The following is a 72,089-nucleotide window of genomic DNA, read 5'->3' as shown; positions in this document are numbered from 1 at the left end:
CAAATAAAATGCTAAAAAACCTTTTCCCCTCGAATACCTATTGTTTTTATTGATGAACATCCAGCTCTTGAAACTTCTGGAATCACAAAATGAATTGTGATTAATTAATTAAATTTATTTATCAATAGTCTCCGTTTTTGTTAATACAAATGTTTAAAAACAAACAGCTTGATATCTCAGCTTATATGAGGATATCATATCTTCTTATATATGATACATTTAATATATGATCTTATATCTTGCTCTGAGCGACTAGTCAAGAGAGCTGATGTGTTTCTCAAACCTGTCCTGGACGACCCAAGCAAAACCACTTGAAGGCAAACCAAAAATGCACCCAAAAGAGTGTAATGCCTGCTAATGCTTTGGTACGCAGGGAAGGAGACCAGAGGCCGTTTTTGTTATGGATGTCAATGGAGGAGAGGCTTCACTACGCTGAATAAACCTCTTTTCTGAGGAAACAGCTTATCATTAATAAATTGACAGCCCATCGGCTAATCTTCAGCATGTTTGCTCTTAAACATTAGTTTTGGATTGATCTATGTTTAGAGTTTACACAGAAGAAAAACGCTGTTTTATAAGAGACAATGTCATGGACAATCACTATGATTCAGTGTACAACACTTCAATGGAATCCACCAACAGCGATTGACTGTCGCTCAACTCTGAATGAAATTCAGTGACGTCAAGGCTGTGATGTGATTGGTTATCAAGGCACACGTGACCCAAGTTCTCTAATGGTAGAGCCACGGACCCTCGTATCTCCAAAACAAGACCATGGCTGAATCCCAAATCGTCCCAATACACTCAAATAGGGCGTTATTTCATTATTTGAGTGAGCGGCTATTTGTAGTGGTGTCCGAAACCACAGCGGACGTTATCGAGTGCACTCATTCAGTCCCACAATGCACTGCAATAACGAGTGTACAAACGATGTACGCTCAACGGCTGTCCGAATTCGCTCACTCGTTTTCATTCGCTCCTTCAAGTGAACAGTAATAGTGCACTAACGTAGAGAATAGTGAATGGGGACGATTTCGGATTCAGCCCATTTGCTTGCAGTCTCTAGTAATGATGAGTGTTGAATCTGGTGTGCTAGATGAGGGAAACATACGAAATGTGCAGTGGGCGGTCAACAGGAGAGGTTTTTTAAAGGGTAAATTCTGTTATTAAAAAGTCGCTAAATCCATAGTGTAAATAACTTGCTGTGATTAAACACATACTTTAAGCAATACAGAAACCTGATGCTAGATCTCCCGCTTCCTAGAATGGAAAGTGCAGTGTTGCGGCATGAATGGAGAAGGTTAAGTTTAGTCTCCCAGGAGGACTAGGCTAACATACACAGCAAGACGCACAAACACACACACACACACCTATGTGCTGTTCACACTCGCAGGCGGCGGAGCGCTAACTGTACGCGAGTGTGTCCCTTGGGGCATGTTACAGTGACACTGAGCAAGACAGCTGGGAAATGGCGCCAAAAAGGATCCGTGGTGTGTGTGTGTGTTTTCTGTGTCCTTTCGCTCTTTTGTGCATGTGCAAATACAAACACACAAAGACAGACCGCGGCCTCTCACGTGACAGCTGCGTCACAACAATGCAGCGTTAGGTCAACAGATCAATACATCTGAACTTTACATTCAATAAGCGTGGCTGTTAAACTAGCTGACGCGCAGCTTTTTCTCTAATACACCAGCAAAGACAGCAAAGTAAAGCCTCAAAATACGCAAGCGCACCCACACACACACACACGGGAAAAGTTGCTTGAGGTGCTGAATAGCAGGGGGACACCTGTCACAAAAGCTGTGAGCTCTGGGCCGGGGGTCTCATTTCCCTCCTCCTCCTCTCCACTGGAAGGATTAAATATCCAGACCGTTTGTGCGGGACCAACAGATGTCTGCCTCAAATCTGACACAGCCTGGCCTGCAATCTCAGGACACTAAGCCAACAAAAACCCCATGACCTCACACTCCACAGCTTTCTTTTCCAATTACCACACTAAACTCACTCTCAAATACATCTCTGTCTAAACTAAATTCACAATTCTTGGAATTTTTCTGGAATATCTTCTTGGTATATTTATTAAACATAAGTTATCTGTGCACATCATTATTTTTTTAATTCATGTGGCTCGTAATCTTTAATCAAAATAACTTGCAACAACATCTCTTCTCTGATGATGCGTTTACTGGCGTGAGGGCGGAGCAACCTGTCACTCACACGAGATCCACCAATAGCAAACCACAACCATCCAACCAATTCCTGATTGACAAAATCAAGTCCCGCCTTACATTTGTTCTTGTTCGAGTTGTACTTGGATATGAATCACAATAGAGAAGAAAAGACATATCGCAACTTCCATTTCATGCTGACTTTAAAGCTCTTTATATTTCTCTCTCTCTCTTTCTCTTTTTTCTTGAATGTTTACTTCACAAGTGAGTGAACAAACCTTAATAACAAGGCGCAGGTGTTTCTCCACAAAACCGTGCAAAGCACAGCAAAAATAGACACTCAGCGGGGAGAGAACCCGCAGACAAAAATAAATAAATAAATAATACTTCAAACGAAACATATTGGCAAATATTCCTCAAAATTTGTAATATTAGAAAAGAAAAGAAATAAAAGACGTGAAATAAATAATAAATAAATACAAAAGTACCATGGTACTTTGTTTTGGATATACCCTCATGGCCATAGCATTGTATTTTGTATACCACCATATCAATTACAATGATTTTAGGACATGGTACAATTGTAACAATATAGTATTGACCATTGTAGAATTGTAATTGTACATGATAATGGCAATCACTCAGTACCATGGTGTGTATCAAAGGCTCACAGACTGTACCATAGTAAAGATACAGCTGTGTGCTCCACTTTTCTGTGTGTTCCAGCTGGTTATTTACAGCATTCTGACAACACTCTTGTTCTTTATGAATGTTTTATACATAAACGCGTTAAAATCGTAAAACTGACAGGAATATGCAACACTGTGTGCGCGAGCTGAGGTAAAATCTGCTCAGAAGTTTAATGTGACATTTTCGCCTCGAGGACAAAGTTTTATGAGTCAACCCGAGAATAAACTACCTGTCTATTCATATAACTTTAATATGAGAAGATGTCAGACAATAAATGAGTGGGGATATGGGGAATTTCTCACCGAAACGCGTCGACGACCTCGCCAGAACCGAGTCCTCAGAGCAGCGGAAATGTGCAAAAGCTGCAGAACAAACCGACGGTGTGACTTACTGTACGAGCCGCTCCCTGTGACAGCTCGACTCTCACGCACTTCTGGCGTTCACTTCTCATTATCTGCACTTTATACGTGAATATAACAGCCTTAAGAGAATTTAAGTTCAATTCAAGAGGATAAAAATAGGGCTAGCCAGAAATTACCGTGAGACGTCATCGAAGCTGGATGGACGGCACTGTTAATTTGATGAAATTGCACTTGTTCACATAAATAAATAAAGTTAGCTGTAAGGTTTATTAATTGTTAAAGACTCAAACCTACTTCTGAAAGTGAATTATAAACTCGTTTTGGGATCGCCTGTGGCTGAACACATAAACAACCAACGCTGCTGTCAAAATATGAAACATTTATCCACAATCCACATCATGACACTCTCAAAATTCAATGTGTACATCCACATATTCTCAATTTATCCTAAATGCGCCAAGTCACGCCTTACCTTGGATTTCGTGTTGAAATGGTCTGTCAAAAGTGGAAACCAAAACAACTTGTTAATGTATGAGAGTGAAAGCGCAACCAGTAACTGCTCTTGCACTTCCTGAGAGTGATGAACTCCGCACACAAGCTTGGCGGTGGCAGTCAGACGGCGCTTCTGATTGGTCACACCTGTCCGTGACGTCACACGCCCAATGGAAGATGATTGGCTATCCTGAGCGACATGTAAAGCAGGCGTGGCGCTCCACATTAAGGCTGCATGCTATGCGGGGGTAATCAGATGAATAAAGTAATTTAAAAGGCTTTATGGTGATTTTAATTAGTGTATGCAGACAAAAGAGAAACAATGGCAGGTTGTGCGGTACTGCGCTATTTTGGCGTGGTGCGCCATCTGGTAGTTAATCACATGTTGACGATGACGTATATTAATTTGACATTTAAATATTGAATATGTATGCTTCGTTAAAAACAATAGAGACATTGTTTTGTTTTGTTTTAAAAGCCCAGTGAGGCCATTTCCCGGTTTGACTGCAAAACGCAACAACTTTTTTGAACGTTGCTCAATTATTATTGATACAAGCGAAGGGCGATTTCCTGTGGAAAGTTTTGTTCCTAAACCAAAGACATCAAAAGGTCATATATTGCACATTATTGCACTTGTTACATCACAAATGGTCCATAACAAACTAAGTGACTGGAAGGAAGGCGTTGCAGCAACAGCTTGATATCCCTAAAATGTTTTTAAAAGAGTTTAGTTGCTTGACAGTCTTAACCTTAGATCAAATTTACATACATTATTTGCTTTTATATATAAAACTATAACTATAGTTATAGGTCACACACTTCTATAAAATCTAGGAGTTCAAGGGAGACCAGAGCTATTTGACACCTTTTATGATATTTCTCAAGGCAAGTTACAAAGCACTGTAGAGATACAGATTTGTGACTTTACACTATAAATATATATGCAGGGCAATCGCCAAATGTGAGTAAAAATCATTGTTGTCGAGTATATGAAACTGTCACTTGCCAGTTGGCCGGTAACATTTTTATGAATTATAATGCAAAATTGTGAGAACATGAACTTGAACAAACGGGGCAGTGCTGCACTGTCACAAAAGTTTAAGCCTTTCCAATTGAAATATTCAAGCTCAAAGAAACGCAAAAGGGAACTTAATTCCTTCCTCGAGCGCTATGTGGGACATCTGAAGCTTGCGCCCAGAAATCAGCGTCCCAGACAGCATGCGAATACTTTCTTTCGTGTCTTCATGCGCTTGAACAGACATATTGAATGAATGAATGAATGAATGAATGAATGAATGAATGAATGAATGAGGCATTTAAAGCTCTTTCATATGTACTACTGTACACCCAAAGCGCTTTACAATCATATCAGGGATCTCTCCTCAACCACCACCAGTGTGCAACACCCATGTGCAGCATCCACTTGGATGATGCGACAGCAGCCACAGTACAACAGTGCCAGTGTGCTCACCACACACCAGATACAGGTGGAGAGAGAGTGATAGAGCCAATTCAGTGGATTTTATTAGGAGGCCATGATTGGCAGGGGCCAATGGAGGGAATGTGGCCAGGACACCGGGGTTACACCCCTACTCTTTTACGAGAAGTGCCATGGGATTTTTAATGACCACAAAGAGTCAGGGCCTCGGTTTTACGTCTCATCCGATGGACGGTGCTCTTTGACAGTATAGTGTCCCCGTCACTATACTGGGATGGAACCACAGATTGAGCAGCGCCCCCTGCTGGCCTCACTAATGGCGCTTTTCCACTGCTGGTACGGCTCGGTTCGGCTCGGTACGGTTCGACTCGGCGCGGAACGGTTCGGCTCGCTTCGCTTCGCTTTTCCACTGCGTGGTACGACTCGACTCGGTACGGCACGGTTCGGTTCGGTTTGCTTTAGCTCGGTTGCTTTTCCACCGCAGTTAGTACCTTTTCAAAGTGGGTGGGACTGATCGTTATTTTGTCCCTACACTTGTAGGTCCGGTGATAGCCGTGTGCGGCTAAGAGCTGAGCTACTTCTTGGAACACTTTTTCATTCCGTTTTGCCCCATCCAGCTCTCGCTGGATCCGCTCCTCGGCAACCAACGAGAGGAACGTCTGCACCTCGTCCACTGACCACGATTCAGCCATTTGTTTTTAAAGTTTAAAAAACAGATGCTACCGCGTTGGCTGTTGTCTACTGGTTATTTAAATCTAGCGGGTTTAGTGTCCAATGACGCTGGTAGTGACGATTCTGTCTGACCAATCAGTGATCTGCAGTGTTTTTACGTCACATTTTAGTACCGGTACGGTACGCTTGGAACCTCAACAGACCAGGTACCATTTAAAGCGACCCGAAGCGAGCCGTACCGTACCGTCCATGCAGTGGAAAAGCACCACAAGTGAGCCGTACCGAACCGAACCGTACCGTACTATGCAGTGGAAAAGCGCCAAAGCGTGCCGTACCGAACCGAACCGTACCGTACTATGCAGTGGAAAAGCGCCATAACACCTCTTCCAGCAGCAACCTGGTTTTCTCAGGAGTCTCCCATCCAGGTATAACCAGGCTCAGCCCTGCTTAGCTTCAGTGGGACACCAGTCTTGGGCTACAGGGTGATATGGCTGCTGGCCGTAGCCATTTCTGGACATTTCAAACTAAAATGTCAAAATGCCTATCTTTGGCAAGTATCCTTGTAAACATAGTCAGCTATGTCTTAAAGTCTCCCTGTAGTCAATAATTGTATCCCTTAAAACTCATCTTTGATCACCAAATTATCTCCACCTTTAAGCAAAACCTCGAAAATCACATAGTTGACTCTTGTTCCTGCTGACAATCATGAACCATATTTATACACACATATTTAAGCACTCTATTTCTTTTCTTTTTCCCCTTTGTTGTCTATCTTTTTTTAATTTAGTTGCTTGTTCTATGTGTTATGTGTTTGACTATGTATCAGCTGTACAGTATGTTCTTATTTATTCTTGTAGCCTCTTGGCCAGGTCATGTTTGTAAATGAGAAGTGGTTCTCAAACAGTTTACCTGGATAAATAAAGGTTTAAAAAAAAAATTACATTATGCAAAAGTTTTTTCCTGTTAAAAAATATTCCTTCACGCCTTAAAATAGCTTGAATGTAAATCTACACCCTTGCCTCATTTAGTATATGCGGTTCTATGAGTATGCAAATGAGCCCTGCCTCCACTCACTCACTCAGCTCAGAGATCCACTCGTTGACGATCACACGTTGATACAGCGATTTCAAACCGCGTTTTTGAGACTGTCAGCAATGGTGTTGACATATGAATTTGCACATGGTTTGTCTTAAATCAGATTAAAAACACCACATAAGCCCTGTTCGGACACGATTAACTTCACATGGGTAGATGGAGTAATGCAATTTTACCATAGGACGTCTGTAATAATAATGGCCAATTCGCCCAGGATAAGATATCTCAGTAAAACTAGCAGAACTGGGAGGGGAAACTCGATTTCCTGTCGGCATGTGCGTATTGCTTCCTGATATCATGTGCAAACACATATAACCTACATTTATATATAAAAACAGTTATATCCGGTTGAACGATGTTTTAATTAACTTCAGATTGGATTGTGTTGGTAAAAGGCACTTACCTAACGCTAAAAGAAGTTTCGTGCTTCTAACAAGTGCTTTCGATCTTCTTTCTGATCTGAATGGTGTGGAAAACACTTGAGTTTTGCCACAGACTTGTCCCAGCGTCTAGAACTCAACTAAATGCTTTTTCAAGCGTCTTCATACTTGAAAAACTGCGGAAAACTACTTTTAAACAGGAAATGATGAAATATTTACGTACATTTTTACAGTGGGTCTATTCGCACGGGATTACTAGGTCATTTTTCCGGACCTTTTTACTGAAGGTAAAAGTCCCCGTAATCTTTACTGACATTGTCCGTAAGATGCACATTCGGACGGGACTAAAATCACAGAGAAGCTCTGGTAATAATTAACCCCACCTCTCCATGTTAAACTAGTCCCGTCCAAACAGGGCTATAGACATACAAACAACATTAAAAGCTTGATTTTTTTTTTTTTACCACAGGGGGACTTTAAGAAGCCGTAAACAGTTGAGAAAGAAAATGCATGTGTATCAGTATCTGTGAAGCTCTTAAAGTGACAGCAACCTTATGCCTCTGCTGCTTTCTGTGTTTTTAATGTTAATCAAACAACAAAGGACAAAGAATATTCACTCATTGCTCTTGACTGAATAATTTTTCTAACTTTAATAAGTATTAATCTATGTTTCATGGCTGGCACAAAATATTTATGACCGGTAAATTTTCCACAGCCAGCCATTGGCAGGTGTGCCAAAACTTTGTTTTAGGCCATATATATACATATATATATATATATATATATATATATATATATATATATATATATATATATATATATATACACATATATATAATGTTGACAAATCGATTAATCGTGAATAGTTGCATTAACATAAATATTTGTGTTTATATAATATGTGTGTATTATAATTATACTGTATATAGTGCAATGCCCGTGCAAAATCTGTTTTTAGTAATTGTTGGTATGGTATGTTTGAGTTGCTGAATAGCCTAGGCTACTATTACACAGGAGCCTAAACTCTGAGAAAACAATAACGTTGAGCGCACCAGAATAAAATATAATATTCAGAAGTAAACAGTGTAGCTGACTTACAGATTCAGTTAACATCCACAAATATATAAGCGCGACGTTTCAGGGGAGGTTCAGACCTTGCTGGAGCAGCTACACAGTGAACTCCGAGAAAACGCTACGCTTGAGCAGAGACTATTTATATAGAGACATGCCACTTCATCAATCCTTAATACAACTATATAGGGAAAACCCGTAACGCCAAATATGGCGGTTGTATGCACATGCCCCGCCCCTCCCGCTGGAAAGCCAATCATCTGCTTTTAACAGTCAAGCCGGGAAACATTTAAGCCTATCGTCTGGTTCCACTGACGCATGCGCACAGTTGAGGTTTGCGACAGCGCAAAATATGTTACTGTTTGAAAAGGCGGCAGATTTGATATGCAGTGTATGTGTGAGTTGTGAAATATCAGACATCAGAAGTCTCCCGCAGATTGGTAGCGGCTCCCTGATGCCCGCAAATTAGTTCAAATCTCCCGGAATCTAGAGCGAGCGAGCAAGAGCTCGCACACACTGTGCTTCAAACTGTGTAGCGCGCGCACGACCGAGGGAGAGAACCCTTGCGCATGCGTAGTAAAAGTATAACCTGTGGGGAAAAGGCGTTTTAAACCTTATTTTGGGGCAAAGTCATCAAACTTTTTCAGCGATTTTTATCATATTTTACTGCTGTTTCTATACATGCAGTTTTATATCCCGGTGACCAGTGAAACTGCAGTTCTGACTCTCTGCCCATTCATTTAGATAGGAGCCTGGTCTTGTTAGTCCGAAATAGCTGCCCGGAGGCGTTGCCAAGATGGCGGCCGAGTGGCATGACTTGCCTAAAAGGACTTTGGCTTGAGCAAACAGTTTGTGAATAGTCTACTACAAATGATGGCCGTGAATAAAATATAATATTCAGATATTTTTAAGCCACAACCCTCTAATGTCAGAATGTTTATTTTGGGGAGTGGCCACTCAGTGTGCAGTGTGGAGGGGGAGTGGCCACTCAGTGTGCATGTGCAGTGTGAGAGGGGGAGTGGCCACTCAGTGTGCAGTGAGAGAGGGGGAGTGGCCACTCAGTGTGCAGTGTGGAGGGGGAGTGGCCACTCAGTGTGCAGTGTGGAGGGGGAGTGGCCACTCAGTGTGCAGTGAGAGAGGGGGAGTGGGCACTCAGTGTGCAGTGAGAGAGGGGGAGTGGCCACTCAGTGTGCAGTGTGGAGGGGGAGTGGCCACTCAGTGTGCAGTGTGGAGGGGGAGTGGCCACTCAGTGTGCAGTGTGGAGGGGGAGTGGCCACTCAGTGTGCAGTGTGGAGGGGGAGTGGCCACTCAGTGTGCAGTGTGGAGGGGGAGTGACCACTCAGTGTGCAGTGTGGAGGGGGAGTGGCCACTCAGTGTGCAGTGTGGAGGGGGAGTGGCCACTCAGTGTGCAGTGTGAGAGGGGTAGTGGCCACTCAGTGTGCAGTGTGGAGGGGGAGTGGCCACTCAGTGTGCATGTGCAGTGTGAGAGGGGGAGTGGGCACTCAGTGTGCAGTGAGAGAGGGGGAGTGGCCACTCAGTGTGCAGTGTGGAGGGGGAGTGGCCACTCAGTGTGCAGTGTGGAAGGGGAGTGGCCACTCAGTGTGCAGTGTGGAGGGGGAGTGGCCACTCAGTGTGCAGTGTGCAGTGTGAGAGGGGGAGTGGGCACTCAGTGTGCAGTGAGAGAGGGGGAGTGGCCACTCAGTGTGCAGTGTGGAGGGGGAGTGGCCACTCAGTGTGCAGTGTGGAGGGGGAGTGGCCACTCAGTGTGCAGTGTGGAGGGGGAGTGGCCACTCAGTGTGCAGTGTGGAGGGGGAGTGGCCACTCAGTGTGCAGTGTGGAGGGGGAGTGGCCACTCAGTGTGCAGTGTGGAGGGGGAGTGGCCACTCAGTGTGCAGTGTGGAGGGGGAGTGGCCACTCAGTGTGCAGTGTGCAGTGTGAGAGGGGGAGTGGGCACTCAGTGTGCAGTGTGGAGGGGGAGTGGCCACTCAGTGTGCAGTGTGGAGGGGGAGTGGCCACTCAGTGTGCAGTGTGGAGGGGGAGTGGCCACTCAGTGTGCAGTGTGGAGGGGAGTGACCACTCAGTGTGCAGTGTGGAGGGGGAGTGGCCACTCAGTGTGCAGTGTGGAGGGGGAGTGGCCACTCAGTGTGCAGTGTGAGAGGGGTAGTGGCCACTCAGTGTGCAGTGTGGAGGGGGAGTGGCCACTCAGTGTGCAGTGTGGAGGGGGAGTGGCCACTCAGTGTGCAGTGTGGAGGGGGAGTGGCCACTCAGTGTGCAGTGTGGAGGGGGAGTGGCCACTCAGTGTGCAGTGAGAGAGGGGGAGTGGCCACTCAGTGTGCAGTGAGAGAGGGGGAGTGGCCACTCAGTGTGCAGTGTGGAGGGGGAGTGGCCACTCAGTGTGCAGTGTGGAGGGGGAGTGGCCACTCAGTGTGCAGTGTGAGAGGGGGAGTGGCCACTCAGTGTGCAGTGTGGAGGGGGAGTGGCCACTCAGTGTGCAGTGTGGAGGGGGAGTGGCCACTCAGTGTGCAGTGTGGAGGGGGAGTGGCCACTCAGTGTGCAGTGTGAGAGGGGGAGTGGCCACTCAGTGTGCAGTGAGAGAGGGGGAGTGGCCACTCAGTGTGCAGTGTGAGAGGGGGAGTGGCCACTCAGTGTGCAGTGAGAGAGGGGGAGCTGCCACTCAGTGTGCAGTGTGGAGGGGGAGTGGCCACTCAGTGTGCAGTGTGGAGGGGGAGTGGCCACTCAGTGTGCAGTGTGGAGGGGGAGTGGCCACTCAGTGTGCAGTGTGAGAGGGGGAGTGGCCACTCAGTGTGCAGTGTGAGAGGGGGAGTGGCCACTCAGTGTGCAGTGTGAAGGGGGAGTGGCCACTCAGTGTGCAGTGTGGAGGGGGAGTGGCCACTCAGTGTGCAGTGTGGAGGGGGAGTGGCCACTCAGTGTGCAGTGTGAGAGGGGGAGTGGCCACTCAGTGTGCAGTGAGAGAGGGGGAGTGGCCACTCAGTGTGCAGTGTGGAGGGGGAGTGGCCACTCAGTGTGCAGTGTGGAGGGGGAGTGGCCACTCAGTGTGCAGTGTGGAGGGGGAGTGGCCACTCAGTGTGCAGTGTGGAGGGGGAGTGGCCACTCAGTGTGCAGTGTGGAGGGGGAGTGGCCACTCAGTGTGCAGTGTGGAGGGGGAGTGGCCACTCAGTGTGCAGTGTGGAGGGGGAGTGGCCACTCAGTGTGCAGTGTGGAGGGGGAGTGGCCACTCAGTGTGCAGTGTGGAGGGGGAGTGGCCACTCAGTGTGCAGTGTGGAGGGGGAGTGGCCACTCAGTGTGCAGTGTGGAGGGGGAGTGGCCACTCAGTGTGCAGTGTGCAGTGTGAGAGGGGGAGTGGGCACTCAGTGTGCAGTGAGAGAGGGGGAGTGGCCACTCAGTGTGCAGTGTGCAGTGTGAGAGGGGGAGTGGGCACTCAGTGTGCAGTGAGAGAGGGGGAGTGGCCACTCAGTGTGCAGTGTGCAGTGTGAGAGGGGGAGTGGGCACTCAGTGTGCAGTGTGGAGGGGGAATGGCCACTCAGTGTGCAGTGTGGAGGGGGAGTGGCCACTCAGTGTGCAGTGTGGAGGGGGAGTGGCCACTCAGTGTGCAGTGTGGAGGGGGAGTGGCCACTCAGTGTGCAGTGTGGAGGGGGAGTGGCCACTCAGTGTGCAGTGTGGAGGGGGAGTGGCCACTCAGTGTGCAGTGTGAGAGGGGTAGTGGCCACTCAGTGTGCAGTGTGGAGGGGGAGTGGCCACTCAGTGTGCAGTGTGGAGGGGGAGTGGCCACTCAGTGTGCAGTGTGGAGGGGGAGTGGCCACTCAGTGTGCAGTGTGGAGGGGGAGTGGCCACTCAGTGTGCAGTGTGGAGGGGGAGTGGCCACTCAGTGTGCAGTGAGAGAGGGGGAGTGGCCACTCAGTGTGCAGTGAGAGAGGGGGAGTGGCCACTCAGTGTGCAGTGTGGAGGGGGAGTGGCCACTCAGTGTGCAGTGTGGAGGGGGAGTGGCCACTCAGTGTGCAGTGTGGAGGGGGAGTGGCTACTCAGTGTGCAGTGTGGAGGGGGAGTGGCCACTCAGTGTGCAGTGTGGAGGGGGAGTGGCCACTCAGTGTGCAGTGTGAGAGGGGGAGTGGCCACTCAGTGTGCAGTGTGGAGGGGGAGTGGCCACTCAGTGTGGAGGGGGAGTGGCCACTCAGTGTGCAGTGTGGAGGGGGAGTGGCCACTCAGTGTGCAATGTGAGCCAGAGTGGCCAGCGGCTAGAGCAGGAAAAGCCAATGTGTGCTTCTTTTACCAATATACAGTATTTAATGATATCTTTTGCATTTCTAATCCAAACAACATCAAACTTGGCACTACACTTACTCGTGCCCATAGCAAGACACATGTCAAGTTTGAAATCCATCGGACTAACGGTTCGAGAGATATGCGAATAACAGATATGCCCGTTTAAAATCAGTTTTTGTGTGTTTTTTTTAGTAACTGTTGGTTTGGTGTGTTTGAGTGCTTATTGTTACAATTACACAGCAAAAGTTCAGTGACATTTTTATTTGTGCATGGTAGAAAGCAAATACTGATACTGACATAATGACATACAATAAATATGGAAAATTGAACTACATGGTTGCAAAACAATTTATAATGGTGATATTAGGTGACATGTATTTGGGTATCTGTGCAGGAGTTTAGATTAGATTAGATTTACCGGTACATTATTTGTCAACTTTGTTGTCATTATATACCATAAAACATGCATAGAACTATAAAACCATATATCAAGTTTGAAATTGAAGTGGCAGTTGCTAATTTGAATAAGCAAGAACTATAAAACAGAGTGCAGATTGGTATGTGATAAGGAAAGATGCCATGACAAGCCCTCAGCACCTGCTCAAGCTGCACATCTGCACAAGCTGTTACAGCAACCACCACCAGACTGTCAGCAGACTATCAATACAATATCTACTCTACTTCTTGCAATAAACTTGAGGAAAAACACTTGCTAATTCACTTATTTTCACAGTTGATTTTGAGAAATTCATGCAGGGGCCATCGGTGAGGTTTATTTGTGACTAAAAAAAGCAGGATGTGAACAGGGAAAGATAAGGCAAAACCTCACGGGACCAGCTATTACAGCAGCACTTCATCTCTCTAACAGGTCGACCCATAATTCATTGTGGAGAGGATTTCCTGTGAAGACGATCATGACGCCAAACGCTGGTTCTTCACAGGGTGTGGAACATTGACGCAGCAATGCTGAGCTTGCTGACACGTATAGCCGTTCCCTCACACTCTCTTTATGTGACTGGCCAGTTTGTGACTCGGCTACTTCAGGGGATTTCAAATCCTTTAGCTCTGTCAGCGATGCAAACTGTGCACATATTGTAATATCCTGCTTGTTGTCAATGCACTGGATTAGAATACATTGCCTTCACAAGCACAAGCTGCAGGACACTTTCCCAGCGTAACACTGCAATGCATGTAAAGACAGAACTTGTGGTTTAAACATATACACTCGGCATCCGTGGCTTAAGCCTGACCTGAAAAAAAAAATAGCAGCAAAAAAGGTCACACCAGTCACAATGTTAAACATGATAATAGCAGCAAGAGGAAATGATCAGGGTAGAGATACATTTAGATAGTGGGGAAAATTACAGCATTTTCCAAATGTAAAGTAGTAGAATGTGGATACTGTGGTTCCAGCTGTTTTAGTGTTACATTTTCACACAGTTTTGATACTTGTTTTAGTTATAGGGCCCTCGAACACTGGAAACTGGAATGAACTATGGCAGGGTGTGTGTAAATCACTCGTTCACACTGCTATGGCAAGCCGTTTTAGCATTTAATGCCCCTGCTCTATAGTCGTAATTTATTTTTGACTAGTAAAAATTCCAATTCCAGATATCTATTCTGCAATTTTGAGATATCTACAATGTGATTATGACTAGTCATAATATACATTTGAGATATCGACAATGCTACTTTGACTAGTTATTTTCTTCCATTGACTTCCATTGGAAAAAAAAAATTCGGATATCTACAAATGAGTTTTGTTTAGTAGAAATTGTAATTTAAAGATATCCATAATGGATTTTGTACTATAGGCATAATTCTAATTAGAGATATCTCAAATTACAATTTTACTAGTGAAAATTAAATGAGACAAATCTCCAACTGAATTATCACTAGTAAAAATTATAATATGAGATATCTCTAACCATGTTTGACTAGTCATAATTAAAATGTAAGATATCTTTAATTGACCATCTTTGAAGATATCTGAAAGTATTTTATTACTAGTCAAATTAAAATGTTTTGATATTTTTGACAATAGGCAAGAGGTCGACTTAAGAGATATCTTGAATTGGAATTCTTCCAAGTCAAATCTCATTTAAAGATATCTGCAAATTAATAATGGATATCTCAATCTGATTTTTTACTAGGAAGATCTTTCTTTGAAGATGTCTGCATTTAGCTTTGTGACTGAAGAATTTCAATGTCTGGAATTAACATTCTTACTAGTCAAAATAACTGTATAGATATCTACACGCATGCAAACACTCCCTCTTGGAGTTTCTGGAAGGGGTGCTGGAAAGTGCTCTGACTGGGGACTCCGTCGTTCTATTGGGGGACTTCAACGCCATGTGGGAAGCGACAGTGACACCTGGAGAGGCGTGATTGTCAACTGAAGTTGGATCCGATGGAGGGGGAGGAAGCTGGACAGACTCGGCAGACCCAAGCGTACTGTGAGGGTCTGTTGGGAATGTTTGGCCAAGTCCCCTGTCAGAGAGATCTTCAGCTCCCACCTCCGGCGGAGCTTCGACCGGATCCCGAGGGAGTCTGGAGACATTGAGTCCGAGTGGACCATGTTCTCCACCTCCTTTGTCGACAGTGATGTATGCTGATCTGTAAGTGAGAATGACATATCATGATGATGAAGCACCTTAATCCTTAGCCAACTTTGAGATAAATGCAGGATGCGTCGGGTACGGCCGTTCCCGGAATCCAGTGATTATAGTTTATATATATAGTTATAAATATGGATTTTTTTCTAACAAAAACGCATCGATTCGCTTCAGACGTCCTTTATTAACCCCCTGGAGTTGTGTGGATTACTTCTTTGATGGATGGATGCACTTTTTTTGGGCTTCAAAATCTCCCATCCACTGCCATTATAAAGCTTGGAAGAGCCAGGATATTTTTTTAATACAACTCTGATTGTATTCGTCTGAAAGAAGAAAGTCATATACACCTAGGATGGCTTGAGGGTGAGTAAATCATAGATCATTTTTAATTTTGGGTGAACTATCCCTTTAAGATGATACATGCAACTAAACTGAAGACAGAGATGTTCTTTGTGGGATATATCTGTTATTTAGCCCGGTGACTCGGCTGACCTCTGACTAGACTTGACTGGGACTTGACAATCCTGCCCATCCAGTTTGAGCATAAACCTCCATCCACCAACACATCAGCAAAAAAGAGCGAGTTAAAGGAATAGTTCACTTCAAAATGACAGTTTTGTCATCATTTACACACCCTCGTATATCATTCCAATCCAAATCCCCTTGACTTCGTCTGCTGAGAAACACAAAAGAAGACATTTTAAAGATATACAGTTTCAGTGAATGGGCACTGAAGCATCAAGCTTCAAAAAGGACACAAAAACACCACAAATTGATCATATGAAGTGCCCTAAACACAACCTGTGAGATCAACTGTGGATCTGATGGTATTTTTATGTAAGTTCTGAAAAGCAAGAAAGATAAGTAACCTCTGAGTCTGAACCAAACCAACTCTTAAATAACGTTATTGTGCAGGTGCAATAACTTTACAGTTCATGCTACTGTTACCCAGCAGCGATAAAGAGAGGAAGTGAGATGAGCCAAAACACATCTGTACAACAGTGCAGAAACAAGGGTTTACTACATTACCAGTCCTAATCAACAGCAACATACTGACATATATGCACACATAGAGGCATATAAACAAGCCCACCTGTGAATGACTATCCCAAGACTGATGTAAATGCAACTTCAGATGCAGCTTCATCTGCAAAGCCTGTTAAAACGACGATGTGTGGGTCATACCATTTGTTGCAGAACTCCTTGTTCAGGATAACAACTTTTTTTTAAAAATCAAAATTGACCATTCAATTTTTTTTATTTATCCATGCACATCATTATTTTTATGTTTCTCCTTGTAATCATATATCAAAATAGCTTTGCCTCCCTCTTGCATATCATCTCTTCACTATGTTTCCATCCACACGTTTTTATCCGCATTAAGTGATATCGAATGAAAAAATCCTTATGGAAACAGTAAAATTCGATTGAATTTCATGAATATCGACTCAAATGAAATACGTTCGGTCTCATCGGATTTTATCTTGATCGATATACGGCGATAAACGCGGATGGAAACGTTATTATGGCGCGATCCATTTTGCCTAGTAAAACTTTGTTCGCAAATGTTGGCTTGAATGACATCTTACAGTAAAATACTTAATGTTAAGGTCTGAATGGATCCCATTTAGGCTTCCCAGGAGCCTTTAAACCTGCCTTTATTAATTATTATGGCAGAGATGGGGTTTGGGGCTGGGGCCGTGGGACTGTTTCTGGGGGATGAGGGAAGAACAGGAGACAAGTAAGGAGAATGCATAGGTAAAATAAAAAGTGTCTGGATCAAACAATCAAATTAACCCATATAGGAGAAACAAAAGGAAATCTTTCTCCCTTGAATGAATGACTGAATCTCTGCCCCTTATGGTGACATTTGTTTGCCTCTATAGTCTTTTAATGTAAGATGTCAACAATATTCAACAAGACATCTTCACCTGGCTATAGGCCTACCCAATGTTTAGATATGTTGTGTGGTATTTATGCAAATTAGCACATACGTAATTAGATTATGCACCGTTTGCCCATGTTAACAAACGATTTAAAAAAACTTGTAATACATTTTTTTTGTTTGTCTTGATGTAAGTAATCAACTCGGTAATTTTCATGATGATATCTAAAGGTGAATATTTGTATCCTATTCACGTGAGAAAAGAATGAATAGGTGTCGAAACTTTCCCCTAATGGGACTCTTCGGAGCTTTTTTTCCCCCTTACTCAGGACATATTGAGGATACAAAATCAGTTGAGTTTGCTTCTGTTGCAATTTGTTCTAGGTTGACCCCTATTTTGGCTTAAAATGACTGGACTAAAAGCCCTGTCTGTGAAACAGCCGTAATATGGCCTATGTAATCTTACTTTATTAACCAATGGTTTTGCTGCTGACCTTCGTTGATCCAGTTCAACCATACTAAGCAAAAATGACTTTATCACATTTGTTTCATTCATAGACATGATGTTTATGGTTTTTTGCTGAAGTAAGAGTGTTGACCTTACTTCTCCTGCGTCCTGGGGACTGATGGTTTGAGCGGCGCCCTCTACTGTACAGCCGTGGATTTGCGTCTGCACTTTTGGTGTGAAACGGCTTTTACATTTGCCAGAAATAGTGTTTGTATTATTATTATTAGTGTTGAAAATTTTACAGTGTACAATGACAAGTGTGTTAATGATTAGTTAACTTGAAGTGTGCTATTTTGAAACTGCCTAATTTTGTACTTAGCATATTTTAGTTGTAATTAAATTGTAAAGCATAACTTTAAGTGTATCTATTCTAGTGTACGTTTGTGTACTAAATTGGACCAACTTCAAGTATATGCCCACTTATAGGCTACTTAAAGTAGGCTAGGGCCTACTAGCTACTGTGTAGGACAAATTACATGCTTGATTAGTGATATTAAAGTGTACTTTATTTGTGTTACAAGCACATTACAAATTCAGAGTGTCTTCGAAACAATAAGTGTAGGCTATTTATATATATTGTTTATTTTTATTTAAAAATATATATTGTTGGCGTTTTCGCCTTTTAGGATAGGAGAGTAGCTAGAGAGAGAGAGAGAGAGAGAGAGAGAGAGAGAGAGAGAGAGAGAGAGAGAGAGAGAGAGAGAGAGAGAGAGAGAGAGAGAGAGAGAGAGAGAGAGAGAGAGAGAGAGAGAGAGAGAGAGAGAGAGAGAGAGAGAGAGAGAGAGAGAGAGAGAGAGAGAGAGAGAGAGAGAGAGAGAGAGAGAGAGAGAGAGAGAGAGAGAGAGGTGCACTTGCCCACGAGGCTATCGTGGTGTGATATATTTGAATAAAAAAAGTAGGCTATTATAGGCTGATTAATACCTTCGGCTTATTCCAAATACTACAAATTGCATATAGCCTACTTTGTGTTCAATAACAACTGTATAGGCTACATTATTAGACAAATGCAACTTAGCTATACTTTGTACAAAATACTGTATGCCTATACTATAATGTATTTTGAAAGTATACTTTCAATGCATTGCTACGATGATCATTTCCAGCACACAGTTAAAATATACCTAAAATATTTTAATAAAAAGTGCAAATAAATACACTTAAAAAATCACTTCAAGTATATTTTTCTAAAATATATATTTTCAGAAAATATACTAAAGCACAATTATTTTAAAGTTGTATTGTGAAAATAGGCATGACGCTAATATACTTCAAATACACAAAAGTATAGCCTACTCTATAATAACAGAAAGATCATGCTGTTCTCTGCTCTTCAAACTCTGACAACTCATGCCTGTCTTTGTCTTTTTTTTGTTATTGCATCGCAATCTCTTCCTCTGACTCGCTACGTTTAAAATGTGTCCATTCTTGTTTTTAATTCCAAAGGAAGGTGTTGTTTATTACGCATATAATTCCACACATTTAATTAATCGTTCCGGTATCTAAAAAAACAGGAGTGGTATTCTTATAATATATATTTATGAGCACCTAATCATAATTCTCAAAGAGATTCATCCCAAACTGTTAATTTACAATCTCGTGTTATTACAAACCTGTATGTTATTCTCTGAAACACAAAAGGGGGAAGGGAGATTTCAATAGGCTACTGGATATTAAAAGAGAAATGGGATCAAATGGCGAAATTAGTGCTCATTTTTGTTAAGCTAATTTATTTTATAATTATTCATTTCGTCTTCTTGAAACACAGTTCCCTTTTATCCACAAGGGGTCACTGTGTGCCATGAAGCTTATAAAGTCTTTCTCATTCAGAATCTGGACTTGTGACACAATACTGTATTTTAAAATAAAGTTTTAAGAATAAAACGTGTGTAGTCAAAACAGCATTTGTGATGGTTAATAACAAATAACCTCAACTGTGCGCCATAGATCTCAGATGTGGCTTCTCAAAATGCCTTGTTTAATATAAAGAGCGTAGTGTTGCAATTATTATTATTTTTTAAATGCAGCAACTTCTAAATATTAAGATCTTAATTAGTGTAAGAAGCAAAACCCCAGTTACCATTGAAAACGTGTCTATATAAGCAGCCAAAACTGACAAGATGCTTGTGAAATACAATCAACCCGCCTGTTGTAACCCCATACACACACACACACATTTTAAACGACATATCTCGTAGATGTGTAATCCCTGTTGTCAAATATCTCTGTAACAGCTTCTACGTGAAATGTTGATTAGCTTTATAACGCAACTCGTTTGCTTCGTTACGTTTGCACTCTCAGGAGGGGCAGTCATAGGGGGCAGTCTGAAGAAAGCGCTAACAATAACCTGTAACTCAATAACAATCCTCCGCCCTCGCGAGAATACGGTGTCCTCTGCACACATCTGAGGGCTTTACCTGAGATAAGCAGCACGAGCTGGCAGCGTGGACGGGTAAACCGGCACAACTAGTTCCGCTCGCCTCGTGCCTGCTTTCATCAATTAATCACCCTGTACTTAAAAAAATAATAAAAAAAATAATAATAATAAACAAGCAGACAAAACGTGTTGGAAATATATTTTAATACAAAATTCTTCAACGAACAAACACACAAAATCTACTTTGGTGGCTTAGAGCGTTTTTAAAATATATCTTATCAGTTCATATTAAGAAATTAAGCCGTCTGCTTCACACCATTATCATTAAAACACATTTGTAATGAAAATGAAAGTGTTGCCTCTTTATATTTACACATCTAACTCGTGACAACATTACTGATCCAAACCTGGTCCTTCGAATGATTATTCTCTCGTTACTTCACAGTGGTAGGAAATCAAGTTTTAAGTATTTTGTATTAGCTCGTCGTCTTGAGATTTGAATGCAGATGACTATATTTATATCACTTTTCTCTTTGTGACAGTGATTCATGTCTAAAGGAAACCTTAAGGCAACCTTGGCAATAAAACATTTAACAGTTGGCAAGCCTTACATTCAGAAAAATTTAATTTGCAACCAATTGTGCTTCTACTTAAAGGAGTAGATCTCCAAAAATGTACAATTGATGTTATTAATGATGTTCCAACCCTGTATTATTTTCAGTCGATGGTGATTTATACTGCCAAGCTCCACAAAAGAACGAAAACACATCATACTTTTATTACTATAATCCATATGACTGAATAATATGTGATATATTCCAAGTCATCTGAAACCATAGGATTTTCCCATTTTGGGAATCCCATTTGCAGTCATATATCGAAACGTCCAACGTGATTGGCCACAAAACACCAAACAATCCCCCACATTGAAACTTCCCATGGGATTGCACACACACAACATATGCAACAAATCCGTTTGATGAACGATGTCAGATCTGGTGTGAGGCATCGAGCGCCACCCTTTCTGGAATTTAAAGTATGAATACAAATTTGTGACCTCCAAAAGAGAAGTATGGTCCTTCGTGTTGTTTTGTGGAGACTAACAGTGTGTAAAAACAGAAAAAGGTTGGAATGACAGTGACAGAGTGAATAAGTGGCAAAAGGATCATTTTGAAAGCTGAACCCTTACACTCCTTTACGCTGTTGTTTCCACACGGCTTCCTAAGAGTAGCGCAAGTCGATGCTAACTGAATGTGAAGAGCTTGAGGGAATGGAGTGTGTTAGCAGGCCTTCACTCGTCCTGTGACCTGCGAGGCACCGCCAGCAGGAGCGTTGAGGCATGTGCATCTGATATGTCCTCTGTTGACGGCTAATGTAGGAGGGCTAAAGTGCTGCTAATCCAATTCCTGCAAGACATCTACCTCAAACTGGCAGCACTGTGAGGGTCCCGAATGATCAATCCAGCACTGCGCTGTAACACACATTGCTTTTTTAGGCCCATCATGACTCATACCAGACACAACAACGAGAGCTGACACATACTGACTGTTCAAATGGGATGTTTGTCCCATAATCGAAACCATCCATCTGGTTCAGACTGAAACCTTCATTACAAGGGGTATGAGATCCTCAAGAAACCAGAATATGCATCATCTTTAACACCAACATTTTTGCATAAACAAATGAAAAATGAAATGGTATGTGCACAACTTTAGAGCAGGTGCATGACCAAAAATAACATCCAAGGACGACTTTAAAAGGGAACAAAAGTATCCATTTTAACAGTGGACAAATGCTCCACTACCCGACGAGGACCGAATGGGTTACAGGCTCTATTGGTCTACTATTGTGTCAGTGTGCTAGCCTTTCTTTCTTTTTTTAATAACCATTACGATTTTTCTGCATTAAAACCCGACGGTTTCTTTCCTTGTGATTTTGATCGGGTTCAGTTTGAGAGATTCCCCCAGGCAAAGCCAGAATGAGAACCGGTTTGATCAAACGTGACTCTTTTTCTAGGTTCCACTGGTGTCCATCTCGCACAGTCAGCGACTTGCACTATTTGCCGTCGCTCGTGTGGAGACGAACCGACAGATTTAAGATCTCGCAGGACTCATGTTACAAGTCTAAAACTTGTCAGTACATTTGTACAGTGTGGACGTTGATGATGGATCAAACCTGAGACTCAATATGTGGGTTCTTAAAGAAGAGATTATTTAAAAAAGAGGAGTACAAAAGCAGCAGGGCAGTGACATTCGAGGCACTTTCAGAAGCAACGCAGCATGTGTGCATCCACATGATCCTCTCAGTGTTTATTAATAGGGGCGGAGGCAGAAATGGCCATTTATGCAGCACTGATTTGGAGTCATCTGCACATGTGACAGGATCACATGATCAAAAAAATATAGTTTTCTATTCAAAACATCCAGAAGGCACACTTTTAAGAACAAGAAACTGAACCCAGTACAGTTATTGCTTGGAGATTCGCGCGATCTTAATTCGCTATCGTTTAAAGTGCCGCAAGAAGACACATGTTCAAGAATTAAAGGCCACCTGACGGTTGTATTCAGCATCTGTTGTTCGAGGGAAGGACCGTGTAAAGGGAAATGTCACTCAGGATCTGAACACGTGCACTGCCCGCACCACATACTGTCGGCAGATGGGACATTCGCTCATGCGTTTGCCGCACTTTGTGCATGTGACCATGTGCCCGCACTCCAGCAGGACGCAGTCGATGGGCGAGTCCATACAGATCTTACACAGGGTCTCCTCCACCGCCGTCCCAGATCCAGAGTCTGTGTGTAAAAAAAAAAAAGGAAACAATTTTTTTTTTTTTTTTTGGAATTTGGCACGTGCATTTTAAACTCGATTAATACGATTTTTCCTTTTCTTAAACTTATAATAAAATTCACTGATTTAAACCGTCATATGCATATTTGTGTAATCCACCTGCAAGCTTATGTGAACTGTTGACTGAATTCATAGTTTCACAATAAAACGGGCATAATACTCTTGAAAAGTTAAATGAACATTTAAAATACTAACACAAACTATTCCTAACTTTTGAAGTCATAAGAAATACACCCACCTGTGCCTTCTATGGCGGTAGACACTGTAAAAATAAAATACAGCCCACGTTAATGTAACCAACAGAAAAGATGCATTCAACTTTACGTTTACTTTAGAAAATGAGGTCAGGATGCAAACTAAAACACCACTTATCATTACCCAACTACATGTTAGATTGAAAAATAGCACAACATTTTTTTTAATAATTCGGAGCCCTCATCCTATGGTTCGTCCAATCACATCAGCCTCTTTACCCATGTTCTGCAGGTCCTTCTGGTCGTGGTAGAGACGCGTGACTCTCTCCATCAGTTCCCATTTCTCACAGCACCCCTTGTAGTCGACAAAGTTCCTGGCCAGAATCTCCTTCAACTGCCGGACACTCAACGCCTCAATATCATCCGCTGATCCGAGGTCTGAGAGGGACGCCCGTCGCCCAGGAGCCAACACTTCTTCAGAGTCTGAAGACTGACAGAACGAGAGACAGAGTGAGCGAGAGTACGCAAACAACGGGTTTTCTTCGGCTGAACATCATTCCACAGAGTCAAAGACAACTTTAGAGAAAGAGAACCAAGGGCAAATTCTAGAAAATTAAAGTGTGTCAGAAAACATTTTACTTTCTCTTTACCGATTTAGAAACATGTTAAGCGTTTCGCCACCTAAAGCCACAACAACAACACAATCTAGAGCTGTGGTCTAGATTACGTTCGCCAGAAAAAGCTTGGCCAACATAAACACGACACAAACAGAACATGCGCCATGCTAAGATAGATGCAAGGGGAGATTACAAACACACACACAAGGATTACTGCAAGTTTGATTAACTCCACATCCTGCTATTATGCAAACACTATATGCTAATGCTAGGGTAGAGATAACATGCTGAGTGGTTCATTAACATCTACAGTTTAAAGGTCCTGTGTAGATAACTTCTAAACTTCAGCCTTTTTATTAAGCTAAGGAGTGGTACTGTGTGTTAATGTTGGCCTTCCACCACATGGTAAACACTGCACTTACTCAATATAGCACTTGAAGGGCAGATGGCCATCCATGTTTGACCAACAGAGAGACTATATGTATAAAGAGACTATGGGCCAGATTTACTAACAGCTTGTGTAACAGTGCAAACACTCTTTTGGAGTCAAAAAAACTACTGTCAGGATATACTAAAGACACAGTGCAAAAATAACACTGAAAAGGCGTATGTCTTAAAGCAGACGTTAACGCTGCTCCTGGTGGAGTGTGTAGCTCATTATGGAAGTAGACGCTGAACTTTCCCATCGGCGCTCAGTTTGCGCTCTCACACTAATTTGCCCTGTTTAGTAAATCTAGCCCTATATGTAAAAAGAAAAAGGGGCACAACAATTACAACGGATGGTGAAAACGCCCACCCCCAAGTGGACCCCCCTTTAAATGTACATTTACCGGATTTTATCACCCATCATCCAAAAAAAATTAAGTTGGCATCAAATGAAAATTCACTTTATCTAATTTTGTAAATCAATGTTTTTGAGTGAAACACCCACATCTCAAAATCCAATCAACAACTGATGGACCCTGTCCAACCAAGTCCCTGTCCAACTTTTTGATACAGTTACACTCAAACATGCATCTCAATTATGCTTGAGTGAGTTCACGTAGTGTAACGTCACACGTAGGCTCACTATTGGCCGACGCTGGTCATGTGTGTGTGATGCGTGTGACGTACAACACAGAAGCGCTGCGCTGTTACACTAGTGAACTATCTCGAGGCCCAGAGAGAAGGAAATGAATAGTTGAATTAAGTCGTTATTTTTGTTTATTTTTTGCGCACAAAAAGTATCCTCGTCGCTTGATAAACTTAAGATTGAGCCACTGTAGTCACTCGGACTATTTTAACGATGTCTTTCATAACTTTTGGGCCGGCCAGTTTCGATCCCTTTAGAAGCCTATGGAGGAGTGATCCAGCTCTCAGATTTCATCAAAAATATCTTAATTTGTGTTCCGAAGATGAACGAAGGTCTTACGGGGTTGGAACAACATGAGGGCGAGTAATTACTGACAGAATTTACATTTTTGGGGTGAACTAACCCTTTAAATGTCAATACGAATCTAAAGTATCTGCTTATTTTTAATGATTATTCGTTGTCTCAGCAGGAGGTGGCGGTTGGTCGGTATTTGGCCCACACCTCCTTCACTGTGATTGGACAGCTGGGTAAAAAGTGACAACGAAGAATGCTGAACTTTAGGTAAAACGCAGCACTCAAGTCACGCTGCTCCCGGGTTAATAACGTAGCGCTCCCATTGAAAACAATTGGACAAATACACTAGCCTCCGGGGGAAAACGCTTTGGTGGACACATAGCCTAATAGTTTGCTCCGTAAACCACTGTATAATAAAAGCTAAAAAATAACCAATTTTATGTTTTGTTCTGCGACTTGAACTAACGTTCGTATCAAACCATCTTTTTTGTTACACCCCTAGTAAGAGATTCATATTTGTCTGGATGATGTGAACGAACCAAGTGAGAAAGCACCCCAAGTAACAAACTTCAGCATGGGTGCCCAATAATGTACAAATTAAACTTGAAATTAAATCTTTTGACCATAAACAGATCTTTATATCACACACATTAACATTGACGGCACATGCTGCATTCAACTGATTTTATTTAACATTATTTAATGTTGTTTTTTTATTAGTAGGTCTTTTAGTAGGCTTTTAGTTTAACATTAATATTAGTTTCATTTAGGTCTTATTTTTCATGTCCATTTTCCACGTTCTCTCTGGGCTTTAGAGTGTCCATGTTTGGCTACTGCACATTTAAGAAACACCCCTTTCACATGTGAAAGGAGCGACAGTGCTCACGGGTGTGCTGCCGTGTGTGGTTTCTTAATATCAGATTGATTGTTCTTTTGAGTAAGATCTTTCAACTGAATCGATCGATCTGGTCGACAGTAAATGACAGTATCTTCATTCATTCATGAACTATCCCTTTAAGATGGATTGGCGTGACAAAGAGTAGGACTTGAAAACAGACTTTTAAAGAAGCAGTGATTTATCCCAGCCTGAAGCCAAGTCTTTTCCCACGCACACATGGAAGACATTCTTTAAACGGACTCTACAGAGGACGGCATAAATCATCACAAGGCCAAATCTCCTCATTGCAAAAGACTGACAGAAAGACTCCCAGGCATTGTAAAGGGCGACGGGCCACTGCTCTTTGCTCTGCCGCATCTAACGCCCCGGACGGCGCAGCAGAAAGAAGAAGAGGAGAGGTGAGGAGTTTCAGGATGTACCTGCATCTCCTGCTCCACCTGCAGCTCATCGTCCATTTCACTTTCAGCTGTCGCCTCAGCCAAGCTCTAAGGGTCAAAGGTCGCAGCCAACAGTTTAACACAGCTGTGCTCTCTAACTTATGTTTCACACACTCCCTAGTGTGCTTAAGAGACTGAGTCACTTCATTCTAAAGCTGTGGTTTACAGTGCCGTGTGAAACAAACCGAGAAGAGAAGCACATGCAAGGGACTGTGCGATGCATTCATTTTATCGAAGCACATGAAAGGTTTTTTTTCTTTCAGTTTTAAAATAATTTCTCCTAACCTAGTTTAATGTGTAGAGACAAATACAAGCAAACCTTTTGCACCTTGACGGTAACACTTTACTTGAAGGGGTGTGCATAAGACTAACATGACACCTTCATAACCATGGCATGACACATGTTATGAATATGAAAGAAGTTGTATGCATGTTTATGACAATTGTCATTAAGTGTCATTTGCTCAGTTATGACATTTTTAATGCAAATATGACATTGTTTGAGATGTCTTTGTTATGACACCTTGACAAACAAATACATCATAACCTGTCAGTGTCTTTGTCATGACAACTTGACATTACTAAGACAACACAACCTGTCATAAACATGACCTAGCAGATTAACTATCAAACTTAAGAAACCACTTGGCTTTATTAGTTAACATTACATTAAACTGTCAGGTGGTTGGTTTTGACATTGGCTGTCATGAAGCCATTATAACTGTTTAATGACAAATTCAATTTGTACCACTGTAGTTGAGGTCACGAAAAATATTCATGACACAGTTATAATGGCCTCATAACAGCCAATGTCAATACCAACCACATGACAGTTTAACTTAATGTCAAGTTGTCATGACAAAGACACTGACAGGTTATGATGTTATGGTTTATGTCAAGATGTCATAACAAAGACATCTTAAACAATGTCATATTTGCATTCAAAATGTCATTATTGAGCGAAAGACACTTAATGACAGTTGTCATAAACATGAATAAACCCTACTTCATATTCATGACATATGTCATGTCATGGTTATGAAGGTGTCATGTCAGTCTTATGCACACCCCTTCAAGTAAAGTGTTACCAAACCGGGATATTGTAAAATATTATTACAATTTAATATGACTTTCATTTGAATTATTTAAAAAAAAAGATTTATTCCTGTGATGTCAAAGCTGAATTCGAGTCTTCAGTGTCACGTGATCCTTCAGAAATCATTCTGGTCAAGAAACTTTTATTATTATTAATGTTGAACACCGTTTAGCTGCTTAATACTTATGTAGAAACTGTGATACACTACCATTAAAAAACATTAAAGAAAATAACACTTCTATTCAGCAAAGAGACATCAAATTGATCAGTAGTGACAGTAAAGACATTTATAATGCTTCAAAAGTTTTCGATTTCAAATAAATGCTGTTCTTTTGAACTTTCTATTCATCGAAGAATCCTGAAAACTGCATCACAGTTTCCACAAAAATATTAAGCAGCAAAAACTTGAATATTGATAATAATAATAAGAAGAACCATTATTAATAATTGAGCACCAAATCAGATTTCTGAAGGATCATGTGACACTGAAGTAATGATGCTGAAAATTCAGCTTTGACAACACAGGAATACATTTCATTTTAAAAGATATTCAAATAGAAAAGTTATTTCACAATTTGACTTTTTACAGATTTTGATCAAATAAATGCAGCCCTGGTGAGCATAAAAGACTTCTTTCAAAACTTTTTGCAGGACCGTTTTTCCTTTTCATACCTGTGCATCTTCTGTAGTTTGAGCCTGAGGTCCCAGTTCTGTTGTGCTGTTGTCCTGCGACAGGCTTGCGGTGTTGAATGGAGTGTAAGGGTCTTCCTGCGGGTCCAGGCGTGTGGTTATTGGGGGAGGAATGTGTGTGTCAGACGGAGGTGTCTGTTGGCCGAGGACCAGCTCGACCAGCTCCTCCTTCTCTCGGCACATCTGTGTGGGGACCCCGTGCAGGTGAAGATATTCCCTCAGGTCCTTCACCTTCAGCCTCATCAGCTCAGCTCGCTCGTACAAGATCCCGCGGAAACGCTGGCAGGTGTGGCACAGCCACGGCTGGACGTCCAGCTGAGCGGAGCACTGGCTGCAGAAGCTTTTCTTGCAGTCCATGCACATGTGCTGCAATGAACAATGGGAGTGTGCATTTTAAAGCCAGGTTAAGACTGGAACACAATCTCACATCTTATTTAAGGAGTGTGTCACACCATTAAGAATTGCGCAGTTGGCACAGGCATTAAAGGGTGTAAGAACTGGGTCAAAAGCTACACTCGATTGACTGATTCTAAGCAGATGTACTGTTTGCGTTATTACATCTGATAAACACAGAGCTGTACCGGATAATGCCAAAGCAGTCTGGCAAGTTTCTTCAGGGAATATAAACACATGACTAACATAACTTCTGGAAGTCACAATGCCATTCAGTCAGAGCTGTGGCTCAATGTACACACTCAGGACGTGCAAGAGCTGTTGGCTCATGTCCCGATCTTATTTCCCTCCTCCTACTTTCCTGCCTACGATACACATTACTGTAAAATAAACGCAAAAGGAGACAGTGACGACAGTGAAGGATGAGAGAGGACCAGGCCTGGGACATTTACATGAGGGACTGCCACTTTACTTTCGTTTTGTTGTTTATTTTGGTCATTCAAATTATGTTGAATGTTCGCTGCCGTCCCTGAACATTGTTATACTCAAATTTCAGCCTTTATTTCACTTCAGGAAAGGGGATGAGTCGAGATTATTATATTTAGATTGATTTCAATTTCATTAAGTCGTCACCTTTTGTAGTTTAATAAATCACACTAAGCATATCGCGATTCCTGTTGTTCTGTCCCCAAATTTAATTAAGACTTTTTTTTTCTTCTACCAATAAGACTTTTTAATTGCCTTAAATATGATTAAACTGGATTGAATACTTTTTAAGGACCGGCAGGGTCCTGTACAAAACAATGGTATTCGTCATCATACTATTTTAATTCATTATCATAAACAAACTGGTTTGGATCGCAAATTGTTTTACCATTTACTGCACTGTGTTTTTCTACTAGTTATTTACTCATGGCCAATAATGAATTGAATGTCCCACTGTAACGTGGGTGTGCAGGTAGAGGAATTGTTCCCTGTGTGGGATTTATTCATTTTAGTAAGTAGGAGGAGTGAGAAGGGATTTCCCTGATCCTTGACAGTGGAGTGACGTCATCAGGGATTTCTACTATTTAAACTGCGAGGAGGCTGATGGCGGCTCTCTTCTACTTGCTGGAGCGATACAGGTTTTGACTATATGTTGATTTCAACTTCTGTTTTGTTTAGTCTTTTTCAGTAACAGGTAGGCCTAGTGGATAGGTTTTTCGTAGTTCACGTTTTGTTATTTAGTTAGATCAGCGAGGTAAGCAGCTCACCTGTTTTTATTCTCCACGGGAGCTATAGGCAAGATCTCAGGTGATTAGGTGTAGTCAGGGCTTTGTTTTCTTTAGCTGCCCTGCTTACTATTATTTTTGTTAATCATTTGTTTTTTTTATCTTATGTGTGTGAATTTGTATTAATTTTTGCTTGTTGGATTTTCTTTGTATTAAAACTTTACAGTGTAATTAATTAGACGTCAAAACTAATCTATCGTCTGTGATTTCTTATATGATCGGTCCTTGTCTTTTTGAATGGTTTAAATGAGCTAAAGTTGGTTTTGGACCATAAAGGTGATGATACACAGGACAACTTTTTGAGCAATGTTGCCGTCAACGGGCAACCAGATGAGACACGGGGCCCACGACAGATCTAAATGATCCAGATAGAAATGTATTGCCCATTTTCAATGGGAAAGTATAAATTTTCAAATATTTAGGAGTTACCATTACACCTAGACTCTCGCAGTTGTATCAGGCAAATTATAATAAGCTAATTAATACCATTAAAAAGGATCTATTAAGATGGGAAGTGTTGCCACTTTCGTTGTTTGGTAGGATTGAGACAATAAGAATGAATATCTTGCCTAGATTGCTTTTTTTATTTCAATCCCTCCCAGTATGGATTCCTGCAACTACATTTAACATGCTAGAAAAACTCATATCAAAGTTCATATGGCAGAATAAACGACCCAGAATAAAATTAAAAACATTGACTTTAGGAAAAGACAGAGGAGGGCTGCGTCTCCCTAATTTAAGATATTATTACTGGGCTGCTCAGCTAGCATCGATAGTGGCATGGATTAATAATGATGTTGAAACAGGATGGGTTAACATAGAACAGAGCTCTGTACCAAATACCCCTTTATCAATACTAGCTTTTATGACACCTCAATCTCAGAAGAAGATGAAAATAACAAATATATGGGTTAAGCAAACGTTGAAAGTGTGGACAATAGTTCAGAAAAAAATGAAAGGAGTGGCAACCTTATCGAGGGCTATGTCCATAGCAGATAACCCCGAGTTTCTACCCTCCCGGTGGGATGCTATTTTTAAAAGATGGACTGAGAAGGGTCTTACCATGATTGATCAGCTTTTTGACGGAAATACATTGCGCTCTTTCTCTGATCTTAAAGAAAAGTTTACGTTATCATCAAATGATTTTTTCAGATACCTACAAATAAGAAACTATATTACAAATCATAAGGAAAGGGAAATAATTAAGAAAGCCCCAACTAATGTGGAACATTACTATAAAGAAACTATAAAGAACTATAAGAACTATAAGAACTATAAAGAACTATAAAGTTTCTTTATTTCATTGCTATAAAGAAACAACACCCACTACATAAACATATGTAGCACATATACAGCAGATTACTGCTTGATTCAACAGATAATACGTTCCATATAAAGACAAAGTGGGAGTTTGAAATGAATGATCATATAGAGGATGAGACTTGGGTAAACATTTGCACAGGATGTCATAAGGGCATCAACAGTTATAACTGGAAAGAGTTTGACTGGAAAACAAAAATCAGGTTTTTTAGAACACCACAGGTGATATCAAAATTTGTGGATAATCCAGAAGCAGAGAAATGTTGGAGGGAGTGCGGGAAAGTAGGAAGCCACACACACATATTTTGGGAATGTCCAAAAGTAGTTACATTTTGGCAAGAGGTTAAGGATGAGATTATGAAAATTATGCATGTAGATCTGCCTTTTACTCCCTTGTATTTTTTGCTTGAAGGAATACCCCAAGACTTTTGTAGTCAAAATCAGAAATATATTCTACATGTCCTCCTACTATGTGCACGAAAAACCATTACAATTAATTGGATGAAGCCACACCCACCAAAAATAAGTCAATGGAGAGAAAAACTTGTATCTATTTATAGAATGGAACATATGACTGCCCTACTCCAACTGAAACTGGACACTTTCATACAAAGATGGACACCTATTAATATATACATTGAGGCATTGAGTGTGAACTGATTGGGGAGAAACTAAATTAATACCATTCTTTTTCATTCCATTCATTTTTTTTTTTTTTTTTTTTTACCATATAGTGTTTTATGTACTTTGTATTTTTTGAATTTTCTTTTCATTTTATTAGGGCCACTGTGGTTGTCAGGGAATGTTTAGTTCATTGTTGTAATGTGTTAAAATGTGTAAAAAAAAAAAAAAGAAAAAAAGTATAAGCCAGCAGCCACATGCAACAGAAACAAAACACAACATAAAATCAGGCCTGTTCCTCTCTCGATCTGCCCTGTCGTCGCTCCTCCTTTTATGCGTCCTCTCCTCGGTGAGAGATGCGAGAGACCGGTGGGTCTCACAGGTGTCGTTCATTATCTCTCACGCCACCGGCCTCGCGCCGTCCTCTCACGTCACTCGCCCTCGTCCTGCTCGCCACAGCCAACTAACTAGAAATTTTGTGTGAAATTAATCTCTAACTCTGGTGGCAGCTAACGTTAGCCTTGTAGACGAAAGAGTGATTTCTCTGATGTTTGCGCTGCTGTTCTGGATTAGTGGGAGTGGCTTGCGGAGCTGTGCAATGTGGTGCATTGTGGGAGTTGTTGTCTTACATGCAAATACACCCTAAAGTTATTTTCTATCTTTTCTCGGTCAAGAGGGCACCAAAATAAAAATGTCTTTTACATTTCGACTACATATATGACCCACTTTCAATAAAGATTAATGTTGAAATGGGTGAAGTGCTCCTTTAACACCCACGCATTGAAAAAAAATAAAAATAGCATTGCTAAACATGGTGGATACTGAAGGCGGCCTCAACTTCCGGTTCACACAGACTTTAAGGCCGTGACACAAGGTGACCTAGTTTTTCCAGTTTGCTCCCACCCCTAGCACTAGTTGGACCCCCGTCTGCAGCTTGAACAGGTGACGCGATGAAAGCCACTGGTTCTTTGATGTCGGTTTAGTGTGTCATGGCTAAACGTTTGCAGGATGTCTGACGCTGGTACATGCTTCTGCAGAAGCAACACATCAATGGAATTTCAGCTTAATTTATAAGAAACTGTTTTTAAGCACCAAATTACTGGTGAAGCATACCACTACCCACAAACGTAAAATGAAGTCCTATAAATAGAGAATTCTCCATTACTGTGTAAACAGTAACCAATGTAATTTCCAACTTTTGCCAACTAGGGATGTCACAGTACCAAAATTTCAGTAGTCGGTACCGATACCATTCAAATTTTACGGTTCTCGGTACCAATTTCGATGTACACAGCAAAATCAGTTTTAACTATTTTTCCAATTTATTTAACAATTTGAAAAAAAAATTTAAATTCAATTCAATGACTTTATTATTTATTTATGGTAAATTTATGAAAGCATTGAAGGCTACATGCTGTTAAAGTGTGTATGTCAGGTTACAATTTTTTTGTTGATATATTAAATAAGGGTTAGATTAGATGTCTGAGTGAAAATGTAATTATTACTGTAATTGCCCTACAGTAAGCTTTATAGCCATTTCTGTCAAGATCATATTTTTAAAACACAGCTGAGCTGTGACGTCAGAAGAGGGAGACGTGCCAAAAAAGTTCTATTCAAGTATGGAGAGTTTTGAGTCTGAGCAGATCCAAAATCCCCCTCAAACCTACGATGGCCCACAGCCATACACTTTTGAGCCTCCCATGCGTGAGACAGATGAGGAGCCAAACAGAAATTTAAATAATTCCTATCGAAGAAACATAAATATCTGGTGTGAAGAGAACCAGTGGAGAGTTGGTCAGGTGTCTTGGTAAGTAGGCTATAGGCATAACTAAGAGGTGGAACGGTACATGTATTCGAATTGAACCGAAGCGCTATGGGCGTTACGGTTCGGTGCATGACTATACACGGAGAATACACGGTATAAAAATAAATAAAACTTGCGCGCAAATTAATTAATGCGGAACTTCTGTTAGATACGCGGGTTATTTAGGGACACCTAATCTGTAGCTCCGCCTTAGCTCTGAAGCTCCGTGGCTATAGATGTTATTCGATCTACAATGTCTATAATGAACAGGCTGCAATGTCAAGATTGCAATGCTGTAATATGTGTGTGTGTGTGTGTGTGTGTGTGTGTGTGTGTGTGTGTGTGTGTGTGTGTGTGTGTGTGTGTGTGTGTGTGTGTGTGTGTGTGAGAGAGTGTGTGTGTGAGAGAGAGAGGGGCGCGGGCGCGATCGTACAGTGGAAACATAAAAACTGGAAGAAATGTGCGCTGCAAATGACCGAAGTCTTGGATCCCGAGGCGGCACTGAAGTCAGCGCGTTTGGTCCGAACAAAGTTGACCCAGGCACAGAACACAGACCTGCTTTTTGGGAAAAAGTGGACTCTGTGACCGGTTTTAACTGTGTTTTTGCACCCAGCACAAACGCAGTAATTCACCATCGTGAAGATACACCTGCATATACCTAACTAACTACCTAACTTAAATAGCTAACTAAATAAATCAATGTCCTAATCACTAATTCTCTCGCTCTATCACTCGTACAATTATCAACACAGCTCACAAACTCACTTTCTCAGGGACCTGGGGAGACGTCTCCCTCTTATGACGTCAAGCGATCCGTTTGGGCGGAGGAGCAGTTTTAAGTGAGTACTGAAAACAACAAACTTTTTCATCTTATATTCTGCCTTTAGGTATCGAAAAACATACAAAACAATACAACAACTTGTCAAACGTGTATTTCCCCTATTTTGTGTTAATCATAATTACAAATTTAACCTGACATACACACTTTAAACAAAAATATTGATGATATTGAGAAATCAAGTGAAAAATAAGTAACCTATGCACACATTATTATTAGCCTATTAGTAGTAGTACTTTTAATTAATGGAGACGTAGTTAAATCTATTGTACAGTAGCCTAATATAATTATTTCTGTCAATTTCTTTAAGTTAAACCGAACTTTAATTTTGACGGGTTGCCGTGAAGACCTTTGAGTTTCTGTGCGTGTATGATATAATGATAATTTTTCTCAAATGAAACGGTAAAATGCTCATGAAGTGACTCTCAGAGTGGCTCTGGAGATGAATTGAATCATGAATCATGTCATCATATCGTGAGGAAGCAGAGACTGAAAACAGCGCGAGCGTCACTCGTGCTTCAGTGTGTGTGTGTGTGTGTGTGTGAGGTAACGTTAAATGAAACACAGAGACAAGCAGAACATGCAGGGTTAATATTTAAATAGTCTTTTTGCAGTTTAATATACACAGACATCACATCAGCAGCGCCGCCGGTCGCCATGTCTCAGCGCTTTCATGAAGAGGACGCAACTTCACGCCCCTCGTGCATTCATGCGCATCCAGAACCGGGTTTGACCGGGTACTTGTTACCACCGGTACTTGGTACCGTGACGTTTAAAATGTATCATAATTGTGTCTTCAGTACTTCATTCATTTACTGATTTTCAAATACTTTATTTGTCTTAAAATATATATTTTTAAAATTTATGAATCATGGTGCTATAGTTGGTTTGATTCAAGGCTTAGAAACATCTTTTGAAATATGTATCAAAGATTAAGCTTCTAGTGAAAATACTAGTGTTGGGCGATATTCTCCAGAGTCATATTGTGCTATCGTCAGCCGCGCCGGGCGGGGGTGTACAATAGTTTACTCATTTGATCATTTACTCATTTATTTAATTAAATTTGTTTTATAATCGTGGAGGATGATTATCTTTTCTATCATTTTGCGAGCAAAAATGGAGTTGGTGATGAAGAGAAATGTCACGTCGCATAACTATTTGACCCAAAAGGCCAGCCCGTGAATATTACACATAGGGCTGGGCGATGAAACGATAACGATAATTATCGCGATATAATTTTTCTCGATAAAACGATATCAAGAGTTCGATAAATGTTCGATAATGTGTATGTGCCAAAAGCGGAACGAAACTCATTTGAACCGCGCGCGCCTCACGGACCGTTTATCCGCTCGGCTCAAAGTCCAGCTGGCACAACGGCAGCGCGAGCTCACTAGAGCAGATCCTATGGAGCAGACGCGTTTACTCTGATCGGCCTCGGTCACGACATCCAGTGAGAAGCGCTGGAAGAACACAAATGTATCAGTGATTTAAACCAGTTTAAAGGCAGATGAAACAGCGCTGACGAACAGGAGAAACACTGTGATACAGTCAGAATATGAGTTGATACGGAATCCATTTAGCATGGATTTACTGTAAGGTTATAATATTAACTGCACCATTAAATGTGGGATATACATGAATTGTATTATATTATTAATGTAGACAATGTTTTAAAAGACTAATGGAATATAATTACAGTATTTAATAATGTATTTAGGCTACTTTTTTCATACAAATACCATAGAAACCATAAAGTTACATTTTGCCATGATAGTGAGGTGCTATAGGCTATGCCTGGCTTTATCTGTGGTTATCATGATCTAAATGCATGATACTGGATGACCATAGGTTCATTTGAATAAAACTCAGAATATTACATTTTACCAAATAAAAATGTGGTAGTTACATTTTTTTTAACAGATGTTACTGTTTTTGTTAATGAACATACATTTAACATAGTAGTATTAGCTTGAGTTAGGATGCAGATTTACTGTCAACTCACTGTCAAATATGCGTATCGAGACAAAACATGTAATATCAATATTGCAGCCTGCACTGCAAACTGTGCTGAAGATACGTGCCATCAAAGTCAGGCAACACAAACCTGTTTCATATCCTCCATTAGCACATGCAGAAACTAAGAAATATATTTTTCTATTCAGATATTTATTTTGTTAAGGAAAAATGACAAATGATGTTTTACCTCAGATTTGTGAAAGGTCCACCTGTTTGGCAAGTGTTAATCATGATATGTTCTGACAATAAAGAGTAGTTTAAAACCACAATTAACGCTCTGGTTTCTACAACTTTCACTTAAGAGCAAAAATCTGCCTTTAAACTTGAAAGAAATAAAGAAAGATTTGACATTTATCGTGATAATTATCGATATCGACTGATATAAAAAAATTATCGTGATAATTTTTTTTGGCCATATCGCCCAGCCCTAATTACACATGCAATCTGCAAACTTTCCACGAGAGTTATGCCGGTGAAGGAGTCTCAAACCACAGACAATTACTCCCTAAAAGTGAAAGCAAAAACTTAGCACATTCTCTCAGAGACGACGAGAGATTAATCTACCTCAACATAAAATCTTAATTTACTGGCTTAATATTTCTCCAGTGGAGCAGACATTAATGATAGTATGCTTATGTGTGAAGTGTGGTTATTTGGTGATGTCACATAGACTATCATCGTTACATGATACCATCATCTATTGACACAACCCTAGTGGTCACTATTGAGCTCTATTCAGAGAACAATACTGGATGTACTTTGTAGATGTCTTACCCACTAGTAAGTCTATGAACTGCTTGCTTTCAAACATCAAAAACTTTCAATCCAATTAAAAAAAAAAAAAAAACACTGGAAACCTGATCCCAATGTTACTCCCTGTAATTACTCTTTTGTAAGGTACATCTGCAGGAATCCCATGAACGTGAAGTGACAATAGCAGCACTGCTGTAAGGAACTGGTACAATGGCCATGACATCGATATGCGCCATTGTACTGTCATTGGAGCCACAGTTTACAAAGGACAACTCCCCTCGTGAGGCGAGCAGAGTAGTCACGCTGGAGGAGGACGCTCCACACAATGACTCCAGTCACTAACTCAACTTGTATGGTGGCTATAAACTGTAGCTTGAGCCTTTCCCTTATCTGTCAGTGACATGAGGATGACGTTAAATGCAAAGCATCAACAGGATTCCAAAAGGCACCAATAAACGCACTTACAAATAATGAACATTACCTGTACAAGAACTACAGTACAACAGTGCTTCACCAAATAATTGTATAACACTGCTAAAGCTAAACATTACAAGGTGGATTTGTAAGTCAGTTGTGTGAAAACTAGTCATGTCATATGATTACCTTCCTGGCGAGGCTGTCAAAGCGACCTCCACAGGCCTTGCACGTGTTTTCTGGAGATGGGTAACTGCTGAAGCCTGAGTTTGTGAAGGTCTGATGTTGTGTGCTACTTCCGGTGTTCTCCACAGTGGATTCATCCAGACCAAGCCAGCCGCAGCAGCTGGCCCACATACTCCACACCTACTGCAAGAGAAAGAGAGATGCTTAAGTTACACCTAATCGCACCATAAATTAAATCTGCTCAGTCTTCAAATAGAATCAAACCACCTTAGTCCTAGAAGACAACGGATGCACTTTTTCAAAAAAGTAGATTGGTCTTCTTGAATCAATACCCTTGGCAGTGAATTAGCGGCATGGAAAAGTTCTTCCAGCGTCAGTCAGGGTGGCTGATAAGCGCTCGGCTGGAGTCATTTAGCTGAAGAAGTAGGACTTCCATCATTTATTCAAAGCCTGTGTGCAGTCTAAACCACAGGAGCTGTGCAATACTCCTACTAGGTTGACACTGTATCTCTCTCTCACTCCCTATCTCACTCAAAGCCAAATAAAGGCTGTCTGATCCAGTATCACTACCATGGTTATGTCTCTCACCACTTGGGCCCATTGAATCAACTGATTAGCTTAATCACTCAAAATACTTTACAAAAGAAAGAAAAGGAATTGAGTAACTCCTTCGCATAACCATTGTCCAAGGCGTACCGTATTACCATGATAACCTCAGTATTTTTACTTCAGTAAGATATGCTGGTATGAGATAGTCTTGACTAAAATCCACATGCAAAAAGTATTAAAATTAAAAACCTGTATGACCAGAATTGATACTACAAAGTAGTTATTGTCAACATTACAACAAAATTGACACGGTTTCTTTTCCTGGTTCAAGGATTAAATGATTTTCTTCAAAAAAAAAAAAAATGTAAAAAAAAGTTTGGCTTTGTAATCTTTCATCAAAACTATACATTTCTTGATTATTGAAATTAGTTGACATTTTGCAACTTTTTTTGAACTGGTATTCTTTACACATGCCTCAGATGGATGTATAAAGGTCATATTTTTACCAAAATAAAGAGTTCATAAAAAAATTGGTCTCAAAAACAAGATCTCAAGACTCAAATTTGGGGTGTCACGATATACCGATAATGGCGATAACTAGGGCTGGGTATTAATTTCGATTCACAAGCTTGCAATTCGATTTCGATTCAATATTGATTATTACAAACATGCATTTAATACTGAAAAACATTAAAAATTATAATGAATACGAATATGCTGCATATATTTAGCAAAATGCTCCTCTCTAGAGTAATTTTTCTATCTGACTAACGAGTTAATGGTCACTGGATGTGAATGTGGCGTTACATGACATCGTTTACAAGCTTTTACTGACGTTTCTCCACGGTTGAAACACGATGATACGGATTTCGATAAGTTGTACTCTATAACACACTTTCAGATGCTCATTCATGTTGATTTCGCGCTGTAACTGGTATTATTAAGGTCATGTGCTTCTCTTGAGCGGCGCCAGAGCGATCTCACGCCACAGCGCCAAAACGCTATTTATGTTTTTGAATTTCGTAAGAAAATGGACGCAATTCGAAATCTGAGACTTTGTTTCATATCAATAGTAACAAAGCACAAAGATTATTGCGATTTATTGGATGGGATGCGCGCTATAATGGTCCATTCATTCATCAACTGAAAACAGGATGACTAGCCTAATCGATTCTTGGGATATAAGAATCGATATCGGTTCGTAAAAAATGCGAATCGATTCAAATCGAGAAATCGATATTTTTTACCCAGCCCTAGCGATAACTGATATTTGAGAGTGACAATATACCGGTATTGGCTACAGTGTTGTCAAAAGTACAGACTTCGGCACAAAGTCAGTACTTAAATTTTAAAAAAATATCACGAAACCTGCATTTCCCTCCAGCATTTTGAGCGCTGTTGAACGGATTCTTAAACACCTGGTTGGCCATTGTGCTGATCGGCTACAATGATCAACACTTCAAAAACATGTCTTCACCGAGCACTTACACAATTCAATTCAATTCAGTTTATTTGCCAGACTCATGTCCAAAAAAGCCACGCAAGACAGGACAGATAAAAACAAACAAACAATAAAAATAAATAAATAAATTTAAAAAAGCAGATACACACGGAAGCGTTTGAAAGCAGGCATCTATCAGCGGACCCCTAATATATCCACGGATAGACGGATCCGCTGCAAACAACGTCACACTGCGAAAGTCACAAATGTCAAGAATCATGAAGTGACATCAAAAGAAAGCAAACTGAGATGTCAAATAACGAGGAAGTCAAGTCACCCAGCAGGACCGTCCGGACTCCCCTGTTGTGCTTTATTCACGGCCTACAGTGGTGAAACCTGTGCGATTATACACAGACACCGCCATAGGATCGTGCAAACATTTGCAATATCGATACAATGACTTCGATACCGGTTCGGTTCCTAAACGATACTTTTTTCGATACCAATTTTATGAACAGATAATGTTATAGCAGAGGCTGTAACATTAATGTGAGAGGGAAACAAACAAGAAAGCTAAACTGTTTAATGCAGCTAACCTTAAGGATAAGCACACTTTACAAGATGCCTAGTTTAATGTGAGTTCATTCCGTCTTAAAATTGAAGTTAAATTAAATTGTATTAATCAAAAAACATGTGTAATTAATTTAAATCATGAAACTTGTTCAATTTAACAGAAATGTATTAACAGTTTAACAAAAAATACCAAATCCAAATTCCATTTTATTTTTGCTTTCCGTTTAATTTAGTCTATATTCCATATTAATGGTTTCATCAAAAACAGACTAAAAGATTGATTCTTGATTTAAGAATTTATACCATTTCAATGAAGCTTGATTAAAAAAATGAGTATATTTTCAACCCAGCCCTGATATACTAGATAAAAAAAATAAACAAATGTTTTTAAAGTTTGGCATTGGCCCTTACCAATTTACGCCATACATTACACGCATACAATAAAAACTTAATTCTAAAACACATACTATGAGTTTAGAAACCTTATGGATTCCTTCCACTTTTAAACAGGAAACCAAAACTTGCATCCATGTTGAAAAAGACAAAAATCCCCAAAACCAAACAAGCAATTCACATTACTGGTGTCAGCAAACATGGCAGCATGTGCAAAGTTCAAAACAACAAATGCTCTCACAGTCCCCACTGACCAGCTGACTGGGCATTGTTACTGCTGGGCTGTCATAAAACACCCCAGCCCCCCTTTAACCCCTCAGGCCTGTAGTGTCAGTACACCCAAACGCTCCCTAGTAACAGACCAACAATAGCTGCACTGTGGCTAGACAACACACACACACACACACACACCCCTCAACAGCAGGAGGATGCTTGTAATGCCTGGAGTTACCGGTGACGGGTCACATGGTTAAGGGCAGAGTGGAATTATAAATGACCCATTAGGTTTGACCACCACAGAGAAAGAATTTGAAGTATGGGAAGGATAGGAATATTTTGAACAGTTTTAAAGCTAAAAGTATTGGTGCAGGTCTATACACAAACCGGTGTAGATGTTGCACACTTCCAGAGCTGGAGTGTCCGTTGGGAATTGTGTTAATGCATCATTTCTTGTTTGCCTTTAAATAGAATGCTTGAATATAACGTGTTTGAATGTTGAATCTGGGTTTAGCTCTTTATTTGACCAAGGGTTTATTAGTCACTGCAAGTTCAGCATCTGAGACCCGCCCCATAAGTAAAGCAACCAACCTGTGTACATAACCCAGGACTTACTAGCAGTGCTGCGTAAAAACAAAAGCACAGACTGAGAAAGTCTCTATTCCGGACTTGTGCACAAACTGCCTTGCAATCAATTCCCAAAATGTTATTTGTGTGGAAATATTACAAAGTCTGTAAACAGGACGTTAAGAAAGGCCAGAGACGGGACACGCTGAAGACGGGCGAAAAGAGGAGAACAAAGACGTGCCAGCAGATACTTCAGCTCGTTGTTCGCAACACTAGAAATACTGGAAGAAAAATATACGTTTTGAATTTAGGGTGGGGGTTTATAATAATCTATATCTGAAGGGGACTGACTGTCTTCAGAAAAGTTGATGGCATTTTCTTTTGCTCTCACCTCTGTGTAATGCCTTATAAAGTAGTTTATGAACGCCATGCTTTCTGTGCAGCGGCAACCAAGGAAATGCTATATTGCTGCTGTCCCATAAGCGCCACCTACTGTCGGAGGGTGAATTTGCATTGTCATTCAGTCCGTCTGTTGTTTTTGTTTTGTGCAGGTGTGTCTTATGCAGCATAATTTCACTAAAGCAAAAACAGAATGGTCTGACTTTACCTTAAAGTGTCATGAGATCCCCCTTTTTTGGCCTGGTTGTTAACACCTCTGAGCGATAGTCTGGTGTTCAGCCGCAACACCCCTTTCTTTTTTGATTATTAGTGCAATTTACATGTTTGCATACAATTTGTTATTTGATTAGCCTACAAATTAATGTTATAGTAATGTGCAAGTAAGGGCTCCCTATAGTTTACAGCATTAGCAGAGATCATTTTTTTATCCTTTAACGTAATTATAATTGGATTCATTTAAGGAGTGACACAATTTGTTCAGTAAACCAGTTAAAAATTTTTTTGAAAAAGCAAATTTATGTTTAGACCATATAATTTATCCCTAAAAAAATTGGGTCGCGGCTTAATTGGCCATGGGGAGATGTGGGTCCCATGGTCAACCCCGTTGAGAACCGCTGCCCTAGAGAACAGGCTGACCGAATCGTGCCAGCGTAACGAGGTTTTCGGTTTCAGTGGGCGGAGCTTACATGAATATTCATGAGTTTCCTGGACATGCGTGTGGAACTGAGAATTTTAGTTCACGCTCCTTGTTTCTCAGCAGGTTTAATAGATTTTTTTTCATAAAAGGTCAATAAAAAGTTTCTCTGTGAACTTAAACTACAATCGTTTATCGTTTCGTAAAGTTCATAATGTTTTTGCTAGTTCGCAGTGGTTTTGTGCAGTCGTCCCTGAATGCAGACATTCACTTCATGTTAGGATAAAGCACAGCAAACTTCAACTACATAGATTTCATTTTGTTGTCCTTTTCCTTTGTACCTTGCAATGCTTTAAAACGGTGTCTTTTGTTATCATTTGTTGAATACGTCACTGCCCCGTAACAACTGAAATGTATTTGTGGACATGATATTTTTGTAACATACAATATGCAAGATTCTCCTTGTTCTCTGGTTGTGAACGGTCTGCAGTTGTTGTAAAAAAAAGCTGAATTTTTTTTTTTGCTGAAATTCCAATGATTTTTCATAGGCCTATTTCCAATAAAAATATTTAAATATTTTACAAACAAATATAAAATTTACAAATTCAAATTAACACAAGGTTCCACTTTTACTTTGAGACCAAACATGCCAGAACACCTGAATGATTACATCTACACTGATTTCCAATAGAAGAGCAGATATAGAATATTCTTAAATACATGAACCAACTATCATTTAATTTATCCATTGCTATGTTATGTTACCTTGCCTTATGACACTTTAAAACGGTGTTGTCCCTGGCAATGACTGAAATAAAGTCCACAACCATATCAGTGCGTGGCCTAATAAACATTTTGCAACCTGATGTTTCTCTCTGTCATGTGTGCTTTCTTTGACCGTGTGGCGGATGATACGCAATGATGATCATTGATGCAAATGCATGATCCATTTTGCTGCACAAACACTCATTCAACTTTTTTTACAAGTCAAAGTTTCATAAACATTTATGTTATAAACTGGGCTTCAATTAGAGGCACTTTTGACTTGAAGTCTTGAAAAATTAAACATTTAAACTTTGTTGGATCTATTTTAAAATGGCATTTTCATCACTTAAGATTTGCATGACAAACGTTTGGAATCACTATGATTTAAGAAATGTATACTTTTATACGAAAGGAAGGACGCATTAAATTGATCAAAAAATGACAGTAAAGACATTTATAATGTTAAAAATGATTTCCATTTCAAATAAATGCTGTTCTTTTGAATTTGCTATTAAATAAAGATTAAAAAAAAAGTTAAAAAGTGATTTCCACACTTCATTTGGTGACACATCATTGACCATTGTCAACTGTGATAATAATCAGAAATGTTTCTTGAGCAGCAAATAAGTAATTTTTTAATCAGATAAATGCAGTCTTGGTGACCATAAAGAACCTTACTAGTACCAAGCTTTTGAACCGTATTGAAACATTTAAAAAATATATATTTGTAACATTATTTTGCCAGTATGCATATTTGAAAATATATATTTTTTTGTGAACATCAAATTGGTTGCTTATTCTATGAAATAAAAAAAGAACGAGAAGCATTTTTCTCTTTTACAGTAGCCTAGTTGTATCAAATTACATTTTTACACTATTGTCCATACAATTTTATATAATCAAAATTGTACTTGTAATGTATTAAAGCAACACATTCATGCTCGTGTGCGGTCTTAAGTTATTTGGCTTGTCCAAAATTAACAAGAATTTAAAGGGATGGTATAATACCCCTTTTTACAAGATGTAAAATAAGCCTCTGTTGTCCCCAGAGTCTGTATGTTGAGTTTTAGCTCAAAATACCACACAGATAATTTTTTACAACATGTTAAAAAGGGTAAAAAACGCATTGTTTCGTGTGTGTCCCTTTAAATGCAAATGAGCTGCCGCTCCCAGCACAGAGGGCGGAGCTTCAAGAGCTTGTGTGTGTTAGCAGCTCCAATAGGCTTTATGCACAGCTTCACTACTTCCTGAACTTCAGCCAGCCCTTTGTTTCCTGTCTGTCATTATTGGACAAACTGATTAATCCAGCTGTGCTTGATTATTGTTACTGAGGCCAGGCACACCTGGATTAATCAGTTTGTCCAATAATGACAGACAGGAAACAAAGGGCTGGCTGAAGTTCAGGAAGTAGTGCAGCTGTGCATAAAGCCAATTCCCTCATGCAGACAAACACTAACATGTCAGAAACTGTTCTGCCTTTTATATTTAAACCGGAGTCGGACAATGATTGAGAGACTCAAGAAGACGACGACAACATGTAGAAGCAACAGGACGTTCCTGAATGGTTAGTTGATGAATTTATGTTGCTGATGTGGAGTTAACTATCCTAAATTAGCATATTCTGTCATGATAATCTATAAATCGCTCGTGTGGGAACTGTTGTAAGATGCCTAGAGTGACATGCTATTGCATTTGTGTTACATATGTATTGTATGTGAAAAGACCGCTTGAGCAGACTCACAAATACATGTGTTCTTCTAATACAACAACGCTTCAGCCCCGTTCACACTGCCAGTGACCGTTGGCGACAGAATGTGGGCGTGTCAAGCGACGTGAGAAAAGGTCCGAAACTTCATTTTTATGCAAATGAGAAGCGATTTTCACGAGCGACAACCAATAGGAAAGAAGACTTTCAGTGGAGCTGACATCACCGTCTCGAGTGCAGGCAAGACAGAAGAGTTCGAGGGCGATTTCACAGTTTTAAATGATTTGACTGTAACAACATACATGGATATAATAAAATGCTGCATGGAAAAGAAACTGTCGACAGTCTCAGTGAGTTTAATTCATACATTTATAGTTTTAGTGTTGTAATTGTATGATGCAAGTTTAGCACTGCTGACATTTTACAGTTTCCCCGCCATTATGTTGACTATTAGGTACACGGAAATTGATTATTTGTCAAATGCGAATGACGTTTTAGAGATTTATGACAGTATGAGTGAGTTTAATTTGTTGATTGATCTATCGTTAATCTAGTAAATTATTTAATCCACTGAACACTGTGGTAATATAAAAACACTCTCCCAACAGCATACTCTTACCTTTAATTCTTTAGAGCCTAATTCCTAGTCAAATTAAAATGATATAGCCTAGTTGTATACATCACTTGTGATGGTATTTTGTATATGGCCAGACGTGCAGTCTACCAGTAACATTAGAGCGACAGCACTGGGAACACCCACAAGCGACTCACGGTACAGAGACTAGCGACATATAGCGACAAAGTTGCTGGCGATGTGAACGGGGCTTTCCTCTTCTCAACATGGACTGTGTTCCTGGGGGCGGGATTTATGTACATTTTAGGGTTAGTGATGCGCCTAACCCAGGAGTAGGGATGCGCGGTATACCGGTACTGCAAAAATACCGTTATATATTATATTTCAAACGGTACAATATCATAATTTTGTTCAATTCGGTATTTTATGCGCTGCTGTTTCGAAGTTCACCGCTAGGCGGCAGGGCGCTACTTAAACTGACGCGGGTCACGCGAAACCGACAAACGGTGACAACAGAGGAACACGATGGATCAAACGAAGCTCATTCGAATTTCTACACGCCCGAAATTAATAAATAGAGAGAGCAGTATGAGTGAAATAAGGCATTACTTTGCCAACAAAAGTAATGAGAAAAGTAAAGAAACAGATCTCAATGCACCACTCTGCAAACGGGGAGGCAACACATCAAATCTGCCTATAGCACTTGACTTGTCAGTTGCTCATCTTGACTTGTTCAAAGAGTTCAGAGATCGACAGGTTAGTCCATCATTCAAATGATTTAATTTAGACTTTTATTGAACATTGAACAGCGCACATACATAAGAGCTTATCAATTATATATGATACGGTAAACACGAAGGCTCAAATCTGCTTGCATGACACGCTAGAACCAATTAAGTTTAGTCTCATCATTTTTGCACTTTCAAACAAACATAGGCCTATATTAATTGAATTTGAATGAATAAAGAATAAAAATGTGAATAATATTAATTTTAGTATTAGTGATAGTAAAATGAATGGCATATTAGTGCAGCTGTGGTGACCCCTAGAGCAATAAGCCGAGAGAGGGAGATAGTAATAATATTACAATTAAGCTACATTTGTCAACATTCATTAGGTAACCTGACCTAACAGTAATATAGCATTTATTAATCTATATCAATCAGTAATTAAAACGACCTAGAAAATTAAATGTAGGCCTACTAATACATGTTTTTAGCATGTTAACATTACTTTATGCAATGCATTAAACTAATATGAACCCAAACAGTAACCAAACCAAGATGAATAAATGCAATAAATGTTGATAAATCTCTGTTGATGCATGACAGCTAATGGTTTACATGTCATTTCATTATTCTATTATTATTATTATTATATGTGAATCTATTATTATAGATATTAACCAATTTTAATTGTATAATTTCAGTGTTTTTTTTTTTTTTTTTCAAAATCAAAATTTAACCTACTGGATGTTCCCTGACTGAATTTTTTTTTTTTTTTTTTTTTTACAATTTGATACATTTTCTTTGCACATTTGGTAGTGGAGAATTTCAAGCAGTGTTTTTTTAAGTGTCACTTAAATTTTGAGACTGTTTTTTTTTTAACCTGTGGTATCGATTTAGTATCGATACCGAGGTATTAGGTTCTGGTATCGTACCGAAGCCAAAATTGTGGTATCGAGCCATCCCTACCCAGGAGGAATGTCGTCTAGTCCCTACCAGGGGTTTGTTGTAGTCCTTAAAAAATGATTTCTTTAAAAGCAAATATCTTCCTTTTCTTTGAACTTTGTAGATGTTGTAAATGCTCAAACAGCAACATTACACACTAACTAAAGTTAGAAAAGTGAGATCATAATCAACCACCCCTGACCCTTTAAGAACAATCACACCAGGTTAGGCCTATTATACTAAAAAAACTTGTTAGTCCACAGATACATTTATGCAGGTTTATTTCAGTTATTGCATTCAACAAATGATAACAATTAGTACGGTGTATCCCCTACCATTGTTTTTTTATTTCTTAAAAGCAACAAAATCCAGAGAAACAACTCAAGCAAAGCCAGCCTCTGTGGATGCCAACTGAATTGACTGTATAACGCGGGATTTCGTGGAATTTGTAAATTGTTTGATGAATAATTAAAAACAGTTCAGTACACTTGAAATCAAATCGCGATATAAACTAGTGTGTGTGAATATTAAACCTTAAAAAGACCAGGTTATTTAAATAAGAATCCTGCATGTTCTGTGAATGAATGGTGCAGCCGACGCGCAGTTTCACACACACAGATACACACACACACACACTGAAGCACGTGTGACGTTCGCGCTGTTTTTTGCCTATATGTGGCACAAATGCATGAACTTCATCTCCAGACTCTAGATCTGCTCTGAGAGTCACTTCGTGAGCATTTAAGCGCTTAATTTGAGAAAAACTATCGCCATGTCAAACACACAGAAACTCAAAGGTCTTCACGTCAACCCATCAAAATAAAAGTTCGGTTTAACTTGACAGCAATATATTGCTGTTGTTCAGTAGAATTTAGATACGTCTCAATGTAGTAATAATACTAACACTGTTACAAATAAATTATCATCAAAACTTTATTTTTTAAGGAATAATAAAAAATATTCCATGTTTTAATTTTAACAGTAAAGCACATTGTACAGCACGTTGTTTGGCAAAGTTTGTTTAATTTCATATGATTAAAAGAAATTAAATTAATGTTTTAGGTCTTCATTTGATTACCAGAATAAACAACACCGAATTTGTGTGTGAAAAAAAAAAAAAAAATCATCTTTTTTTTTTTTTTTTAAATGCCGTATAACTTTAATAATTGTACAAGGTTCATGATTTCAATCAATTAGACAAGCTTTTTTATTGTTATGGTGTAAAACGGGTCTGGCAGAGAGCTTTATTCCTCAGCTTCTGAAGGCTATGACAACACCACGTATCCGTAACACGCCCGCTCCGCGACACTAGTAGTTGCGGGGGTCTACCACCCCCCGGAAAACAAATCCTAAGGGAAACACTGTAGTAAAACACACTAATTTTAAAGCGGTATAAAAAGGTATAAAGGTATGTACAATCTATACAAATTGAAGTTTGCTGTGATTTATCTTATAAACAAAGTGAATGCCTGCAATCATTCAGTCAGAGGCGAATGCACAAAACATGCAAATTAATAAAAAAACATTATAAACGGTTATGAAACGATAAACAATGAAAGTTTATACGACACTGAAACGATTTACTTAAAAAAATAAATAAAAAAAACTCATAATCCATTAAACTTGCTGAGATACAAGGAGGAACCTGAACTAAAATTCTCAGTTCCACACACACACACACACAGACGTCTGGTAAACTCATGAATATTACACACACCTCTGGTAAACTCATGAATATTAAGTTAAGCTCCGCCCACTGAAACCAAAATCTCAAAAAACTCAAATCTCATAACACCGGCAGTCAATCACTCGCATTCCGTGACATTGCTTCAACTTTGCTTTTCAAACCAGAATAACGAAATTGCTCTGAAAAAAAAAGCAAAAATAACCAATTTCTACCTGTTGATCAAATTATGCGTAGTGTTGTCAGTGATGTGCAGGCTGTAGCCTACATACTGCATCTGTTCACACCTCAAAAGTGTGTTTTAGGGTTTCATGTCCCTTTAAATCATACAATCTAATTCTAAAAAGAAAGATAATAAACTGCTCATGCTACATGTGTGTAGCATCTTTGTTTGGATCATGATTAAATTCAGTGTTCGCCTCTAATTTCAAATGGTTAAATATATTTAGGTCAGTTTGGCCTGTAGCGCACATAAACTTTTGCCTAAAGGAAAAAATGGCAACTGGTATTCGGCCAATTTGCTTGTAAAATTAAGAAGACGACAAAAGGAATCGCCTATGAAAAAACATGTTCGGTGCGTCACTATCTCTTACACCTTGAGCTCATGTAAGTGTACACAAAACATCTTAGCACAACTGTTTTCAAAAAGTATATATATTTTTAAATATCATAAATTATTAATTCATAAACACAATTATGTTTTTGAGGAGTCAAACCCTTTTAAGGTATATTTTAATTATACTTGAACTAAACTTGACTTATCATATAGAGGTCAAATTATCTGATATTTAAAAAAATGTACGTTATTGAGTCATGAGGGGCTGCAGGGATCTTCTCCATGATAGCATTTCCCATTTTTATGTATAATGATAATAAAATATGATGCATAATAGCACTTTAAACGTACTTTCAGGATAAAACAGCATCAGTAAACGTTGAATTACGGTTCATACCTTGAAAAGGAGTAAGTGACGTGTATGCTGTGACGTTCAGTGATATATAATCCAATCCATTGACATCTATAAAGAGAAGAAGAACACAGTAACACGTTTATGAGTAACATTTACTGGATTTGCTGGTACACATTCTCCCTTTACGCAAGAAGCAATGGAGGATCTGGATCACACCTTCCTCTCTGTTTGCAAATCTACGTCGCAACTCAAAGCTCACACAATGACTTGGCAACCTCAAACATCCGTGTGTCAGATCACTCTGAAGCTTCCCCTTTAAAACAGGAAAACTTGTTCACCAAGACCAAATGGTGCCGCAGAAAAGTATAAAAAACATAAACATTTTCACAGTAACGTTACGTAGAGTATTAGAATGATATAGTATTTATACACTTACTCAAAGTGTGTATACCAAGTAATATAAACAGGATTAACTTACAGTTCAAACTATAGGTAGTCACTAAAACAAACTTTCACCACGTCACAGTATTAGCATATTAGAGTATCATAACTTTAGACTAGCTTTTTAAAATATATTTTGAAGCATCATGCGACACATTCACAAGCGGTCACGAGCGCAGAAAACAAGACTAAAGAGTTTAATGGCGAAAAGTACAGGGAAGGCGTTTATATTACATCGTTCAAAACAGTCCAGAGATATATTAGTGTGAGTAAGTTAAACGTAAACGTGAAAGAGAGCAGAGTTTGTTTCATATCTAACATTAACTTGCTCTTCTGTCGAGAGGACGTTATTAAACTTACCTCAAATGAAACGAAGGCGCTCGAAAACCGCAGCCGCAGATGTTGAAAACTCTGTATTGATCAATAATCCTTACAGAACAAATAAAGACTTTCAGCTCTTCATTTTATGGTCGGTTTTTTTGGATGTACACACACTTTTGGTGTTTAGAATTACGCGAAGTTCGTTAATAGTGACGCTCCGGTTAGTGGTGGGTACTGAAGCGCGAGCACGTCGTCTTCTTTCAAAACACGAGAACGCGCACGTCGATCATCAACTAGTTTGACGCACCCATTTTAAAGTTACGAGCCACTGACCATTAAATATAAAATAAATAAGGTCGGTTTAATAGGATTGTTGTTGTTGTTGTGAATTCTCTGTAAAAAAAAAAAAAAAAAAAATTTAAAAATCTGTGAGACTTTCTCTAGGGAGCACCTGCCGTTTCAAAAAACGAATTAAATTTTTTTCTTTATTTGAGATATTCTAACACTAAAACTAATCTATTAAATAATATATTATTCAACAAATTGGTACCTGACCAACAATTGGAAACAACCTACCTCTCAAGTACCGGTTAACCGCAAATGACTGTGTTTAGTTCATTCAGGCCAGCGCTGAGAAAAATAACATGTATCACTTGAGCCCGTCTCTGGATCAGGACAATCATTTATACCTGGAAAACTTTAATATCAGTTTAATTTTAAACATTGTACCCAACCAATTGGCTCTATCTTAAATGTCTTAAAAATAGATGTACATTTAAAAGAATGGACATCATACAAGTTTTAATTTCTCACTTTATTATTTTAATTGGTAATCTTTTATAGATTTTCTTATATCTTAAATAATTCTTTCCATCTTGATTAGTCCCACATGAATAGTCATCTATTCTATGATATTCCTAACAGTTAGCAGGAAGTGATTTAAAAGCACAAAATAAGTAGGCTATTAGCAAATAATCAACTTTTTAAATAATCAACTTATAATTAAACGTTGAAGTGTTTGAGAATGGCCAGAGTATATTTCTGAAAGTCTATCCTTAATGACAGCTTAAATACAACACCGAACTCACTGTAGATTGTTCATTTCCTACGACCTGAGCTAAATTAGGTAGAAGGCAGCGACCTCTCCTGAAATTAAAGAGAAAGTGCAACGGATTGTGAATGAAAGTAAAAACTGCATGGACGATTGACCGGAGAACCCTCGTTTACTCCTGAACTTCAAATATTACTATTTATATAACCTAAAGCCTATATGCGACTCCATGAATCACCACACATTAAAAAAAATAACTATTATTAATTTTTTTTTCCGATACACATTTTATAATCTGGACTAATAATTTATAATAAAACCATTTTCTCAAGGGTTGTTTGGTCCAGATATTTTGACCTAAGGCATGGTGTTCATGTGTCGACATTGATCTATTAGAAGTATTATCTTCTTAAGTATTATCCACTCACTGTACAGGTAAAGAAAAGCATACCCAACAATGAATCTTTTTTTTTTAAGTAGAAATTGTATTTTAAAGAACTCAATTTGCATTGACATTATTTTCATGACTATCATTGTATAAATAAATAAAAACAATCTTATTAAAAACAGTCATTATTTCAAACACAAATATTTTCACATCTAGGCAGCATTTGTTCTATAGAATCTTAAGTTATGTAAAATTGTATTAAATACATTTTCTCAATCCAGTAATAGCTTATAAGAGCAGCACCATGACACGTATGCAAGTGAGGCTGTGCAGATAGACTTGTATTTTCTGTAGTAGGCCTATCGATGCTGTAAAAAGCAGGCTTAAATCACCTAGTCCTAGATCACATCATCTATCCCTTTTCCACAGCTCATATTGTCTGGGGTATTGTCCACTGAAATTTCCCGGAAATTATATTTTTAGTGTTTCGTCAGCAAAACAATACAGATTAAATAACAGTACAACCCACTGAAGAGATGCCTGTCTCTCACACAGCCTCGATTTCATTCAAAGATGGCGCCGCTGTGATTTGGTCTAGTCAGGGCAGACGCCATATTGGATTGTACTCGGCTGTGACGCTACGAACGGTAGATCACGTCGTTTTCAAACCTCACAACTTTCAGACTGTTTTATGTTGTTTGTCTATTGAGAGTAGTTTTGGAAATATGTTTTGTCAGCTGAACAATTCGCATGTAGAGTAGGATACATTGAACTATATTTACCCGTTGTTTTCACTCCTGTCAAAAATTAAATATGGCACTATCATACAAGTATAGTTCCTAATTTAAAAAAAATATCACCATGGTCCTACAACTAACCTTAACTTTTTTAGGATTTTTTTCTTTACGGTGAAATAGAAGACATTTCTAAAGTCAGAATCACCCAACAAAGAGCATTGTTTCCCCATATTTCCTTGTATTTAGATCACTTGACACCCCAAACCCATAGTCTCCTCTTCAAATCTTTTATTCTTTACATATGCAAAACAATCACTCATCACGTGTCTCCTATGTTGAAAATAAAGAATTCCTGTGTTTGACCCAGTGTATAGACCATTCCTGACCCAACGAAGATAAGACTCTGTGTCTTGTATGGACAAGTTACCTTGTTCTTGAAGCATACGACACAATTCCCAAAACTTGAAGCTGCTGTGATAAACCAACTATACCAGGTGCAATTTTGGTAAAATAACTTTTTTTTTTTTTTTCAAACACCATATAGCTTCACAGGACACAGAATGAATACATCCCATTATCCTATGTCAAAACATTCATTTCAAACACTGTAAGATGATACAATTTATTGCCATAAACAGTGTAGGAAAATGAAAAGAAAAACAAGAGAATAAAAACAGCCGACCTCTATAGTACAGTAAGAAGACAATTTTGAACTTCCTCATAATCCAGTAAAATGCGAGGAGAAGGGTTTCCCATGAGGACTCTACACTCGATCCACTAGGAGATGAAAGTACAGCGGCCGGCGTCACCGGCGTGTCTGGAAATGTGCGAGCAGTTCAATACGCTTCATATGGAAAGGCAGTACTGATCGTGTTATGGATCATAGTTTCTACTTGTTTTTTTTTGTCCTGGAAAGAAATACATTGCAGTCAAGCTGTGGATGTCGCTGTAGACCCATGTGTCACCAACCAAACCTATCATGCATGCATGTTGCTCTTCTAAGTGAATGAAATACATGTGGCACATTGTTCCTGAAAGCTCTGGATGAGCCAGATTTGGTCAGGTTCGGAAAATCTTTCGTAAAGACAACGCAAGAATTCAAACAGATTCAAAAACAGCTCTTCACTGTGAAATGGTTTAATTAAGAATCAAGCTCAACGTTTTAATTTTCAAATACAGTAAAGAAATTTAAAGAGCAAAATATAAAAAGCACACGGCTGCAATTACGTCCGCGTGTCTACAAATTCGGAACACAAAGATACTTTGGAGAGGGAGAGAGATATTTTGAAGTCCTTAAACACAATGGAAATCAACCAGGAGATGTTGTCCTCCAAGTTTGGGTTCTTTGAGGCGTGTGGGAGGAGTCAGCGAGGACAGGCAGAGGCGGAGTTAAGACTATGCCCCGCCCCTTTCTAGAGCCCCCACCTCCACATGCTTTTTAAGCCAATCGGATGAGGGCTCGTTTGGATTCGAGAGGAGACCAGCACCTCGTGCCCCTGCCTGCGTGTCACTGGGAGAAGTCTTTGAAAGATTTTATGGTGATCAAAGCCAGTAGAATCCAGTATAGCCTTCCGGAATAATGCAGCCACACTGACACAGATATTAATTCTTAAGAGAACGGAAACATAAAACAAAACAAGAACAGAGTGGTTACACAGGGTCCATTGTAGGAGATGGTGAAAAGTTGACATTTGCAACATGAACATTTTGATAAAGCAATTATTAGAATCAGTTCAACACTAACAGGAAGATTGCGGCGGGGTGTCGAACGTGTGTAGATCTACCGATTAACGTCGTAAGAAACCGAACACTGACTGTACAACTGGACTACGTTGTGCTTTGACACGCCAATTTACAGACACGATAAGGGCTAGGGAAGAGGACAAGCACCACATGTACATTCCAGTGCGCGGTCGAAGGTTTGCGTGCGCGTTTCGGAAAAAATCGTCTGAAATGGCGATTTTTTATTAAATCACATCAAAAACAAACAAACAAAAACAACTTCAAAAGGTGCAGTCCAGTAAAAATCCAAAGAACAAAAATGCAAAACAATGGTGGTTCAATCCAACAAACTTAATACTGCTTTTCGCGAACGCTAATATAAATTGAACGTCAACCGTGGAAACGTTAGCTAGCTGCCCCGCAATAAAAGTGCACACTAGTGTTGTCAAAAATATCGATATTTCGATAAATATCGATACTGAAATATCTGAACGGTACCAATACTAATTTCCCGAAGTATCGATACTAGCCGAGCAGTCACTTTCACTTCTCTCAAAAGGCGCGTTGACAAACACCACACGTGACGTGACGCACTCGTCTCATTCGCTCTGGTTAAATAGCAAAAGTGAAGTGAATGGAAAGATGGCGAGGGCCGCGCCCCCGCGACCGGCTTTGGTTGATTGATAAAGAACACCACGAGCGGGCATGTCGGAGAATAGCGCGGACACGAGCTACACACCGCGAGCGGGCATGTCGGAGAATAGCGCGGACACGAGCTACACACCGCGAGCGGGCATGTCGGAGAATAGCGCGGACACGAGCTACACACCGCGAGCGGGCATGTCGGAGAATAGCGCGGACACGAGCTACACACCGCGAGCGGGCATGTCGGAGAATAGCGCGGACACGAGCTACACACCGCGAGCGGGCATGTCGGAGAATAGCGCAGACACGAGCTACACACCGCGAGCGGGCATGTCGGAGAATAGCGCGGACACGAGCTACACACCGCGAGCGGGCATGTCGGAGAATAGCGCGGACACGAGCTACACACCGCGAGCGGGCATGTCGGAGAATAGCGCGGACACGAGCTACACACCGCGAGCGGGCATGTCGGAGAATAGCGCGGACACGAGCTACACACCGCGAGCGGGCATGTCGGAGAATAGCGCGGACACGAGCTACACACCGCGAGCGGGCATGTCGGAGAATAGCGCGGACACGAGCTACACACCGCGAGCGGGCATGGGAATAGCGCGGACACGAGCTACACACCGCGAGCGGGCATGTCGGAGAATAGCGCGGACACGAGCTACACACCGCGAGCGGGCATGTCGGAGAATAGCGCAGACACGAGCTACACACCGCGAGCGGGCATGTCGGAGAATAGCGCAGACACGAGCTACACACCGCGAGCGGGCATGTCGGAGAATAGCGCGGACACGAGCTACACACCGCGAGCGGGCATGTCGGAGAATAGCGCGGACACGAGCTACACACCGCGAGCGGGCATGTCGGAGAATAGCGCGGACACGAGCTACACACCGCGAGCGGGCATGTCGGAGAATAGCGCGGACACGAGCTACACACCGCGAGCGGGCATGTCGGAGAATAGCGCGGACACGAGCTACACACCGCGAGCGGGCATGGGAATAGCGCGGACACGAGCTACACACCGCGAGCGGGCATGTCGGAGAATAGCGCGGACACGAGCTACACACCGCGAGCGGGCATGTCGGAGAATAGCGCGGACACGAGCTACACACCGCGAGCGGGCATGTCGGAGAATAGCGCGGACACGAGCTACACACCGCGAGCGGGCATGTCGGAGAATAGCGCGGACACGAGCTACACACCGCGAGCGGGCATGTCGGAGAATAGCGCGGACACGAGCTACACACCGCGAGCGGGCATGTCCGGAGAATAGCGCAGACACGCGAGCGGGCTGCGGGCACCCAACAGATTGTTTGACTATCAATAATCCCTCACATCACTCATTTTTTAAAATTATTGTATAGGTGAAAACAGACTTAAGGAACAGGCTCCAGGGGTAGGCTACTATCTAGCAGCATATGCTCAGCATCAGGGGTGTTTGTTGTTTGGACAGACCTGCCCCCACTGCTAAAAAAAAATCCTCAAGGAAACACTATAACGCTTCCCATTTGAACTTTTCTGAAACATTAACCAAGATGGCCTAGTATTGTTGTTGATAAGAGTCTGTGTTGTCTCGTTTTAATTCTTAAAGTTAACATAATCTGACTGAGGAATCTTAGACAAGTAAATATTGTAACTGTGGTCAAATGTAAATTAACTGGTGCCTATTTAACTTTATTCAAAAATTATTATTTAATTCTGCAATTTTCCTTCATTAGCTATTATCATCAATTTGATTACACAGATATTAATTAAACTAAACAGCTAGACAATAGCATCTCTAAATTAAATAATGACATGCCTTTAACTGAAAATTGAATGTTTAATCTTATTATACACTGACTCTATCCTCCAATTTGATACTGTTAAGTGCTTTTTTGTTACAGTATATTTTAATCTTTGATAACAGTAGGTAATAAAAATACATCATGTTAGCTCTGGTCCAATTAAAAAATATAAACAAATAGAACTCAGGACATTTTTGTTCATGTAAAATATACCTCATGTTCTAGACTTGTTATATTTAGCTTTAAATTAAAAAAATACCCCCTTAATATTGCGGCAGTTTTTTCTCCGTGGTATCGAAAATGGTATCGAATATCGATATTTTTCAAGATATCGTATCGAAGTTAGAAATTCTAGTATCGTGACAACACTAGTGCACACACCAAAACGGCGTCGTTATTCGCGCGATAAAAGGGCTCGGCGTGTGTGGTTCAGTCTACGTCTATAAAACAAGCCAAAAAAGAAACGTTTAAAACCAGTTTCCATTCCATTTAAGAGAACAGCTAAAAAAAAACCCTTTCGAATCTCACCGAGGATGTGAAAGAACTTCCCCCCGATGAAAACTACAGTACAGAGCAGGCACTAATCACAGGGAAGCAAAGGTGGACATAAAACCATTGTTTGGCCATGCATTCACGAGCTGCTCGTTGGTGTGCGCAGGTGTCATGGCGATCGATCGATGTAGGCGTGGTTTCGTGTATTTGTTTCCGTTGAATAAATATATAGTCAATCGATCTGAACTCCGGACTCCGTTCATCTCTAACAGGTAGGACTGATAGAGGCCTTATCGCATTCCCGTTGGCATGATACGTTTTTTTTTTTTCTGTCGTCGTTGTCCCTGTACCTCGCCCTTCCCTCCCCTTCTTTCTCTATCCCTCCCCTTCTTTCCTTCCTTCCTTTTGGAGCGGTGAGGGAGGCTGCAGTCTCTTAGTGTTTGTCTTTGGGAATTACCTCCTCCCGGGGTTTGGCACCCCCAAAGATGGCCGAGTTGGGGTTGGCCACTTGGTTAAGGGGACCTGCCACTGTACGCGGCTTCAGCTGTAGCTTCGGCCTCTGCGCTCTTTCCTCTGTGGAAAAAACAACATAATTGAGACATTAGATGTTGTTGTTGTTGTTGAGTAATTTAGGTAGTGTCAATAACTTCACTTGAGTTCAACATGAAATGCTATCTGCAACCCATTTGACTTCTGCTGAAGGATTTGAGTAAACAGCATTTAAAAAAGGGAAAAGTTGGGCGAAACCTGATTTGATTCAGTGGGAATTGACTGGATCATTAACAAGGCCGTATTTATTTGAGCCTCAACTTGCTGGGAACTATAACCTTTCAACTGTATATAAGTTATTTGGCATCAAATTAAAAATTAATTGAATAATGAAAGATTTTAGAAAAGCTGCAATATACCCTAAAACAATAGTATTTTAGGATATAATGCAGCTTTTCTAAAACCCATTATTCTCCATTACAATTGGTTAACATTGTGGATGCAGAAATATTACAATTCGGATTCCTGATATTTTCAATAACTGATAAATGGCTAATATCATTTAATTGGTAACACTTTACAGTAAGGTTTCATTAGTTAACCACATTAGTTAACATTAACAAAGAATCAACAATACTTCTACGGCATTGATTAATATTAGTCAATGTAATTTAATACATTATTAAAATCAAATGTTGTATTTGTTAACATTAATGTACTGTGAACTAACAATGAACAAATGTATTTTTATTAAGTAACATTAACGAAGATTAATAAATACTGATAATAAATACAACAAATGTATTAAAAATAATAAGCTAAACAAAATCTAGCAAATATCAAGGTTTTATGTCTAAATTTGTAGATTTAAAGGATTAACTTTAAGTAAAGATTAGGCGTCAAAGTGAATAAATATTAAAACAAAAAATACTCTAGATATGGTACAGGTATATTGTGCATCAAGGTAACATTAGCCATTTATATTAATGAATTGGTATAGATTGGTGTACAGCTGAAAATCAGAGCAAGCTACTACATTTTGCTAAAAGACTTAACATGTTCCTGCTGTTGATGGAGTAAATGGGGTCCATATTGATTTCATGTTGACTTTAAAGCACACATATAAGGCTATATCTGCTCTCATGAGAATGAATGAATCTGCGAGACCGTCAGAAGGTTCTCTGAAGTCTGTCGAGCCTCCGCGAGGGGGAGGTCCGCCCCCCTCTCTGAAGCGTCCCATGCCTCCACCCCCCCTTCGGTCCGCCGGGCGCCCGCCTCCTCGACTCCTCCCACCCATGAAGTCATCATCTCGAAATCCTGTGGGAGAAGGAAAGGCATGAGTAACTGGTGCATCACTCTCCCAATCCGCTGCGAAGTTGTGCCAAAATACTGATCCAGGAAAGGCTCTGGGCAAGAAGTTAAGACTTGTGAGAAGCCTGATCCAAGATCAGTATTTATAGACAACTTCAATTAGGGAGGACATTTGACTGCGCTGACAACATGACTGATGGCAATGAGATGGAGTCCCTGAGATCAATGTACAAAAATCAACTTGAAATTAACTATGAAAAAGCCATTCACAAAACACAAACAAACAATACCAAGTACCCTGCTGATACTGCAAGTCCTGTGGCTCAGTTACATTTATTTCTGGGAAATATTCGGGGTTATTTTCAATGAGGTTTATGTTCATTTTGACTCCCTCAATTTGTAAAAGAGAGTGAACCATGTTTTCTGTAATAGGGCGAAAGTCACAAAAATAATCAATGTCAATTATTTTTCACCCCAAAAACAAATAAAAAATTGCTTATTGTCGTAGTGTGGAAAAAAGTACACGTTGTACTGAATGTATGCTGATTTTATTCTGTATTTTAACGTTGTTAAATAACAATAAAGTGCCCAGACATATTCATTACTGCACTCAATTGTAATGAAAATGTCACAATAATAATAATTATTGTTATACATTTTTTTTTTACTAAAAACACTGCTTATCCAAAACCTTGTCCAAAAAAGTCATTCATAAAACTAAAATGTAATGTTCCTCACGCTCCCTTGCTTACTAGGCGTTCGTTGAGTACATTTATTTGTCAACATGTTTTAAGTTCATTTTCAAGTTCAAAAGAGGAACACTTCTGAACTATCTGTGGTAAAAGCATTACAACAGATGTGTCCTCAGATTCCTGCTAAAAAAAAAATAATTGTATGTAGAGCCAAAGCCCAAAAGGATCGAATTCTTGCCCATTTCACTCTCCGCACCTCCTCCAGACTGGTCGTAGTCGTCTCTGGGGTCACGTCCCCCTCCTCGGCCCCCACGTGAGCCACCACGGCCTGAAAGGGACAGGGGGGGGGGGCTGTTTAATAGGGGCAACAATTCAAAGGCGAGATCGGGGTGAAAGAGAGGCCCACCCAGATAACGCGTCTACTGAACCAATCAGATCATCAGCCAAGACTGCGTACAGGAAGACCCCAGCTGGCCTATCAGAAAGCCCTCCGTTTGTTAGAGGCGAAGGAAAAGGAGCAAGAAAGAGTTTTTCTACTGAGGGGTGAAAAACAGAAGAGAACAAAAAGATCTAAAGATGAAATGAACAATGAATGTGAGAAGCCCAGCTAAAGAAAAGCTCTGTGTGTGTAGTATGAGCAGTGAGAGGTTCGGCAGCAATATGAAATAAAACAAAAGCTGTAGTTCAGAATAAGAGACAGAAGACACAAGGTATTATTGAGCATTGCTTAGGGACCGGGGGGGTCGGGCCAAAACCTTGTCACAATATCACATTCCTTTAGGGATTTCAACTTAGTTCATACTTACTACTAATTTAGAAACTAAATTGCTCAAATGAAGGTCTAAAAACGGGTAGAAAAAACCCTCAAAACAGGACATTTTCAAATGAGCCATGCACATATGCGCATGCCATCAAATCAATTCTACGTCTGTTTTTTTTAATGAGAACAAGAACTTAATCGCAGTAAGACGTTTAAATGACGTTCTGCTTATTAGCTAAGAAGTGTGTGTTTTTACCGCCATTCTTCACAAACCCAATGCTCAGCACAACTGATAAACTCACATACGGTAGGTGTGTTACTGGCCACCGTTTTAATCTACTTGCGTCAAATGCAAAAAATTTCTGCGTCCGTATTGGATATTATTCGGCGCCGTGCCGCTGTAACCGGGTTCGCCTGCGCTTCCTCAGGATGAAGATGAGCAAAGACTGCGCAGAGTGAGTTGTGGGGACAGTTCAGCGATTCAGAGTGGAGGAAACACTTCACACAACTTTGAGAATGAACTCTGAAGTGATTTTGAACACGTCATTCGTGTACGTCCGACCACACGCGCACTTTGGTCAGAGCAGCGATAACGTGATTAAGGCGTTACACGCCCGTTTATTGCATTTATGGTTGATCCGATTATGAGCTTAACTGCATTCGTTTGATCAAAGTATTGTATACGTGAGGTAAAGTTGAATCAAGATATTGCCGAAATCCCATTATAATAGCATTATGAGGGTGCTTGTAAACAGTCATTACAACAGAAGTAGAGTGAAAGAGAGTTTGCAGTTGATTTTGGAGGATTTAACCGAACTAGATGATTGGAGAAGTCCGCTACATGTCAGTAGTAGTAATATAGCTTTTTAATGCCATGTGAGGCTTTCTTCATGGCAAAAACAAGAGTTGCATTTGTCAGCAGAAAAAAATCTGTCATTTTCATTAAAAGATCGAGTTATGACATTATATATTAATAAAAGTGTGCAAGATTTACGATGTTAGTGACTGAGGAAACGCATCATCACAGTGTGTGAAAAGGGTCCATAGGGTGAAAAGCCGTTTCATGCCGACTATCACTAATACATGTGATGAGTTGAAGACTGGGTAATGCAATTTATCATTAGCCTGGGTAACGTCAGACCACGTCTCATTGACATTGAGACTTGGGTCTGGGAGCCACATGTTCATTTTCTCGTATTTGAGGCATGGTTTACGAATGCCCAGAGCCGTTTATTGGGTGCTAAGAATGTCTATCAAATGCGCCTGTACGTAGCTCATAGCCAATCGTTTCAATTATAGCAGATGACGTATGTAGTAGGGTTGGGGCGATGTCTACCAATTTGGCATCAGACGATGTCTACAGTGAAACATCGCGATGGACGATGACATTTTATTTTCGTAATGTTCTCATTTTCCACTAGATATTTTCCTCTATATCTCATCAGCAATTTCGATTTCGGCAGCTCTGCAGCAGCTGAGCACTAAGGAGCGAATGTACAGTGACGTGACATCACTGCCAGATTCAAACTGCGTGCTTTCACATTTAAATTCATATAATTTATAGCAAAACAATACATTTATAGATTGTAAAATACACAATGGTGTCTATGGAAGCAGCAATAACAACCCATTCAAATATATTTGACGACGGGTTTTTTTCATATCAGAGAGACACAGTGTAAATAACTATAAAGTCAACTCTATTTTTCTCCCAGTTCACCGGCCACTTACTTTCATGTTTTTCAGGAGAAACTGATGAATTGACGCGCTGTAATAAATCCAACAGACAGAAATCTCTGAACTGCGGCCCAAACACGGCGCCCATCTCACGTTACAGATCAAGATCATTTATAACGTTTTTTTAAAACAAAACAAAAACTCACTTACACATATTTGAGAATCGGAATAGAAGATAGTTCATGACATGGTAAGCAAGTTCGTTAATATTTAGAAATAAAAGCGCTAAATCTGTCATACAGCGCTATTTTGGCTGTGGTGAATCACGTGCCAAGCATGACGCATCACCATGGAAACCGGGGACACACAATGTTTAGCCGATGCCGTCTAAACATCGTGATGTCTGCCAGCGATGATATCGTCCATCGGCCCAAACCTAGTATGTAGAGCGACAGAAATTAGACGAGGAAGAAGACGATGGGTCAGAGATTTATTTGCGTTCTAATCTACTTAGAACAATATCTAAGGCTGCATCGAAAGGTAACTTCGCGTCTGCTGCCATGTTGGATCCATCGCTATAAACAAACTGCTCCGGTGTGTCGTATAGACGTCGCCATCGTCTTGCTGCTCCCTCCCCGTTCTGTGATTGGTCCCCTCGCTGAGGCGAACATTTGGTCCATGGTATCCAGACTACCTAGCAGCGTGAATAAAATCGCGCTGCGCAAAGGCAGTACGGGGAAACCCAGGCTAATTTATAATTATATTTGAATGAAAAACACTATTTATTAGGGGTGTAACGGTTCACAAAATTCAAGGTTCGGTTCGATACGATACACTTGTGTCACGGTACGTTTCCGATACAGCGAAAAAAAAGAAATGCCAGAAAAATTTCCTTGATTTAATTTTTTTAATTATATTTTTATTAAAACTAACATCATAAAGTATGATATGTTTTAACTTTGAGCAATGATGGAGCTATACTTGACTTTTCTTAGGAGCTTATAAAACAAAACAGCTCCTTGGACAAAATGAAATGTTATATTGTAGTAGTTCTAAACAAAGGTTTATTTTAGTTCAGATTAACATTTGAGGGCAGCAATTGTATTCATAATGTCAAAATAAAACCGACGTGATGTTACTTGAAAGCATTATAGCCGACTATTCCTGCCAAACTCCCATGGTTACAGTTAGTAGTGTTACTACAGTAAACTCATGGTGAATGTTGCTGATCTGTGGACACTGGATAGTTCATTCATGGCACAATGTTTCTTCCTGGTTTCCACGTCAGCGCTGTTTGATCCGTTAATAACGGAGAAATGCGAATGTTTCTCACTAGATCTCGCAGTGATGTTATTACTTCAGTGGCGAATTCAAATGTTTTCTTTACTGGATTTGGCTGTGTAGTAACAGTGCTGATGATTAAGATCGGCTCGCGCTGCATTGGTCCAAACTGATAAACGGTCCGTCAACCACACAAGGAGTGGTTTCGTTCCGCTTACATTTGCCATTTGATGTTGGGCAATGTTGTGGTCACGCCAGCGTCTCTTACATTATGAGCGCGCTTGCCACGCGTGACGCGCCTACATTTCAAATAACGAAATTTTGGTCGACAGGAAAAATGGTCCAACGAACCGTTCGGTTCAAAAATGCGTACCGAAAACCGAACCGAAAGCCTCGTACCGAACGGTTCAATACGAATACGTGTATCGTTACACCCCTACTATTTCTACTATCTATACAGAGTGTGACAGGAACACTTCCGATTGACAATTCCGACTGTAAATAAAACCAGACCACCCAGCCCTAGCATTGCTCATTTTACTGAGACTCAAAACACTTCAATATTTAAAACGAAAAACAACTTGCAACATGCAACAAATATCCACAGAAAAGCATGCTACAATGTGAGTAAACAGCACTAACAGAAGAAGATAAAAGACTTGTGCTAATGAATGACAGCAGTATTACACACACACACTACCTCCTCCTCTGTCGTCTTTCCGGAAGCCGAAGCCGCCGGCGCCGCGTTCTTGCTTTCGGCCCTCAGCGATATCCACCCTCAAAGATCGGTCGCCTAGTAGCTGTAAAAGAGCAGTCAGGAACACACGATATATCACACAGCACAGTACCGTTCAAAAGCTTGGGGTCGGTTTCAAGTTTTTCGGGGGAAAGTTTCTTATGCTCACCAAAGCTGTATTCACATTTCTACAATGTTTCTACAACAGTGGTGCTTCACTGATCACTGACCTCAAACTAGTGAACGGTGCATTCATTACTTCTGCATTAGATGATAAACAACTGAATAAATAGTGTAATTAAGAGACTTACAGCGCCATCATACGTCAAAGCCTCTTTTAGAGATTCCAAGTCATCAAACTCTACATAACAGAAACCTGGAGCAAGAAAACAATTTACCATTTAGCAAATGCTTTGATTCAAATTGATGTTCGATTCATTAAAATGTGTTGTTAACAGCGTGTGGTTTCCCTTAGGGTCAGACCCTTGGCCTGGCCATTGCTTGAGCCACATCCTTCCCATTGTGCAACAGGAATGTACATTTTGAGGTATAACTCATGTCTGTAGCACAAAGTTGAATGCTTTCCTAAAACCAAGTACGAGTAGTAAGCAAACACAATGTCCCACATTAAACATGCATAGATCAGCCCACCTTTGAACTTGTCTGTCTCTTTGTCTCGGACTAGTCGGACGCTCCTGACGCAGAGGTCTTTGAAAATGGCATCTATGTCTCCTTGCACTGTGTTGAAGGGCAGGTTGCCGACGTATGCTGTGTAGGGAGGCTCTGAGGGAAGTTCCTTCTGCTTTCGGGGTCCGCCTTGGCCACCGCCACCACCTCGGGGTCTGCAGCCCAAACACAAACAACCTGGTCAACGCTACATCTTCTAGAAATAACAGGAATACGGTTCAATTATTGATCTATAAATGTGAATCATCGGTTGATCCTTCATCCACTGATTTTGCATCATACGTGGCAAAGAACCTCACATACACATGCACACGAATGAGTCACGCTGAACTGCAGTGGTGGATAGGTGTTTTCCCTGAAGTTTTTGAATCACACATGGGTGGGTGCTATATTAAGTGAGCTCACATTAATCTGTGGTACCAAAACCTTGCTTCCGATACACATTTCTTTAACATTTAATAGTTGACAAGTAGAAATCGGCATATACTTTCACTGATATTATATATCTCTACATCACTGACAGAAACTAACGTATAACGGGAATATTGCCCCTTAAAACTGATTTCCATAGGCATTTTTACATGCATAAGTGTAGATTACTCTAACCTTTATATTAGATGTATGCATCATCTTTTATTTAAATTACAATACTAAAACACTACATGCCATTACCAATCAAATTAAATCAACATCAGCAAAAAAAAAATCTCTTTAAAAGTGGCAATGCCTGTTTACAAATTCTTGATTTTGGTTGATTTTTGTCAGTTTAGTTCCAGTCTTTATAAAGCCCCTCCTTCCGAAAAGCACAATGTGCCCTGATTGGTCGGCTGGGACAGTGTGTTGTGATTGCTCATCCGCTACGAATGTGTTGTTTTGGAAACATCGCACCCTTTATTATAACCACAAGTTTCAACACACTACTAATGCAACTCAACCAGTCCTCAACCCTTTATTTTGGGCATGCCTTGGGCGAAAATCATTTAAATGAGGACTATTGTGACGTTCGTTCCTGGAGGACTACAATCTCAAGGAATCCTCAAGACTAATGGAGGCGTTTTCAGGGAGTTCAGAAACAGTTCACACTGATATAGAGAAGAACTCCCTCAGGACTGACTTTGTGCTTTGTAACTTTGCAGACCCTTTACATGATCAAACAGCACGAAATTTGAAAATATAAAAAAAGCATTATTCCACTTTAATGATAGAAGATGAAAATGGCTTAAATCAAACTAACACTTATGACAAGTATTCAAGTAATCACAGTGCTAAAAAAAGAGGAAAGGGGTATTATTGGAACATAAAAATTAGCATTATCTGTTGACAAGGCTTCTGTATATTTTGAAACTGGCATGTTGGTGTACTAACACTTCAGCCAGTCTACATAGTGGACACTAGATGCCAGCTGATGCCAATACTCTCAAAATGGCCAAATGGCATATTGGCTTGGCCCACATACCGGTCTATCACTGGTGAAAAAAGTGACAAATGCAAAAGCTATTGGACAGATGGAAAGTGCTTTGAACAAAATGCATCTTCTCACAGTATGTTACTTTCTGTAACAGTAGATTGCAAATCTGTGTGAGCTTCCGCTGGGATCCAGTATGCCAGAGACATTCCTCTGGTGTCAGACCGAGGCCCGAAACAAGCATATAGTGTGACTTCTCCGCTCCACCTTAGCCCAGCGCGTCTGATGTTTTCAGATCTGTGCCGTCCACAGCAAATGACAGATTACTGCTACTGGGTACTCACAGAAATCATCATCAACCTCAAGAACACATTTGACATCAAAACCTTTAAGTGCTGTGGTGGTCCAACGGCTCAGTGGCCAGATGGAAATACCATGGTACCCTGACCCATATACTTATGTCAGACAATAAATCAAGCTAGTAGAGATCATATGATAGCAGTGTAAAATTGGCTGATTAACAGAAGGAGGGCAAAACATCCACAGAACTGATGTCCTAAAACACTAAAGTGTCTTAATGCATTGAGGCCCAGTTTGCACCTGGTATTAAAGGCAGGGTAGGCAATTTTCGGAGCGGCTAGCATTAGCAAATTAGCTTTGAAAGCATGAGTCCTTCAGAGTCTTCAAAGCCATGCCTCCTTCAAAACACAAGCGTGTACAGCAGTTTTCAAAGCGTCACAAGACGAGAGAAGGTCTTAAACTACCTCATGTCTCAAAGCACATAACATTAGAATAATAATGAACAAACAACTTAAAGAGCACTGAGCTGTAGGTTCATTTCGACGTTGATAGTGTAGCCATTGAAATTCGAGTCACGAACCGCCCCAAATATAACGCCACAGCTTCTAAATGACTGTAGTGATGGTGTGAACGCAGCACAAGCTCGTTTTGGTTCAGAAACTGTAAAAGGTGACTGCTGTCTAACGCTGCATAGCATGAATCGTGCTGATGATGCAGGTGCGCGGAGGTACGGAAATACACACGTTGACAGGCGGGTAGGACATTGTATCATTGCATTCGTACCGAATGTGAAGAGACTTTCAACCAGCATACCAAAAAATGTTTCTGGAACAAATCACTCACGCCTTTAAAGGAGTAATTCACTTTTAAGAAATTAAGGTTTTTGATGAAAACATTCCAGGATTTTTCTCCATATAATGGACTTTGCTGGGCACCAAACGGTTCAAGGTCCAAAAGACAGTTTCAATGCTAACTGCAAACTGTTCAAAGGGCTTTAAACGACACCAGACGATGAATAATGGTCTTATCAAGCGAAACGATCGGTCATTTCAAAAATAAATAACAAAGTTTAAGTTTAATAATGTCAAATGCTGGCCTTTGAACAGTTTGCAGTTTGCACTGAAACTGTCTTTTGGACCTTGAACCGTTTGGTGCCCAGCAAAGTCCATTATATGGAGAAAAATCCTGGAATGTTTTCATCAAAAACCTTAATTTCTTTTCGACTGAAGAAAGAAAGACATGGACATCTTGGATGACATGGGGGTTAGTAAATTATCAGCAAAAGTTTTTTTTAAAGTGAACTAATCCTTTAAGATGCGTTTTGGTCGATCGGATAACAAATAGATGACGCAAAATACAGCTGTAAACGGGGTCTAAAATGTTTTGACCACTTCGAGAGGTAGTCGGAAACGCATTCGGAGTGTAGACGATGCTCATGTGGTTGAAAGTGGACAAAAGTGACGGATTAAAACTCCAGGTGTAAACGGCAGTGTTTCCGCTACATTCATTCTGCCGTGGCTGGCCACCACACCTAAAATCATCCCGCCACGGCTGCAGCTTCTCAGTGAGGTCCGATATTGTGCATACTATTGTGTTATTGTTAAGCTAAAGGCATGAAACATTGTAAAGCACCATCAATTTTTCGCACTATATTCCAAGACTTCTAAAGTCATTCAATAGCATAATGTGAGGTAAAAATTTACATTCAAGTTGTTAAGTTAAAGATAATGGAAACTCATTTCTCCTCAGTCATTCTCCATTCAGCATTCAAACAAGCGCGTCGCGTTCGGTTACGACAGTAACACGACGACACTCTCTTCAAGATCAATGTTCCCATTATTATACTTTATTTGTAGATAAAGGTCTATAGTTAGCATAAAATGACTTTATCTTGCTGGAGTTTATAGCGCTTTCTAAATCATATTCCTTTCTCCCGGGTGTCCGTTAGATTAACGTTACAGCACTGGAGTAGAGAGCGCTATGAATTGTTCTTCATGCGCACTGAAACATAGATATAATACATTAAGCATAGATAGATATAATCTCTTCGCTTTGTGCTTTGAACTTTTCAATGCGAAGCGCTGCACGTTGTGACTTCGCATTGTTTCAAGTTCATCATTCTGCGCACGGGATGCGCGTAATCGCTGTGCCGCTCTTGTTGGAGCCTTTCAGGTTATAATGCTTAGGGGAGGTTTAAACACCTGGGATAAGGGGGCGTGGCCAATGGGAATATCACTCATGGGCCACGCCCCCTCCCCCTGGCAAAATGGTCCTGCCACCACGGCTGGAAAAAAATCCTAGAGGAAACACTGAAACGGGAATGTGTCTCCCTCATCTACTTGTGATCCGATCGACCAAAACACATCTTAATACCAGATGTAAACAGGGCCATAGACAGTGATATTAAAAGATCAAACTCAGTACAACCTACTGATGATGCATACCATATACAAGCCAGCAGATGAGCCCAGAATATGAAATCAATGCACTAAACAGCAGGATGAGCGTCATTTATATTGGTTTTTAAATGGGGAAATCTTTCACGTTGAGTTCATATTCTGGGTTCATCTGCATCTGTACGGAGTAGGGGCGTTAAAATGATTAATTTCTATGATGCATTGCGATACGGCTGTGGACGATTCGGTGTCGATGCAATAACAGACCATAATCGATTAATATTAGGTCTGCATGTTAATTTTTCTCAAGAAAAAAATATCTCTCACATAATGCTGTAAACATACAGAGAGAAATTAAATATAATGCGGTTTTCATTATAATAACAATTATGTAATGACAAGTAAACATATAATAAATATGTCATATAGTGCATATATTTAGCTAAATACTCCTCGCTATTTTTCTAGTCAACTAATGTGCTGGTCATTAAATGGCTTTCCTGAGGTAAATGTAAAGAAGTAAAGTAAAGAACCCATTTTGACAGGTTTGCATACATCAAACAGGCACTTGCTTTCTATTTCTATACTCAATAACTGGTAAATGTCACGCATGTCTGTGAAAGGCAGCGTGCACGTATGCAAGTAAAGATATCTGCATGACATCAGGTTGATCTGATGGAGGGATAACACAAACTGTGTTTATTATACTGGACATGGACTTATGCTGCTGATCCGAGAATAACGTGAGCGGGAACTAAAACAGAATGCACATGTTTGAATTCATGTCACTTTCATGTCATTTATATGATTCTCCAAAGTGTATTGAAGAGAACCATATGCATGTCCAAAAAGGTGAAAGTACCACGGTATCTTTCAGGAATAATACTCCTCATAAACAGCAACGTAACGTGCGAATCGGGAGTGATATATAAGGGGAGTCAGTCAGACCCCTGTTCAAGGCCCAGTGCAGATCGTGCTAAAAACACGCTGTCGTACTGCTAAAACAATACAATTATGATATCCATAATGATATTCAATAGAGATAAGTGAGCAGGAATGCTTCACATAGAGTCCACGGACAGTGAAATGCGGAGTCGGTCGCGAGACATGAAGCCCATGTGGGCTGAGTTTCGTGCCCGGCCTCCATTCATCATAGCGGGGCTGCGTGGCCTACACTCGCTCGAGCTCCCGCAGAACTGCGCTCACACACAGAGACCCGCTTCCTCCTGTCGTATACGCGCTCAAGCATGCTCTACCGCTGCTCTGGTGCGGGTTTCTTACCCTCTTCCTCCACCGAAGCTACCGTAAGCCCGATCCCGGTCATCGTAGTTATCGTAATCCGCCATTGCCGAAGATGCTGTCCAGAGAAAGCAGCAGTCTGACGCTGAAGGACCCCAACATATACTGCTGCGGCTGCTAGCTGCCCACGGCGTGCCTGAAACATGACACTTGAAATTTTATAAAACATTTTTGAATAATGATAGATTATATAGGTAAGAAATATTAAAATGAGACGTGTGTATATTGGTTTTGGAGGATATATCCAAATACAGATTTTTCATGAGGAATTTGGACGATTTTTCAATTTGGCAACGGCGAGTAGACTCGAGATGCGATCTAACGTGGATCTACCAGTTTATTGTTTTGGAGGAACCATAAAGAGGTGGGGATTTAGATCCATTGATGTTTCGAATCTTTTAAATCAGTTCACACAATAATAATAATTATAATTCGTTCCCTGATTCGTTCAGAGACCATTTCTGTTACGGTGGTAGGTTAGCGACAAATGTGCACACGAGTAATTGAATCCTTCACTCTATGCTTGCTAACATTTGCGGGCAAAAATAGACTCCAGAAAGAGTGTCAATTAAAGGGATAGTTCACCCTAAAATGAAAATTCTGTCAGTAATTACTCGCCCTCATGTTGTTCCAATCCCGTAAAACTTTCGTTCATCTTCAGAACACAAGTGAAGATCTTTTTGATAAAATACTCAAACTTTCTATTCCTCTATAATAGACAGCTAACACTACAAACTTTAACAAACTAAAAGTGTCATAGAGGGATAGAAGGTTTGCGGATTTCGTCAAAAAGATCTTCATTTGTGTGAACGAAAGGCTTATGGGTTTGGAACGACATGAGGGTGAGTAATTAAATTAATGACAGAATTTCAATTTTGGGGTGAACTATCCTTCCCTTTAAATGATGCATTTCAATAATCTTCTTCTGTCATTTCAAGAATGTTTATGGCCATCAGTCATTTTTTATACATTCATAATTCTTCCTCATCCTGTCTCCTTGGTGTGAATGTGACTGACGAAGAACTAAAAACGCTTGACTCTCAGTGACGGGCATGCGAATTGTGTCTTTTTCTACAAATTCCTCAAATTTCCTCAAAACAAATAAAATTTTTATATATAATATAATAACACTGAACCGATGGCTGTAGTTCTTGAGTCACTAAGTTCGGTTCCGGACTTCAGTGGTGAGTCTTCACATGGATCTGTGAACTTAAGAACTATGGAGCTGGTAATGAAGTATTTTTGTATTAAGTCACAGATATTATTTGATTACTTAAAGTCGCCATGAAATCAAAACGCATGATTAAAGTTTTTATGGAATATTGCAGTGTATCTGTAAATCATTATTTTTTTTAAATAAAACATTTTCTTTTTTTAATTGTGCCTCATAATCTTTAATCAAAATAATGTCCCCTCTCTCTTGCAGCTCATCTCTTCTCTTCTTCTTTGCCACACAATACAGCCACAACCTCATTGAACCAAAGAAAAGTTTTATCCTGGTTAAATAAAGGATATTAACTAACTAGAGCTGCACGATTGATCATTAAAAGATGGCAATCTCGATTCAAACACCCACACGATCTCATTCCT

General features: G+C 40.2%; 3 protein-coding genes across 8 annotated transcripts in view; all 3 read right to left on the bottom strand.

The window, feature by feature from the left end:
- Positions 1–3,805, bottom strand: part of tfdp2 (transcription factor Dp-2) — a 54,969-nt gene extending 51,164 nt beyond the window's left edge. Inside the window, exon 1 of the mRNA XM_056262582.1 lies at positions 3,693–3,805. The gene's annotated coding sequence lies outside the window, so the exon portion shown is untranslated. The remainder of the gene's footprint in view (positions 1–3,692) is intronic.
- An 18,732-nt stretch (positions 3,806–22,537) lies between these two features.
- Positions 22,538–50,790, bottom strand: rffl (ring finger and FYVE-like domain containing E3 ubiquitin protein ligase). 3 transcript variants are annotated; one of them, XM_056262584.1, is made up of 8 exons: positions 50,675–50,790; positions 49,916–49,981; positions 37,796–37,975; positions 28,159–28,542; positions 26,373–26,438; positions 23,352–23,562; positions 23,117–23,140; positions 22,538–22,823 (listed from the first exon to the last, which is right to left on the bottom strand). In XM_056262584.1, the coding sequence occupies exons 3-8, from the start codon at positions 37,961–37,963 to the stop codon at positions 22,642–22,644; spliced, it is 1,035 nt and encodes a 344-aa protein (XP_056118559.1). In that variant the 5' UTR covers positions 37,964–37,975; positions 49,916–49,981; positions 50,675–50,790; the 3' UTR covers positions 22,538–22,641. The 3 variants fall into 3 exon arrangements, with proteins under 3 accessions (XP_056118559.1, XP_056118560.1, XP_056118561.1); XM_056262585.1 differs by having other exon boundaries at positions 37,796–37,972; XM_056262586.1 differs by lacking the exon at positions 26,373–26,438.
- Positions 50,791–53,419: 2,629 nt separating this feature from the next.
- eif4h (eukaryotic translation initiation factor 4h) lies at positions 53,420–70,641 on the bottom strand. 4 transcript variants are annotated; one of them, XM_056262588.1, is made up of 8 exons: positions 70,482–70,641; positions 65,064–65,254; positions 64,724–64,788; positions 64,377–64,476; positions 60,197–60,286; positions 59,123–59,272; positions 57,924–58,039; positions 53,420–54,419 (listed from the first exon to the last, which is right to left on the bottom strand). In XM_056262588.1, exons 1-8 carry the CDS (start codon positions 70,544–70,546, stop codon positions 54,414–54,416), a joined length of 783 nt encoding a protein of 260 aa, XP_056118563.1. In that variant the 5' UTR covers positions 70,547–70,641; the 3' UTR covers positions 53,420–54,413. The 4 variants fall into 4 exon arrangements, with proteins under 4 accessions (XP_056118563.1, XP_056118566.1, XP_056118567.1 ...); XM_056262591.1 differs by having other exon boundaries at positions 60,215–60,286; XM_056262589.1 differs by lacking the exon at positions 53,420–54,419 and adding an exon at positions 56,926–56,940.
- Between the last annotated feature and the right edge of the window lie 1,448 nt (positions 70,642–72,089).

The sequence above is a fragment of the Rhinichthys klamathensis genome, unplaced genomic scaffold (assembly GCF_029890125.1).
Source record: "Rhinichthys klamathensis goyatoka isolate OS25496 unplaced genomic scaffold, OSU_Roscu_1.1 h1tg000194l_1, whole genome shotgun sequence".
Taxonomy (NCBI): domain Eukaryota; kingdom Metazoa; phylum Chordata; class Actinopteri; order Cypriniformes; family Leuciscidae; genus Rhinichthys; species Rhinichthys klamathensis.
Note: the sequence above shows the minus strand (reverse complement) of the source record. Positions and strands in the feature narration are given on the sequence as shown.

Excerpts from the sequence above, each read along its gene's own strand:
- eif4h (XM_056262588.1), bottom strand. The coding sequence starts at position 70,546 with ATGGCGGATTACGATAACTACGATGACCGGGATCGGGCTTACGGTAGC. Across the intron at positions 64,789-65,063 it reads AGAGACAGACAAGTTCAAAG|GTTTCTGTTATGTAGAGTTT; the intron begins GTGGGCTGATCT and ends TTCTTGCTCCAG. Across the intron at positions 58,040-59,122 it reads CTTCAGAGAACCTTCTGACG|AGGAAAGAGCGCAGAGGCCG; the intron begins GTCTCGCAGATT and ends TTTTTTCCACAG.
- rffl (XM_056262584.1), bottom strand. The coding sequence starts at position 37,963 with ATGTGGGCCAGCTGCTGCGGCTGGCTTGGTCTGGATGAATCCACTGTG. Across the intron at positions 26,439-28,158 it reads AAACTACAGAAGATGCACAG|AGCTTGGCTGAGGCGACAGC; the intron begins GTATGAAAAGGA and ends TTTGACCCTTAG. Across the intron at positions 22,824-23,116 it reads TACCGCCATAGAAGGCACAG|ACTCTGGATCTGGGACGGCG; the intron begins GTGGGTGTATTT and ends TTTTACACACAG.